The 72089-nt window shown below is 42.1% G+C and overlaps 3 protein-coding genes across 3 annotated transcripts; 2 read left to right on the forward strand and 1 right to left on the reverse strand.

The window, feature by feature from the left end:
* Positions 1-5048: 5048 nt before the first annotated feature.
* On the forward strand, positions 5049-19739 carry LOC137633122 (nuclease SbcCD subunit C-like; the record flags this gene model as incomplete). The annotated part of the gene is made up of 8 exons (XM_068365283.1): positions 5049-5161; positions 13850-14253; positions 16713-16904; positions 17156-17380; positions 18364-18497; positions 19023-19077; positions 19211-19357; positions 19441-19739. Coding segments are annotated over exons 1-8 (1569 nt in total), but the record flags the coding sequence as incomplete, so codon positions are not given.
* A 446-nt stretch (positions 19740-20185) lies between these two features.
* On the forward strand, positions 20186-24285 carry LOC137633123 (nuclease SbcCD subunit C-like). Its single transcript, XM_068365284.1, has 5 exons — positions 20186-20361; positions 21510-21819; positions 22197-22367; positions 23445-23860; positions 24186-24285. The coding sequence occupies exons 1-5, from the start codon at positions 20186-20188 to the stop codon at positions 24283-24285; spliced, it is 1173 nt and encodes a 390-aa protein (XP_068221385.1).
* Positions 24286-24369: 84 nt separating this feature from the next.
* LOC137633124 (sericin-2-like) lies at positions 24370-33186 on the reverse strand. Its single transcript, XM_068365285.1, has 5 exons — positions 33166-33186; positions 26820-27137; positions 26515-26728; positions 24579-24869; positions 24370-24437 (listed from the first exon to the last, which is right to left on the reverse strand). Exons 1-5 carry the CDS (start codon positions 33184-33186, stop codon positions 24370-24372), a joined length of 912 nt encoding a protein of 303 aa, XP_068221386.1.
* Positions 33187-72089: the final 38903 nt, after the last annotated feature.

Genomic DNA, 72089 nt, shown 5'->3' on the forward strand with positions numbered 1-72089 from the left:
ATCGTATATGCAAGCATGACTTTTTTTACGTTTTCTGTACTTAACTGTATCATACATTTTTACCTAGTTGCAGAGTTTTTTACCTTTGCTATACTTAACTGTACCATAATTTTACCTAGTTGCAGAGTTTTCTACCTTTTATGTACTTAACTGTGCCATATTTTACCTAGTTGCAGAGTTTTTTACATTTGCTGTACTTAACTGTACCATACTTTTTACCTAATTGCAGAGTTTTTTACCTTTTCTGTACTTAACTGTACCATAATTTTACCTAGTTGCAGAGTTTTTTTTACCTTTTATGTACTTAACTGTGCCATATTTTACCTAGTTGCAGAGTTTTTTACCTTTTTCTGTACTTTTACCCAGTTGCAGAGATAAAAGTAGTTATAACAGATAAGTATCAGGAGGTTAGTTTGGGTTGAAAATATCCGTTATCAGCAATGGATTGATCAGAAATTATCCAAATGATGAAACGATAAAGTGGAAAAGATTCTGAAGCTAAACATTAGAAAATAATGATAAATTAATCCGGGAAAATCTTCCTGGCAAAGGTGATAATGTTAGAGCTCTTTATGCATATTAAGATGGTGGAATTTTAACGAGCGAACGTTAGAGAAATATACTTGTATTATTGTTGTTGTTGTTAGTTACGAAGTTACAACCCTAGTTGGAAAAGCAGAATGCTATAAGCCCGACATCTCCAACAAGGAAAATAACCCCAGTGAGGAAAGGAAATGAGGAAATTACAAGAGAAGCAATTAACAATTAAAGTAAATATTTTAATCACAGCAATACCACCACAACAAATCTTTCACATATAAACTATGTAAACTTAAAACCAAAAAAAGAGGAAGAGAAAAGATAAAATAGTGCCCGAATGTAGAGTACCCTCAAGCAAGAAAACTACCCCGAGACCGTGAAAGACCATGGTTCAGAGGCTATGGCACTATCCAAGACCAGAGAACAATGGTTTGATTTTGATTTGTCTTTCTCTTAGAAGAGAATTACAATAATTAAGTAACGTATATAATTCAGGGAAACAATTTTTACACTACGGGCAACACATTCAGTTGAAATTACGGAGGTACAAAGTGCTGTGAACAATTCTTTTTCATATATACTTGGCTTTGTGAAAGTCTTTCTAATAGTTGAATTTACGTTCATTCAAACTTCCGTCAAAATCTGTTACTTGACTAACGTTAGTTGTCTTATTTAAAGCTATTCAAAGGTTACAGATGATTTGCAGATGTAACTTCATCATAAAAGGTTTTGTGTTATTTTACTTCGTGTAAATTCGAAATTATTTATGTAGGTGTTTTTAATTTTTAAACCAGTTGTAACTAGATGGGGTTTTTTTTGGTTTATGCAAATTATTACTGGGTTTTGTATTTAGCTTTTTTGGTTTGTGTAAATTATTACTGGGTTTGTATTTAGCTTTTATTCATTTATGTAAATTAAAGATAGAATGGGCTGTCAAGCAAGACGAACAGCTCCATTTGACCACTTTTTGTCAATAAACTGTTTGAATTTGAATTTGTATTTGTAACTTCGTTTGAAGAGTTATGGACGTAGTGATAGTAATTTTTATCGTATTAAGAGCAATTTGAAAAAAGATTGCATTAAAACGCACAATCGGGTTTCAAAGGAAACTTTTTGGGTTTATTAAACTTACGCATAGGGTTTTCAGTTTGACATCTAGACAAAGAGTGGTCAGGACAAAGGCTACTATTTTTGCTAGACATTATTCTGTTCGTAAATTTCTTAGCCTATCTTATTCTAGTTGCCTTAGGATGAAAATTAAAACAGATCTTTTTATTTAATAAAAACTTAAAAATTTACAGATTTGTAGATTTTGCGCCCCAGTGAAAGCATAGAAATGCCGCAATGAATATTGGTAGTTTTATATTTAGTTTTTTAATGTGTAATTTTGTATTGGATGTTACTTCAATACATTACATGACCTTATATAGACACTGTTGACTCTAGATTTATCAAGATGATTTTGCAGGTTTCTTAGTATTTCGTATTAGAAGGGTAGCATGTTAAGGTTTAATTAAAATGTATTTCAGAAAGTTTTATATTTGAAAGTTGGAACATCATTTCATGTTGGCTGCACTGAGCATGACTGATGGAAATTCTAATTGGTTCACGTTTCATGCGTTCTAAAGAAAAAACTATTGAAATATACTAAGGGCTTTAAGAAGTGCAAAATAGTACAGAATAAAACTGTTAAACTCTTGCCCACAGTAATAGAAACCAATAAGGTTTTTATTTCTATGCATAACCTATAGAATAGAAAGCCCAATTTCTATGTATGGACATGATCTCTAAGTTTTCTGAAAACAAAAAACAAAACTATAACTTTTACATCCTTATTTGTACCATGCAATTATTCTTTCAATGAAAATCATAAAAAGGAAAAAAAAAATATTTGAAAGTGTAAAAGTTTGATTTTTGTTCGCTAATTTTGAAATGACCCATCATTCAAGAACTTATAACAATGAATTTAAATTGCCCAAACCAATAACGCCGTAGAAATTTATAGGTCGTACTTATAATAATAAAAGTTAAATATTGGAAAAGGTTAAAAACTTCAACATCTGGTCATTAAAGTTTACTATATTTTAACAGTAGTGTACCAACCGTGTGTCACACAATTGTACATAATTCCTTTTGTATATATTATGCTTGTATCTGCGCTCTTCCCTCGCACTAAAAAGAACCTGAATGATCATGTCTCCGGTTTTGCTCTGTAACATTGTCTGTCTCTCGAACATGTTATGTCCTGTTGCCTTGATGTTTTGTATATAAAGGAGAGTGTTCCTTAATAAACAACTCAGTTGATTGCATCCTGCCTTTGAGTTCACAACCCTCTCTCTCCTTCGTCACATTGGTGACCCCGGAGTGACCGCTCCTCCCGCCTCCCCTCCCCCCCTCCACCTCTCACCGTTACTATGACGCATACCTTCAGCAGCAGTACTTGCCGTTGCGAGCCGCCCGTATAGCAACGCCTTTTCAGCTCTCTCAACAACCGTTGGAGGACCAAAGGACTTCGCTCACCCTCGGGAAAATGACCAGTATCACTCGCCTGCAACCTGCCGCAGACGGCTCTCCTCGTGATGTGAACCCACTTCATGACCTTCAAACCTCCATCAACGCCTACCCCGTGACGAGCCGGAGCGACACAAATGCCTATGAAATCCGTAGGACACACACGCCTATGAATGCCGTAGGACACACTAATGTGACGAAGGAGAGAGAGGGTTGTAAACTCAAAGGCAGGATGCAATCAACTGAGTTGTTTATTAAGGAACACTCTCCTTTATATACAAAACCTCAAGGCAACAGGACATAACATGTTCGAGAGACAGACAATGTTACAGAGCAAAACCGGAGACATGATCATTCAGGTTCTTTTTAGTGCGAGGGAAGAGCGCAGATACAAGCATAGTATATACAAAAGGGATTATGTACAATTGTGTGACACACGGTTGGTACAGTAGCTAGCAGTGAGAGAGTAAAAGTGCAATTTTGATGCGCTAAAACGTGAGAGAGTAAAAGTGCAATTTTGATGCGCTAAAACGAAGACCGCCTCGTGCATTAAAAAGGTTATATCAAAGTTGAGGGAAAAGGCCATATTAGCGATGGAAAATACCTTGTTTCTGTAGATCAAGGACCAGCAGCGCAAAGGAATCTTCATAAACTGGAATGCCTTCCAGGTAAAAGCAAAGTCTCTGCTCCGCCATTTCACGAAAGATAATCCTCTGCATTCCACCAGCCAAGACCCACATTCCCACATTTGCCTTTCCAAGTCAGCAAAGGCTGGTTTGGTAAGTTTAACGGCGTTTTGGGCTGAAAAACGCGAAAATTACTGGGGAGTCGACCTCTGCGGACCATGGGACAGTGGCAAGTTTCCCTGGACAAGATCCAAAAGCTCTTGGAGAAGGGGTTCAAGCCGGAACAATTCTAGAATATGGATGCAACTAAGAAGTTCATAGACACTTATATATAAAATTCTTATCCTAGTTGATATATAATTTGTGATTAATTTTTTTTTTTTTTTTATTGTAGCATGAAATGTAGCATACCAAAGGGAGCCTTTAATTTTAGTTTTTTTTTTTCAGTACCTACAGTACCTGTAATATTTTATAACTTTTTTATTTTTTATTTTTTTTTTTATTTTTGATGTTCTTACACTGTGTAAATGTTAATTAGCGTACGTACTCTTGTTTTTGAAATCTAAAATCTTAGTGTACCGTAGAGACAGGTGTCTACAATAGCCTATTGTATGCAAGTATAGTTTTGTAATTTGAATTTAGTTTTTGAAACTTACAATATCTGTAATATTTTATTTACTATTATTTTTTTTTTCATGTATGTGCGCTTAACGTAATTGTTAGTTACTGTATGTGTTTGCTTAAATTTACATGTGCAGTAAATTACTGTATTTTATAGTAGTATATCATACTGTATACTGTATTGTACAAACTGTACTTGAAATATTTTTTTTTCATTGCTTGACAGGCTTGTTTATGTATGCAAGATGATGCCCCCAAAATGTTCATTACCAAGGAGGAAGGTCATGCTTCTGGATTTAAGACAGCAAAGGACATGTAGGCTAATGGTATAAATTTTTGTTCCTCTTTTTCTAATTTAAGTGTAAAATTTGGCCTCTCAATTTTTTTAGATTGATTTTTTGTACAGTAATTTTGGCTGTCTTGTTATAAAAATAGTATGGTATTTACAGCTTATACAGTAATATGGGCGTCTTGTTAAAAAAAATAGTATGGCATTTACGGTGTCATTTTTATATGAAATATTACTAACAAAACCCCATGCTAATAAATGACTTCTGCCTTCCCCCATGTGTAGGTTGATTTTGTGGGAAAACCCCAACAGCCACCTTATTGAACCTGGCTTCATTTATGAAGTTGGCAAGGCCTGTGCATTTCGGGGTCTCGACATGAATTTGCTGTCTGTATACTGAATGCACAAGGAAGGCATGAACGAAAAAGCTCTTCTCGAGTTGGCTTCTTCAGTATGGCTTCATGCCAGATGTGAAGGACTACCTCGAGAGTAAGGGCATGGAGTTTAAGGTGCTCCTCATCCTTGACAATGCTCCTGGACATCTATCCTCCATTAGGATAATGATATCTAATGTGTAAGTGGTGGTGGTTCCTCCAAACACCACTGCACTCATTCAGCCTATGGACCATGGTGTAATAAAAGATTTAAAGGCCCATTACAGCTAAGAAGTGATGGTGCGACTCCAAGATGCCATCGACAACGACACTGACCTTAACGTTATCCAATTTTGGAAGGGATTTGTAATGGCAGAATTGTCTGGCTGTTGTCCATGGATTCCTTCCCCAATGTCAAGCCAGAGACCATCATTGCATGTTAGAAACTTGTGTGGCCATGGTGCATGAAGGACTTTGGCGGCTTCAGTCCTGATGAAGCATTCCAAGAGACGGACAAGAAGATCGTGACTATGCTGGGGACCATTTAAATGGAAGGCTTCATCTGAAGTGATCGGGAAAGACATCTTGGTTTCGCTAGATGGTCATGATGAGTAGCCAACTTATGAAAACCTGGCTGAATTTGTCCATTCTGCAAGTGAGGAAGAGGATGTAACTAGACAACTCGTTGTCAGTGATGTCAAGGTTGGTGGAAGAGTTTGGGCAAAGGGCGTACAGCATGGACCATTCATTAGTACGGACTGAAGATCATGCGATCCATGGATAAGGCTTTAGTTGGTTAAAAGGGCATCTTGGAAAAGATGGAGTATGCAAAACAGCTGCCCGTAACTATTCTCTCTCCTCTTTGTGAGAAACTGCCATGCCCACCTCTTCCAGCCTCAGAGTCTCGGCCATCACCACCACCACCACTACCATTTCTAACCACTGATTCTTCCGAGCCTGACACCATTTCTCCAACATCCCTTCTTGCGCAACCCCTCCTCTGGAAACTACAATGGAGCTCGGTCATGATGGTGGCATAGATGATCCTTCTCCCCATGCAGATTGAAATATATTTTTCAGCAACTTTTCGATTTGTAGAGTTCAGTTACCAGAGTTGTAAAGTATATTGCTGTGATGAGTAACTTTTAAGACAAAATTTAATACAATACAGGTAAGCCTACACATAGCCTGTACAGTAAAAAGAAATAATTAGATTAATTTAATGTAATGTACGTATGTTTATATTTTAACATAAGCATAATTTACATTCAGCGGTACAGTTTTCGAGTTTTACAATACAAGTCTTATGAGGTATTCCCCATTATGTTAATTCTTAAATTTTACCAATCTAATTTCTTAAGATTTTTGTAGGCATGCTGTAAATGATTTGAGGGGAGAGATGGGCTCTCCTTGTCTAACTCTTTTCTCAGTCGAAATTTTCTCGTCTAAATTTTCTCACCATCTTTGCTATACTGCCCGTTACCTGTATAGATCTCTAGGTTTTCTAACATAAAATTCATCTATTCCATGCTTTTGAAATGCTTTAATTGTTGCTGAAGTTTTAACAATAAAAACTTTCCGGGTCCATAACTGTCATACATAGTGGGTTGTCATACTTGATGATTTTTCCATCTGCTTGTTAATTTCATGGATATGTTCAGTGGTTGAATACCTACTTCTGAAACCTGATTACTCTCTACCTACTCTCTAAGTTGATAAAGTCTAGCTGTCTTTTTATTGGACTCGATATGATCTTTGTGAATATTATATATATTAAGAGTATTTATTTTGCCGTAATTTTTCGGGTCTTTTGTCTCTCCTTTTTGTAAATTATGATTTTTTCCAAGCTGTATTTATAGAGCATTTATACAAAAAATTTTTGATTGTGTAAAGTTAGGGAGTTTTACTACTTTTATTTATTATCTTTTATCTATTATTAAATAGATTATCATGCCTTCTTATGTTGCTGCTTTGCTTCATTAAATGCCTTTTTAGTGTTTTCGTCACTTCTACTGTTACTCTTGGTACTGACTCAGGTGTTTTTTATTAGCGACGTTATTTCATATGCTATTGTTATCATCATATGGATTTCTTCTACAATTTTTATCACTCCCTCTCTTTTGTTAATGTTTACATTTTTTTTAAAGTAAATATGTATGTATATTTTTATATAATATATCTTATTATATGTAATGTTTTTTCTTTAATAGATACTGATGCCCCATGTCGGCGGATAATGGATAATAAGACATTGGAACATGGTTTTTTTTCACTTTTTTATATAAAAAGGTTCGTGAATACACTTCACACAGCCAGATACTCTTCAGACGAGTACCATGTTCCTGCGATCGCCCGAGCGGTAGCCTACTGCTTACCCCTCGGAGCAAGTAAATGCAATGTTGCTCTGTCAATATGTTGAATTGCTAGATTTTGTGGAAATCTCCACTATGATGGAAATTACTCTTCCCATTAGGCTTACAACACGTCACCTATCAGACTTAACACACGTTGCCTAAAGAGTTCAGTGTTCGCGCACAACAATTTGACAGTCATAGTACTCTTAAAAAAAGTCTTCTATCTCACAGTATAAAACACATATTAATAAATATTTTTCATTAAAGGCTTAGGACACTGAGAGCCATTTGATTTGACAGAAAGGGCTTGTAAATTGATGTTACCAAGTACAAATGCTCTTGCTGAAACACAAGCATGGAGTGACTCCCATCAGCAGGACGTTGCTTCTGAAATGGAGTTGGTTTGAACTACGGTGAAAACACTTTTTTATTAAATTGCATTGAAACTAAAGGCACTGAGTATAGTTTTCTTGTGATTTATAAAAGGTAAGTTGCTTGTTTTTTACTACTTTCCTAAATAGTGTGAAGATTTCTTAAGGTTTATGAAGAATTTTTGATTTTGCAGTTTGTTTGAACTTTGAACTTGATTTGTATTAATAAAACTGATTTGAAAAATGTTCATGGGCCGGAAATTCTCTCTATTGGTGCATAATATTTGAATTTATTGCGACCTAGTATGTATCTCTGTGGCCCCTTATTATTACTAGTACTAAATAAATCCTTATTATCCAAGAAATCTATCAGAAGGCCCAACTATAAATTACTCTTATTAGTAGCTAATAAATCCCTTTAACTAATAAATCACCAGTATAGAATAAATCACTTTATTACTAACTAAAAATCTTTACTAGTACCTAATACATCACTTTGAGACTCCATATATAATTTTACTATTGACTAAGAAACCATACTATTCGTACATAATAGCTTTGGCCTAATAAATACTCTTGAGTTATTTTTTTTTCTGTTTTATCTTGCCAACCCCTTTCAGATAGGTGACCTGATGTTTGCTCTCGAAGTGGAGATGTCCCAAACTTCATTCAGACTTCTGGACTTTAAAAGCGTGAGTGTATCATCATGAAAGAGTAGCCATTCCAATCTTAAATAGCCTTACTCTAAATTTCTTAGCAATTTTCATATTGAAGCATTTAAGGCTATTTAGCCTTTTTACCATTTCATCCTTAGATTTTCTTTATTAATCAACACAACCTCGATTTACTGTTTCCAATTTAGGGATCTCTTGATCAGGAGCAGTTAGTTTCACAAACCTCCCTAAAGTGCCCTCTATCTCATTTTCCTTCATACTTGCAAATCGCTTTCTCTCCAATTACATTTTCCTTCATACTTACAAATCATGTTCTGTCTCTAATCTCATTTTCCTTCATACTTACAATTCATGTTCTGTCTCTAATCTCATTTTCCTTCATACTTGCAAATCATGTTCTGTCTCTCTCAATTCCTTCATACTTGCTAATTACGTTCAGTCTCAAATCTCACTTTCATTCCTATTTGCAAATCACGTTCACTCTCTTTTGCATTCGTATTTGCAAATAAGGTTGTCTCTTGTCTCATTTTTCATTCATACTTGGCAAATAATGTTCATTCTGTCTTATTTTCCCTTTGTGTTTGCAAATTAGGTTCAGTCTCTCTTATTTTCATTCATATCGGCAAATTAGGTGCGGTCTCTTGTCAAATTTTCATTCATACTTGGCAAATAACATTCAGTCTGTCTTATTTTCCCTTCGTATTTGCAAATTAGGTTGTCTCTCGTTTTCATTCATATTGGCAAATTAGGTTCGGTCTCTTGTTTCATTTTCATTCATACTTGCAAATCACGTTCTCTCATTATCATTCGTATTTGCAAATTAGGTTTAGTTTCGTCTCATTTTCATTCATACTTGCAATTTTAGTCTCTCGCTACTTAATCTGATTTCATAATCACTGACAGCTTGACACAGGATTTCTGACATTTGAAATAATGGAGCGGGGAAGCCAGATGCATTGCTCAATATTCGTAGAATTGGGGTAGCTCCAGGACTTCATTATTCTGATTGACATTTTTTTTTTTTTTTTTTTTTTTGTACAGTGGGTTCAATGACATATTGGAATTATGAATTACTAAAGCCACTGGAATCGTACGTTTTTAGAATTAAGGAAGGCCATTAGATTAGTACTGCAGAAGTTCCAGAATTTGGTTTATGCGTACATTTTTTATTGCATGTATTCAACCAAATTATCTATGCAATTAGTGGTACTTCATTAAACTTTATTATACTACTTAAACTTAATTTTTGTATTGTCCCCAGTTCAAAGTCTACAATTATTCTGTTTTTACTTAAGGAAATCATTAGCTATTTATTTCTTTACTATTTCTAGACTGGTCATGTCATATTATACAGGTACTGGTAAAGTTCTTACTAATTTGGTAAAAATTTCCGCATATTATCATCTTGTATTTGAGTTTTAATCAAACTGTTCATAGAAGTGTAGCAACATTTGCAGTTGGTTTGGTCTGAACAAAAAGTTTATATCAACACCATAAGTAGTAAATGGAACAAATATAAATCTATAATCCAGATATAAAGTATTAAAAGGTAATTGATTAAGACCATCAAAAAATACCATTTAATGACCGATCAATTTTCTAGCAACCAATTTTAAATTAAAGAATTACCCTAATCTTAGGTTCAGGGTGGAATATACATTGACTAAATTACTATAAAAGAAAAAAAAAGAAAAAGCTTTAGACCTGAAAATAAATATTTAGGTTCTATAAACTTTTTGTTTGATTTCTATAGCTAATATTGACAAAATATTTGATTTTTATAAATAATATTGACAAAATTACTTGAGTTTAATTAATCTATCTTTATTAGAGTATGTTATATTCTACTTTCATCAAGTTTTGAGATGATTCGTAGGAAGGAGAAACCAGAATTTATCTATTTTAGTTAGATTTTATGAAAGTATTGTAAGCCCTGCCCAAGTTATCGGTCATGCTCGACGTGCAAACTGCAATACCAGATCCAGTTCCAATATACGAGCTGGTAATCTAAGTCTTTTGGATGCTATTAAAAAAAATACGTAGTGAGATTGTCCAAACTTAATTGTCCTTTAATTTTTTACTATTAGACCTAAGATTCTCATATGGCATGTAAATCACTTGATTTTTTTTTATGGAAAGGAAAAGAGTAGAAAAAAATCTTTCTCTTTCAGAATAAAAGGCGAGGTAGTTCTGGGACCTTTTTCACGCAAGAGAAAAACAGCCATTTTGGTAGTAGAACCGCATGAATCTGAAAGTAAATATGCAAAGACAGATCAAAACAACTCTTGCATTATTTGTGAAAAACAACTACGTTTAAAAGGAATCCACTTCAACAACCTTCTCCAGAGACCTGGAATTTCTTGGCCCAAACATGCGAGGAAAGGAGGCAACTGAACACTGAGGTATGCAACCTTTCATGAATGCTTACAGATAGGAAAAACATCCAAGGATGTTCACAAAATCTGCAATGTAAATGTTACTAGAATAAAGTTAAATGATATCGGATCTTAAATGGAACTGATGAGCCGTAGTTTACCGAGAACGTTGAATTTTTTAAAGTGTTAGCATTTTATTCTTTATTCAAAAACACTTAAGTTAGATTTAAATTTATTTCGTTAACCTCTAGGTCTTGCAATATTGTTACTTGATTCTTTTTACTTCAAAACTTTGTATTAAACAGTAATTTGGATCTTAGGATAAGAAGCATCTGAAAACTAAGGATTTAACTTCTATCTTAATTTTGTTAATGGACAGGATTCATAACTTTTTAAATGAATGAACTAGACTTTTTCAATTCTTGAATAGTTTTCCACTTGAACCATGTATCTTTAGAAGTCTCAAACATATACTGTAGATAAATGTTCACATCGAGGAAATCAATTATTACTACCCTCTTATTGCAGTATTTATGCATATTTCAAGTCTGAGAATGACGTTTAAAGTCTTGGAAATTAAAGTATAAGAACTAATAATTAAATTCCAGTAAGATTTAAATAGTCTTCCTTCAGTGGGTTTTCTAGTCGAGAATAGAAGTCTTAGTGTGAATTAATAACAAATTCAAATTACAAACTCTGAGGTAATGGCATTGTATATAACGAGGTATATATGACTTTTATAAGAATTTAATATTGCCATGTATGGTAGGTGAATTAATTAAAATATTAAAATGATTTTTATAGGAATTCTGTATAATGATAGATAGTTCTGTGTATAGGGAACACGGCAATGTATTTGACAAGAGGTTTAAATAGGAATAATAAAGCAAACGAAAATTTTTAAGATTTTTTTTTATTTTTAACAGTGTAGCTTGGGTATAAAGAAATTCTACACTCTTAAAAGGTTAATATTATTTTGAAAAACTAGGTTTTTCTTTCCATTTGAGCTCTTCATTTTTTATTTTTAAGTGTAGCTTGGGTATAAAGAAATTCTACACTCTTAAAAGGTTAATATTATTTTGAAAAACTAGGTTTTTCTTTCCATTTGAGCTCTTCATTTTAAAAGTCCTTTCTTTTTCTATTTCTTGTCCATTTTATTTGTCAACACCTTTTCTCTTTAGTTATTTTTATCTTGCCAGATGGTATTCATATTCCATGAATTTTCTGCGGATGTAATCTATACGTACTAATTTCTTCTCGTCTCTTTTAAAAGGTGTCTAGTTCCAGTTTCATCGGAATAGATGCTCGCCAAAACGTCACCCGGGATGTGCCCAACCACAGCAGTGGCCGCCCAGTAAACAGCTTAAACTCACCGTCCTGGGCTGCGAACGATCTGGTGCCATACGAATGCTAGGTGAACACACTGCCATGTTTTTTTTCCATAGTATTGCCTCTGTAGTCTCCATGGCAGCTAGTTCTTGATTTCTATTCAGGCCAGTTTCTCGATGAAAACCTTTAGGTACCTAACATTGCTCTACTTTGATTGTTAAACCTGGTTGCCACGTGAAGCTATTTAGTCTGAAAGCGACATTTATATTGTGGTTCATTCCTGCATTTGTCACCATCATCATTGTGTTTTCATTGCCTCTGCTAATCAATCCATAGCTGGAATTTACATGTATGGGATAACTACAGTTTGTGACGAGTGAAGTAATCAAGGTAACTGTTTATGGTGAGGGGTTGAACTAAAAGCGTTCTATAAGCATTGATATTGTTATTGTTATCGTTATCATCATTATCACATGACCAAATGGTGTTTCAACATGACGAATCTTACAAGTTGAACTTTTTTCCTTTTTTAAGGGTCAAATGAAAATTGGTGCCTTTTCAAGGGAGAAATTAAAAGTGAAATGATAGTCGAGAAGCAGATGAAATAAAGTTTTGCAAGTATAGCAGTTGGTAGAATAGTCTGTTATCATCAGTATTGAGCTTCTTATTTCGAACTGTTAGGTGGCACTAAACCTTTTCAGGGTCATAAGTTTTTATCTTTATATTAGTTTGTATACCTGTGGCAATTAAATACTTTCTTTATCATCACTAACACATTTATATTTTCCATAAGTAGTAATGAGATTTTTTTTTATTACTTAAACTGTTGAGGGAAATTAACTAATTTACGTGTGTCTCTCTCTATATCGAAAAAAAAGCTTGATGAAAAGTTTTCCTTTGGTTCAGGGGCAAAATTATTTGGGTCGGCTTTTGTAGCCATGTTATAAAATGAACAGTTATTTCGTTGAGCTTGTGGTTTAATAACTATAGTAGTAGATACTGCTGAATCATGTTGTTTCTGGCTTTATAAACATTCATGGTTAGAGATTCTGATTCATTAGTCTTATGTTCTGATATGTGATTATTTTTCGGTATGCGAGTTAGCGTATTCATTTTTAATTGTTAGTGCATTTCAGAACTGTTATCAGATTTTTTCTCTCTTGTTAAAGTTGACTTTAAAATCTAATTAAATAGGAAAGTAAATGTAATTAAAGATTTTTATATATTTAGTAGTACAAGGACTAATGTATTTTTTATCATAGTTTTTTTTTTTAAAGTAAATAAGCTGGGAGACGTTCATGGTAGAAAAACAAATTAAGCAAAATATTACAAAGAAAGTCCATAAGACTTTTTCCATCTTTAATATATTGTATGGAAACAATAACTTAGGTTGTTTGAATAATTTTTCGTTTTAGAGCATTATTTTTAGATCATTCCCATCGTCCAAAGTTTGCAGAAATCTGGAATATAGTTTTTTGCATTAGCAGAATTAGATGTTTTTGGCCACAATTTGATTAATGAATAAGTTTCTCAGTGCTGTCATTCAATTCTCAATTTGTTTCTCAATCATTGAGGCTTGATATTTCACCATACTTATTGCAAGATGTATCATTGGAATACACCTCCACAATTATTTACTTGGAAGCTGCAAAATTAATCACTTTAAATGATTATAGAAAAGGTCCTGTTAACGTTCATTGAGGAGAACTCGGTTGATTAAGGTTTGTATGAACATCACAAATAAGAATATATTTTTTTATTGTTTTGAAAATTTATTTGTTCCAGAAAAATTAGTAGCAGCAGCAGAAACAGAGTAGCATTGGAAGAAAAAAGGGTAGCGGCAGCAGCAGATGAGCTAGTAGCGGCAGCAGCAGATGAGCTAGTAGCGGCAGCAGCAGGTGATGAGCTAGCAGCAGCAGGTGATGAGCTAGCAGCAGCAGGTGATGAGCTAGCAGCAGCAGGTGATGAGCTAGCAGCGGCAGCAGCAGGTGATGAGCTAGCAGCAGCAGGTGATGAGCTAGCAGCGGCAGCAGCAGGTGATGAGCTAGCAGCAGCAGGTGATGAGCTAGCAGCGGCAGCAGCAGGTGATGAGCTAGCAGCGGCAGCAGCAGGTGATGAGCTAGCAGCGGCAGCAGCAGCAGCAGCAGCAGGTGATGAGCTAGCAGCAGCAGCAGCAGCAGCAGCAGCAGGTGATGAGCTAGCAGCAGCAGCAGCAGCAGCAGCAGGTGATGAGCTAGCAGCAGCAGCAGCTGCAGCAGCAGCAGGTGATGAGCTAGCAGGTGATGAGCTAGCAGCAGCAGCAGCAGCAGCAGGTGATGAGCTAGCAGCAGCAGCAGCAGGTGATGAGCTAGCAGCAGCAGCAGCAGGTGATGAGCTAGCAGCAGCAGCAGCAGGTGATGAGCTAGCAGCAGCAGCAGCAGCAGCAGGCGATGAGCTAGCAGCAGCAGCAGCAGCAGCAGGTGATGAGCTAGCAGCAGCAGCAGCAGCAGCAGGTGATGAGCTAGCAGCAGCAGCAGCAGCAGCAGGTGATGAGCTAGCAGCAGCAGCAGCAGCAGCAGGTGATGAGCTAGCAGCAGCAGCAGCAGCAGCAGGTGATGAGCTAGCAGCAGCAGCAGCAGCAGCAGGTGATGAGCTAGCAGCAGCAGCAGCAGCAGCAGGTGATGAGCTAGCAGCAGCAGCAGCAGCAGCAGGTGATGAGCTAGCAGCAGCAGCAGCAGCAGCAGGTGATGAGCTAGCAGCAGCAGCAGCAGCAGCAGGTGATGAGCTAGCAGCAGCAGCAGCAGCAGCAGGTGATGAGCTAGCAGCAGCAGCAGCAGCAGCAGGTGATGAGCTAGCAGCAGCAGCAGCAGCAGGTGATGAGCTAGCAGCAGCAGCAGCAGGTGATGAGCTAGCAGCAGCAGCAGCAGGTGATGAGCTAGCAGGTGATGAGCTAGCAGCAGCAGGTGATGAGCTAGCAGCAGCAGGTGATGAGCTAGCAGCAGCAGCAGGTGATGAGCTAGCAGCAGCAGCAGCAGCAGCAGGTGATGAGCTAGCAGCAGCAGCAGCAGCAGCAGGTGATGAGCTAGCAGCAGCAGCAGCAGGTGATGAGCTAGCAGCAGCAGCAGCAGGTGATGAGCTAGCAGCAGCAGCAGCAGGTGATGAGCTAGCAGCAGCAGCAGCAGCAGCAGCAGGTGATGAGCTAGCAGCAGCAGCAGCAGCAGCAGCAGCAGCAGCAGGTGATGAGCTAGCAGCAGCAGCAGCAGCAGCAGCAGCAGGTGATGAGCTAGCAGCAGCAGGTGATGAGCTAGCAGCAGCAGCAGCAGCAGGTGATCTAGTAGCAGCAGCAGCAGCAGATGAGCTAGTAGCAGCAACAACGGCAGCAGCAGATGAACTAACAGCAGCAAAAGGTGAATAGTAGCAGATGAGCTAGTAGCAGAAGCAGCAGCAGGTGATGAGCTAGCAGCAGCAGCAGCAGCAGCAGCAGCAGGTGATGAGCTAGCAGCAGCAGCAGGTGATGAGCTAGCAGCAGCAGCAGCAGCAGCAGCAGATGAGCTAGCAGCAGCAGCAGATGAACTAGCAGCAGCAGAAGGTGAACTAGTAGCAGCAGCAGATGATGATGAACTAGTAGCAGCAGCAGATGAGCTAGTAGTAGTAGCAGCAGCAGCAGATGAGCTAGTAGTAGCAGCAGCAGCAGATGATGAACTAGTAGCAGCAGCAGCAGCAGCAGATGATGAACTAGTAGCAGCAGCAGCAGCAGCAGATGATGAACTAGTAGCAGCAGCAGCAGCAGCAGATGATGAACTAGTAGCAGCAGCAGCAGCAGCAGATGATGAACTAGTAGCAGCAGCAGCAGCAGCAGATGATGAACTAGTAGCAGCAGCAGCAGCAGCAGATGATGAACTAGTAGCAGCAGCAGCAGCAGCAGCAGATGATGAACTAGTAGCAGCAGCAGCAGCAGCAGCAGATGATGAACTAGTAGCAGCAGCAGCAGCAGCAGCAGATGATGAACTAGTAGCAGCAGCAGCAGCAGCAGCAGATGATGAACTAGTAGCAGCAGCAGCAGCAGCAGATGATGAACTAGTAGCAGCAGCAGCAGCAGCAGATGATGAACTAGTAGCAGCAGCAGCAGCAGCAGATGATGAACTAGTAGCAGCAGCAGCAGCAGCAGATGATGAACTAGTAGCAGCAGCAGCAGCAGCAGATGATGAACTAGTAGCAGCAGCAGCAGCAGCAGATGATGAACTAGTAGCAGCAGCAGCAGCAGCAGATGATGAACTAGTAGCAGCAGCAGCAGCAGCAGATGATGAACTAGTAGCAGCAGCAGCAGCAGCAGATGATGAACTAGTAGCAGCAGCAGCAGCAGCAGATGATGAACTAGTAGCAGCAGCAGCAGCAGCAGATGATGAACTAGTAGCAGCAGCAGCAGATGATGAACTAGCAGCAGCAGCAGCAGATGATGAACTAGTAGCAGCAGCAGCAGATGATGAACTAGTAGCAGCAGCAGCAGATGATGAACTAGTAGCAGCAGCAGCAGATGATGAACTAGTAGCAGCAGCAGCAGCAGCAGATGATGAACTAGTAGCAGCAGCAGATGATGAACTAGTAGCAGCAGCAGCAGATGATGAACTAGTAGCAGCAGCAGCAGCAGCAGCAGATGATGAACTAGTAGCAGCAGCAGCAGCAGCAGATGATGAACTAGTAGCAGCAGCAGCAGATGAGCTAGTTCTAGCAACAGCAGCAGCAGATGAGCTAGTTCTAGCAACAGCAGCAGCAGATGAGCTAGCAGCAGCTCTAGCAACAGCAGCAGCAGATGAGCTAGCAGCAGCAGCAGCAGCAGCACATAAACTAGCAGCAGCAGAGGGTAAATAGTAGCAGATGAGCTAGTAGTAGAAGCAGCAGATGAAATAGTACTAAACAACCTAGCAGCAGCAATGAACTATTAGAAGCAGATGATGATGAACTAGTAGCAGCAGCTGCAGATTACCTAGCAGCAGTAGATGATGATGAACTAGCAGCAGCAGAGGGTGAATAGTAGCAGATGAGCTAGTAGTAGAAGCAGCAGATGAAATAGTACTAAACAACCTAGCAGCAGCAATGAACTATTGAGAGCAGATGATGATGAACTAGTAACAGCAGCAGCAGATGATGATGATGAACTAGCAGCAGTAAATGATGATGAGCTAGTAGCAGCAGCAGCAGATGAACTAGTAGCAGCAGCAGCAGCAGCAGATGAGCTAGTAACAGCAGTAGCACCAGATGAGCTAGTAGCAGCAGCAGGGGAACTAATAGCAGCAGCAGCAGCAAATGAGCTAATAGCAGCAAGAGCAGCAGCAGAGGGTGAGTAGTAGCAGATAAGCTAGTAGTAGAAATAGTACTAAACAAGCTAGCAGCAGCAATGAACTATTAGAAGCAGATGATGAACTAGTAGCAGCAGCATCAGCAGCAGATGAGCTAGTAGTAGCAGCAGCAGATGAGCTAGTAGTAGCAGCAGCAGATTAGCTAGTAGCAGCAGCAGCAGCAGATGAGCTAGCAGCAGCAGAGGGTGAATAGTAGCAGATGAGCTAGTAGTAGAAGCAGCAGATGAAATAGTACTAAACAACCTAGCAGCAGCAATGAACTATTGAGAGCAGATGATGATGAACTAGTAACAGCAGCAGCAGCAGATGATGATGATCTAGTAGCAGCAGCAGCAGATGAACTAGTAGCAGCAGCAGCACCAGATGAGCTAGTAGCAGCAGCAGGGGAACTAATAGCAGCAGCAGCAGCAAATGAGCTAATAGCAGCAAGAGCAGCAGCAGATGAGCTTGTAGTAGTAGTAGTAGCAGCAGATGAACTAGCAGCAGCAGAGGGTGAGTAGTAGCAGATAAGCTAGTAGTAGAAATAGTACTAAACAAGCTAGCAGCAGCAAATTAACTATTAGATGATGATGAACTAGTAGCAGCAGATGATGATGAACTAGTAGCAGCAGATGATGATGAACTAGTAGCAGCAGATGATGATGAACTAGTAGCAGAAGCAGCAGATGATGATGAACTAGAAACAGCAGCAGCAGATGATGATGAACTAGAAGCAGCAGCAGCAGATGATGATGAACTAGTAGCAGCAGATGATGATGAACTAGTAGCAGCAGCAGCAGCAGATGATGATGAACTAGTAGCAGCAGATGATGAGCTAGTAGTAGCAGCAGCAGCAGATGAGCTAGTTCTAGCAGCAGCAGCAGCACATGAACTAGCAGCAGGTCTAGCAACAGCAGCAGCAGAGGGTGAATAGTAGCAGATGAGCTAGTAGTAGAAGCAGCAGATGAAATAGTACTTAACAAGCTAGCAGCAGCAATGAACTATTAGAAGCAGATGATGAACTAGTAGCAGCAGCAGCAGCAGATGATGAACTAGTAGCAGCAGCAGCAGATGATGATGAACTAGTAGCAGCAGCAGCAGCAGATGATGATGAACTAGTAGCAGCAGCAGCAGATGATGATTAACTAGTAGCAGCAGCAGCAGATGATGATGAACTAATAGCAGCAGATGAGCTAGTTCTAGCAGCAGCAGCAGCACATGAACTAGCAGCAGCACATGATGAACTAGTAGCAGCAGATGATGAACTAGTAGCAGCAGCAGCAGCAGATGAGCTAGTTCTAGCAGCAGCAATGAACTATTAGAAGCAGATGATGATGAACTAGTAGCAGCAGCAGCAGATGATGAACTAGCAGCAGTAGATGATGATGAACTAGCAGCAGCAGAGGGTGAATAGTAGCAGATGAGCTAGTAGTAAAAGCAGCAGATGAAATAGTACTAAACAACCTAGCAGCAGCAATGAACTATTGAGAGCAGATGATGATGACCTAGTAACAGCAGCAACAGATGATGATGATGAACTAGCAGCAGTAGATGATGATGAACTAGTAGCAGCAGCAGCAGATGAGCTAGTAGCAGCAGCAGCAGATGATGGTGAGCTAGTAGCAGCAGCAGATGATGGTGAGCTAGTAGCAGCAGCAGATGATGGTGAGCTAGTAGCAGCAGCAGCAGCAGATGATGGTGAGCTAGCAGCAGATGAGCTAGTAGTAGTAGTAGCAGCAGATGAGCTAGCAGCAGCAGAGAGTGAATAGTAGCAGATGAGCTAGTAGTAGAAATAGTACTAAACAAGCTAGCAGCAGCAATGAACTATTAGAAGCAGATGATGATGTTGAACTAGCAGCAGCAACAAAAGCAGATGATGATGAGCTAGTAGCAGATGAGCTAGTAGCAGCAGCAGCAGATGAGCTAGTAGTAGCAGCAGCAGCAGCAGCAGCAGCAGATGAGCTAGCAGCAGCAGAGGGTGAATAGTAGCAGATGAGCTAGTAGTAGAAACAGCAGATGAAATAGTACTAAACAACCTAGCAGCAGCAAATTAACTATTAGATGATGATGAACTAGTAGCAGCAGCAGCAGATGATGATGAACTAGTAGCAGCAGCAGCAGATGATGATGAACTAGTAGTAGCAGCAGCAGATGATGATGAACTAGTAGTAGCAGCAGCAGATGATGATGAACTAGTAGCAGCAGCAGCAGCAGATGATGATGAACTAGTAGCAGCAGCAGCAGCAGATGATGATGAACTAGTAGCAGCAGCAGCAACAGATGATGATGAACTAGTAGCAGCAGCAGCAGCAGATGATGATGAACTAGTAGCAGCAGCAGCAGCAGATGATGATGATGAACTAGTAGCAGCAGCAGCAGCAGATGATGATGATGAACTAGTAGCAGCAGCAGCAGCAGATGATGATGAACTAGTAGCAGCAGCAGCAGATGATGATGATGAACTAGTAGCAGCAGCAGCAGCAGATGATGAACTAGTAGCAGCAGCAGCAGCAGATGATGATGAACTAGTAGCAGCAGCAGCAGATGATGATGATGAACTAGTAGCAGCAGCAGCAGATGATGAACTAGTAGCAGCAGCAGATGATGAACTAGTAGCAGCAGCAGATGAGCTAGTTCTAGCAGCAGCAGCAGCAGATGAGCTAGTTCTAGCAGCAGCAGCAGCAGATGAGCTAGTTCTAGCAGCAGCAGAGGGTGAATGGTAGCAGATGAGCTAGTAGTAGAAGCAGCAGATGAAATAGTACTTAACAAGCTAGCAGCAGCAATGAACTATTGAAAGCAGATGATGATGAACTTAGGAGCAGTAGCAGCAACAGATGATGAACTAGTAGCAGCAGATGATGATGAAGCAGCAGCAGATGATGATGAAGCAGCAGATGAGCTAGTAGCAGAAGCAGCAGATGAGCTAATAGCAGCAGCAGCAACAACAGATGAGCTAGTAGCAGCAGCAGCAACAACAGATGAGCTAGTAGCAGCAGCAGCAACAACAGATGAGCTAGTATCAGCAGCAGCAACAACAGATGAGCTAGTATCAGCAGCAGCAACAACAGATGAGCTAGTAGCAGCAGCAGCAACAACAGATGAGCTAGTAGCAGCAGCAGCAACAACAGATGAGCTAGTAGCAGCAGCAGCAACAACAGATGAGCTAGTAGCAGCAGCAGCAGCAACAGATGAGCTAGTAGCAGCAGCAGCAGCAACAGATGAGCTAGTAGCAGCAGCAGCAGCAACAGATGAGCTAGTAGCAGCAGCAGCAGCAACAGATGAGCTAGTAGCAGCAGCAGCAGCAACAGATGAGCTAGTAGCAGCAGCAGCAGCAACAGATGTGCTAGTAGCAGCAGCAACAACAGATGAGCTAGTAGCAGCAGCAACAACAGATGAGCTAGTAGCAGCAGCAACAACAGATTAGCTAGTAGCATCAGCAGCAACAGATGAGCTAGTAGCAGCAGCAACAACAGATGAGCTAGCAGCAGCAGCAACAACAGATGAACTAGCAGCAGCAGCAGCAGCAACAGATGAGCTAGTAGCAGCAGCAGCAGCAGCAGCAGCAACAGATGAGCTAGTAGCAGCAGCAGCAGCAGCAACAGATGAGCTAGTAGCAGCAGCAGCAGCAACAGATGAGCTAGTAGCAGCAGCAGCAGCAGCAGCAGCAACAGATGAGCTAGTAGCAGCAGCAGCAGCAGCAGATGAGCTAGTAGCAGCAGCAGCAGCAACAGATGAGCTAGTAGCAGCAGCAGCAGCAACAGATGAGCTAGTAGCAGCAGCAGCAGCAACAGATGAGCTAGTAGCAGCAGCAGCAGCAACAGATGAGCTAGTAGCAGCAGCAGCAGCAACAGATGAGCTAGTAGCAGCAGCAGCAGCAACAGATGAGCTAGTAGCAGCAGCAGCAGCAACAGATGAGCTAGTAGCAGCAGCAGCAGCAACAGATGAGCTAGTAGCAGCAGCAGCAGCAACAGATGAGCTAGTAGCAGCAGCAGCAGCAACAGATGAGCTAGTAGCAGCAGCAACAACAACAGATGAGCTAGTAGCAGCAGCAACAACAACAGATGAGCTAGTAGCAGCAACAACAACAACAGATGAGCTAGTAGCAGCAGCAACAACAGATGAGTTAGTAGCACAGCAGCAGCAGCAGCAACAACAACAGATGAGTTAGTAGCAGCAGCAGCAGTAACAACAGATGAGTTAGTAGCAGCAGCAACAACAGATGAGTTAGTAGCAGCGGCAGCAGCAACAACAGATGAGTTAGTAGCAGCGGCAGCAGCAACAACAGATGAGTTAGTAGCAGCGGCAGCAACAGATGAGTTAGTAGCAGCAGCAGCAACAACAGATGAGCTAGCAGCAGCAGCAGAAAATGAGCTAGCACCAGCAGCAGCAGATGATGATGAACTAGTAGCAGCAGCAGCAGCAGCAGATGATGATGAACTAGTAGCAGCAGCAGCAGCAGATGATGATGATGAACTAGTAGCAGCAGCAGCAGCAGATGATGATGATGAACTAGTAGCAGCAGCAGCAGCAGATGATGATGATGAACTAGTAGCAGCAGCAGCAGATGATGAACTAGTAGCAGCAGCAGCAGATGATGAACTAGTAGCAGCAGCAGCAGCAGATGATGAACTAGTAGCAGCAGCAGCAGATGAGCTAGTTCTAGCAGCAGCAGATGAGCTAGTTCTAGCAGCAGCAGCAGCAGATGAGCTAGTTCTAGCAGCAGCAGAGGGTGAATGGTAGCAGATGAGCTAGTAGTAGAAGCAGCAGATGAAATAGTACTTAACAAGCTAGCAGCAGCAATGAACTATTGAAAGCAGATGATGATGAACTTAGGAGCAGTAGCAGCAACAGATGATGAACTAGTAGCAGCAGATGATGATGAAGCAGCAGCAGATGAGCTAATAGCAGCAGCACCCGCAGCAGCAGATGAGCTAGTAGCAGCAGCAGCAGATGAGCTAATAGCAGCAGCAGCAACAACAGATGAGCTAGTAGCAGCAGCAACAACAACAGATGAGCTAGTAGCAGCAGCAGCAACAACAGATGAGCTAGTAGCAGCAGCAGCAACAACAGATGAGCTAGTAGCAGCAGCAGCAACAACAGATGAGCTAGTAGCAGCAGCAGCAACAACAGATGAGCTAGTAGCAGCAGCAGCAACAACAGATGAGCTAGTAGCAGCAGCAGCAACAACAGATGAGCTAGTAGCAGCAGCAGCAACAACAGATGAGCTAGTAGCAGCAGCAGCAACAACAGATGAGCTAGTAGCAGCAGCAGCAACAACAGATGAGCTAGTAGCAGCAGCAGCAACAACAGATGAGCTAGTAGCAGCAGCAGCAGCAACAGATGAACTAGCAGCAGCAGCAGCAGCAACAGATGAGCTAGTAGCAGCAGCAGCAGCAACAGATGAGCTAGCAGCAGCAGCAGCAGCAACAGATGAGCTAGTAGCAGCAGCAGCAGCAACAGATGAGCTAGCAGCAGCAGCAGCAGCAACAGATGAGCTAGTAGCAGCAGCAGCAGCAACAGATGAGCTAGTAGCAGCAGCAGCAGCAACAGATGAGCTAGTAGCAGCAGCAGCAGCAACAGATGAGCTAGTAGCAGCAGCAGCAGCAACAGATGAGCTAGTAGCAGCAGCAGCAGCAACAGATGAGCTAGTAGCAGCAGCAGCAACAACAGATGAGCTAGTAGCAGCAGCAACAACAACAGATGAGCTAGTAGCAGCAGCAACAACAACAGATGAGCTAGTAGCAGCAGCAACAACAACAGATGAGCTAGTAGCAGCAGCAACAACAACAGATGAGCTAGTAGCAGCAGCAACAACAACAGATGAGCTAGTAGCAGCAGCAACAACAACAGATGAGCTAGTAGCAGCAGCAACAACAACAGATGAGCTAGTAGCAGCAGCAACAACAACAGATGAGCTAGTAGCAGCAGCAACAACAACAGATGAGCTAGTAGCAGCAGCAACAACAACAGATGAGCTAGTAGCAGCAGCAACAACAACAGATGAGTTAGTAGCAGCAGCAACAACAACAGATGAGCTAGTAGCAGCAGCAACAACAACAGATGAGTTAGTAGCAGCAGCAGCAGCAGCAGCAACAACAACAGATGAGTTAGTAGCAGCAGCAGCAGCAACAACAGATGAGTTAGTAGCAGCGGCAGCAGCAACAACAGATGAGTTAGTAGCAGCGGCAGCAGCAACAACAGATGAGTTAGTAGCAGCGGCAGCAGCAACAACAGATGAGTTAGTAGCAGCGGCAGCAGCAACAACAGATGAGTTAGTAGCAGCGGCAGCAACAACAGATGAGCTAGCAGCAGCAGCAGCAGAAAATGAGCTAGCACCAGCAGCAGCAGAAAATGAGCTAGTAGCAGCAGCAGCAGAAAATGAGCTAGTAGTAGCAGACGCAGCAGCAACAGATGATCTAGTAGTAGCAGCAGCAGCAGCAACAGATGATCTAGTAGTAGCAGCAGCAGCAGCAACAGATGAGCTAGTAGTAGCAGCAGCAACAGATGAGCTAGTAGTAGCAGCAGCAACAGATGAGCTAGTAGTAGCAGCAGCAACAGATGAGCTAGTAGCAGCAGCAGCAGATCTAGTAGCAGCAGCAGCAGCAACAGATGAGCTAGTAGCAGCAGCAACAGATGAGCTAGTAGTAGTAGCAACAGATGAGCTAGTAGTAGTAGTAGTAGCAGCAGCAGCAGATGATTATGAACTAGTAACAGCAGCAGATGAGCTAGTAGCAGCAGCAGAGGGTGAATAGTAGCAGATGAGCTAGTAGTAGAAGCAGCAGATGAAATAGTACTAAACAAGCTAGCAGCAGCAATGAAATATTAGAAGCAGATGATGATGATGAACTAGTAGCAGCAGCCGCAGATGATGATGAACTAGTAGCATATGATAGTAGCAGTAGATGAATTTGGCTATTAGCAGCAGCAATTGATGACCTAGTAGAAGCAGTAGGAGAGCTAGTAGCAGCAGTAGGAGAGCTAGTAGCAACATCAGTGGCTGATGTTGCTAGTGGCAGCTGCATCAGATGAATTAGTAGCAGCAACAGAACTAGTGGCAGCTGCATCAGATGAATTAGTAGCAGCAACAGAACTAGTAGCATATGAGCTAGTAACAGCAGGTTAATAAGTAGCCGAAGAGGTAGTAATAACCTGACAGGAACTAGTACCTGACGAGCTAGTAGTAGCAGTAGCAGACTAACTAGCAGCGGAGGAGCTAGTAGCAGCAGCAGCAGAGGAGCTAGTAGCAGCAGCAGAAGATGAACTAGCAGTAGCAGCAGCAGATGCGCTAGCAGTAGCAACAGCAGATCTAGCAGTATCTGCAGCAGATGACCTAGCAGCAGCAGATGAACTAGCAGTAGCAGCAGATGACCTAGCAGCAGCAGATGAACTAGCAGTAGCAGCAGCAGATGAGCTAATAGCAGCAGATAAACTAATAGCAACAGCAGCAGATGACTTAGCAGACGAGCTAGTAACAGCAGCAGTAGCAGATACTAGTAGCAGCAGTAGCAGATGCTAGTAGCAGCAGAACTAGAGGTAGATTAGCTAGTAGCTAGTAGTAGTAGCAGCAGCAGATGCTAGTAGCAGCAGCAACTGAACTAGAGGTAGATTAGCTAGTAGATAGCTAGTAGCAGCAGCAGCAACAGATGAGCTAGTAGCAGCAGCAGCAACAACAGATGAGCTAGTAGCAGCAGCAGCAACAACAGATGAGCTAGTAGCAGCAGCAGCAACAACAGATGAGCTAGTAGCAGCAGCAGCAACAACAGATGAGCTAGTAGCAGCAGCAGCAACAACAACAACAGATGAGCTAGTAGCAGCGGCAGCAACAACAGATGAAGTAGTAGCAGCAACAGCAACAACAGATGAGCTAGCAGCAGCAGCAACAACAAATGAGCTAGTAGCAGCAGCAGCAACAACAAATGAGCTAGTAGCAGCAGCAGCAACAACAAATGAGCTAGTAGCAGCAGCAGCAGCAACAGATGAGCTAGTAGCGGCAGCAGCAGCAACAGATGAGCTAGCAGCAGCAGCAGCAACAGCAACAGATGAGCTAGTAGCAGCAGCAGCAGCAGCAACAGATGAGCTAGTAGCAGCAGCAGCAGCAGCAACAGATGAGCTAGTAGCAGCAGCAGCAGCAGCAACAGATGAGCTAGCAGCAGCAGCAGCAACAGATGAGCTAGTAGCAGCAGCAGCAGCAGCAACAGATGAGCTAGTAGCAGCAGATGAGCTAGTAGCAGCAGAAGCAGCAACAACAGATGAGCTAGCAGCAGCAGCAACAACAGATGAGCTAGCAGCAGCAGCAACAACAGATGAGCTAGTGGCAGCAGCAGCAGCAACAATAGATGAGCTAGTGGCAGCAGCAGCAACAGATGAGCTAGTAGCAGCAGCAACAGATGAGCTAGTAGCAGCAGCAACAGATGAGCTAGTAGCAGCAGCAACAGATGAGCTAGTAGCAGCAACAGATGAGCTAGTAGCAGCAGCAGCAGCAACAACAACAGATGAGCTAGTAGCAGCAGCAGCAACAACAGATGAGCTAGTGGCAGCAGCAGCAGCAACAACAGATGAGCTAGTGGCAGCAGCAACAACAGATGAGCTAGTGGCAGCAGCAGCAGCAACAACAGATGAGCTAGTAGCAGCAGCAGCAGCAACAACAGATGAGCTAGTAGCAGCAGCAGATGAGCTAGTAGCAGCAGCAGCAGCAGCAACAGCAACAACAGATGAGCTAGTAGTAGCAGCAGCAGCAACAGATGAGCTAGTAGCAGCAGCAGATGAGCTAGTAGCAGCAGCAGCAGCAACAACAGATGAGCTAGTAGCAGCAGCAGCAACAGATGAGCTAGTAGTAGCAGCAGCAGATGAGCTAGTAGTAGCAGCAGCAAATGAGCTAGTAGTAGTAGCAGCAGCAGCAGCAGATGAGCTAGTAGTATTAGCAGCAGCAGCAGCAGATGAGCTAGCAGCAGCAGCAGCAGCAGATGAGCTAGTAGTAGTAGTAGCAGCAGCAGCAGATGAGCTAGTAGTAGTAGCAGCAGCAGATGAGCTAGTAGTAGTAGCAGCAGCAGAGGGTGAATAGTAGCAGATGAGCTAGTAGTAGAAGCAGCAGATGAAATAGTACTAAACAAGCTAGCAGCAGCAATGAATTATTACAAGCAAATGATGATGAACTAGTAGCAGCAGCAGCAGATGATGAACTAGTAGCAGCAGCAGCAGATGATGAACTAGTAGCATATGATAGTAGCAGCAGCAGTAGATGAACTTGGCTATTAGCAGCAGCAATTGATGATCTAGTAGCAGCAGTAGAAGAGCTACTAGCAACAGCAGGTGCTAGTAGCAGCATCAGTGGCTGATGAGCTAGTAGCAGCTGCATCAGATGAATTAGTAGCAGCAACAGAACTAGTAGCACATGAGCTAGTAACAGCAGGTTAACGAGTAGCCGAAGAGGTAGTAATAACCTGACAGGAACTAGTACCTGACGAGCTAGTAGTAGCAGTAGCAGACGAACTAGCAGCAGAGGAGCTAGTAGCAGCAGCAGCAGATGAACTAGCAGTAGCAGCAGCAGATGAGCTAGCAGTAGCAACAGCAGATGATCTAGCAGTATCTGCAGCAGATGACCTAGCAGCAGCAGCAGCAGCAGATGAGCTAGCAGTAGCAACAGCAGATGATCTAGCAGTACCTGCAGCTGATGAGCTAATAACAGCAGATAAACTAATAGCAACAGCAGCAGATGAGCTAGTAGCAGCAGCAGTAGCAGATGCTAGAAGCAGCAGCAGCTGAACTAGAGGTAGATTAGCTAGTAGATAGCTAGTAGCTAGTAGTAGTAGCAGCAGCAGATGCTAGTAGCAGCAGCAGCTGAACTAGAGGTAGATTAGCTAGTAGATAGCTAGTAGCAGCAACAGCACATGAGCTAGTAGAAGTTTGCCCTAGTAGTAGCAGCAGCAACTGGTGAACTAGTAGCAGCAGCAGCAGAGGAACTAGTACCAGACCAGCTAGTAGTAGCAACAGCAGCAGAGGAACTAGTACCAGACCAGCTAGTAGTAGCAGCAGCAGCAGAGGATGAATAGTAGCAGATGAGGTAGTAGTAGAAGCAGCAGATGACTACAAGCTAACAGCAGCAATGAACTAGTAGCAGCAGCAACGGAAGCAGCAGAAGAGCTTGCAGCAGCTGAGTATTTAGTACCAGACGAGCCAGTAGCAGCAGCAGCAGATGAACTAGCAGCAGCACCAAATTAACTAATTGCAGATTACCTAGTAGCAGTAACAGTAGAACTAGTAGCAGTTAGCTAGTATAGCACCAAAAACAGCAGAACTAGTAGCAGATAAATTAGTAGCAGAAGAGATAGTAGCAGCTGATGAGCTAGTAACAGCAATAGCAGATAACTAGTAGCAGCAGCATATTAACTAGTAGTAGATAAGCTAGCTAAGAGTGGAAGCAGCAGATGATCTAGTAGCAGAGGAGTTGATAGCAGCAGCAGCGGAGGATCTAGTGCCAGATGAGCTAGTAGTAGCAACAGATGAGTAGCAGATAAATTAGTAGCAGAAGAGATAGTAGCAGCTGATGAGTTAGTAACAGCAATAGCAGATAACTAGTAGCAGCAGCATATTAACTAGTAGCATATTAACTAGTAGCAGATGAGCTAGTAGCAGCAACATATTAACTTGCAGTAGATAAGCTAGCTAGGAGTGGAAGCAGCAGATGAGTTGATAGCAGCAGCAGCGGAGGATCTAGTGCCAGATGAGCTAGTAGTAGCAACAGATGAACTAGTTGCAGATGAACTAGGAGTAGCAGCAGCAAATGAACTATTAGCATATATGTACTAGTAGCAGCAGCAGATGAATTAGTAACATATGAACTAGTAACAGAAGCAGCAGCAGATTAACTAGTAGCAATGAGCTAGTAGCATATGAACTAGTAGCAACAGTAGCAGATGAATTAGAAGCTTATGTACTAGTATCAGCCGCAGATAATGATGAACTAGTAACAGATGAGCTAGTAGCAGCAATAGATGAACTATAGTCCATTTCTTTTATCGAGGCAGATTTGCACCGACTCGCAGCGGTGCCGTTTTAGCTCGGAAAAGTTTCCTGATCGCTGATTGGTTAGAATTATCTCGTCCAACCAATCAGCGATCAGGAAACTTTTCCGAGCTAAAACGGCACCGCTGCGAGTCGGTGCAAATCTGCATTGCTAAAAGAAATTTACAATAGTAGCAGCAGATGGACTAGTAGTAGCAGCATCAGCAGTTGATGAACTAGTAGCAGATGAAGTAGTAACACAGCAACATTAGATAGATCTATTACCAGAAGATCAAGTGTAGCAGCAAATGAACTAGGAGCAGAAAGTTATCTAGTAGCAACAGCAGAAAAATTAGCAGCAGGAGCCAGTCTCTTGATGACTCTTGTTAGTGATAAGTCAGAATAAGTCTGGTAATATGATAACCACCTGTCATGGACTTACTAGTTGTTTTTTTCGTCCAAATCTGTGATGGTCAACGAAACACAGTTGATTATAAATAAAAAATAGAAACTGACATCACATGACACAAACACCACTTTCAGTCTGGTTCCAGGCTATGAACTAGTTTGCCAGAAGCCCCCTGCGAGTCTAGTGAATTAGTCATCTTCGGTCAACCTGAAAAATTACGAAGGCAAAGAATACAAAAATAATGGGAGAATATAAAATACACCGAAAATTAATATACAAAATACGGTGCATCATTGAAAATTCATACCAGGAAAATTAGAGCAGAAAATCAATGATCAATTGACATAAAATCAAATTTGATACCAGTTCTGCTTGAGCTAAAGGTATGATATTCTATTGAAATCTGATATATAACTTATAATTTCGCCTAAATCAAAACTTGTGCATAATGTGGTAGAATAAATAAACTAAATATTATTTAATTTTGTTTCAATTATGTCCATATATATTACTTAAACCATTTCCGACACCCTGGAACTCCAAGAAAATTGTTACTAGCTTACGATGTAAAGCCATGAAATCAAAGACACTGAAGTTTACCTGGCAGGAGAAAATTGTCTTATATGACCAACCTGCTGGTGACAAACTATTGTTACGAAAGTGCAGTTTCTGTTTTGGTCCACTGACTTACATTTGATAGCTTGAAAGTAATTTTGTCTACTTGCAAATTTAGAAGAAATTTCACTTGTTTGATTTAATAAAGTCTGCAGGTTTTGTTCGAAGCCTGCCTTCATCTATATCCTTTTCCCCAACTATACATTGTACTTTAACCCTGGATAGGTACGGTGGGTCGTTTGCGACCCCGAGCGTCAAAAAAAAACAGGTTTTTCTCACGTGACTCACCCCTGTGACTGAATTTGTGGGTGATCGACCTGCAGGAGGTGTCTCCCCTACACGCTCTAGTAGTGTCCAGATGTGCATTGCTGTAGCTGTACTCCTTCCCCGATTTCTGAGACGCGTCGGGGTCGTTCGCGTCCGAGTTTACCCTTCTGAGGTAGTTTGCATAATTATCAAAGTTATTACGTATTATGAAATTGTCGTAGAATGGTGCAACTTGTATAGGTTATCAGTTGTGGAAAGTCTTGGTGGATTGTTTGGCTACCATGTGCATGTTTTTTTTTTTAGTTAAAATGTCGTTCATCACCACGAGGACCATTTTACCGCGAGTGCCCCTTTTTCATTTTTTTTCATTTTTTTGCCAAGTCATTTTTCCGTAAGATATTGCCAAATAGTGTCGTAAAACTTTTGCTTGTTTAGTGTTGGAAAGTGTGTCTAGATGATCTGGCTACCCATGCATGACTTTGTTTTTGTCAGATACGACGTAGTTATTGGTATATTGGGTATTTAACTGCGGTTACCAATTTCTGTTTTTTTTTCAATATTTGTAAAAATTACTACGTAGTAAGGAATTGCCGTATATTATTCATTATTTTTTCATGTTTATGTGTTAGAAAGTGTGCCTTGATGGTTGGGCTAACACGTGCATGTCTTTTTTTTTATCTGAGATGTCGTATATTAGAATGTCGGGCATTTTACCGCGAGTGTCCCTTTTTAATTTTTTTAAATTTTTTTGCCAAGTCATTTTTCCGTAAGATATTGCGAAATAGTGTCGTAAAACTTTTGCTTTTTTAATGTTGGAAAGTGTGTCTAGATGATCTGGCTACCCATGCGTGATTTTGTTTTTGTCAGATACGACGTAGTTATTGGTATATTGGGTATTTAACTGCGGTTGCCAATTTCTGTTTTTTTTCAATATTTTTAAAAATTTACTACGTAGTAAGGAATTGCCGTATATTATTGATTTTTTTTTCATGTTTATGTGTTAGAAAGTGTGCCTTGATGGTTGGGCTAACACGTGCATGTCTTTTTTTTTATCTGAGATGCCGTATATTAGAATGTTGGGCATTTTTCCGCGAGTGCCCCTTTTTATTTGTTTTGCATTTTTTTGCTTAGTCATGTTACCGTAAGGAATTGGCAAGTAGTGTCGCAAAACTTATATTTTTATAGTGTTGGAAAGTGTTTCTAGATGATCTGGCTACCCATGCCTATTTTTTTTTTAGCCAGATATGGCGTATATATAAGTATGTGTTCGATTTTCCTGTGATTGCCATTTTTTCGTTTTTTCCCATTTCTTTCAAAATTACTACGTACTAAGGAACTATCACAGAGTAATATTTCATTTATATGTTTATTTGTCGGAAAATATGCCTTGATGGTTTGCCTAGCACGTGGCTGAAATTTTTTTTTTCTGAAATGCCGTATATTAGAATGGCCATTTTTCCACGAGTGCCCCTTTTTATTTGTTTTGCATTTTTTTGCTTAGTCATGTTACCGTAAGGAATTGGCAAGTAGTGTCGCAAAACTTATATTTTTATAGTGTTGGAAAGTGTTTCTAGATGATCTGGCTACCCATGCCTATCTTTTTTTTAGCCAGATATGGCGTATATATAGGTATGTGTTCGATTTTCCGGTGATTGCCATTTTTTCGTTTTTTCCCAATTCTTTCAAAATTACTACGTACTAAGGAACTATCACAGAGTAATGATTCCTCTAGATGTTTATTTGTCGGAAAATTTTGTTTACTTTTTTTTGGATTGAATATCATCAAATTTTTTTAGCTAAAATATTGTTTTACATTTTTTTTTTTCGATTTTATTTCCCTTCAAAAAAAATTTTTTGGGTCAGAATTTTAATTTTATAGTCGTAAAATAATCGACAATTATCCAGCAACCCACCATACAATTTTTATGCATATCCAATAATAATTAGATTAGTAAATAACACCTTGAAATTGACATACCCTTCCTACATTTCAAGTGGCAGATTAGGGAGTCTGAGTCAGTGTGGTTGGCGGCCATTTTGTGGACATATCCGAAGCGTAAGCTGCCCTATCTATATATATTCTTGTTCCCTATAGAATTTGTGATATTTTGGTATATTTTTACCTGCATAAATATATTATATATTAAATATATGTATTTTTTAACGAAATTTCCAAGTACTCAAAAAATTACCTTTAGATATGGCCCCTGATATATATGTAATTTACAAAATAATGAAGATTTTTTTACATATTTCTATTTTAGGATAACATATGTTTATTCCCTAAAAAAATTAGCCACTTCCTATTTCATTTGGGTACCCAAATAAATTCATGAAATTTGGACAATTTTTTTTGGCCAAAAAAAGTTACCCTTTTTTTCTCATTTCAGATCTTCACCTCCATGGGTCTGACTTCATCCAAAATACATCAAGATGTGTCCTAAACATTCAAGAATCAATTCCTAAAAGGATTTGTGTATATATGTATAAACTTTTTTTTTATGAATTTTTATGTCAGGTCTTTTTTTTTTTCTACTTAATTTTTTAAAATATTTATAATAAATAGTTTTTCTGCAGATGAGTAGTATTTATCTTTACAGTTGTTTTAAGCATTCATTGAAGTTTTTTTTGGCAAAAGAAAAAAGGAGGTTACTGCAAAAACTGATTTTTCAAGAATTTTTTTTGGCGTCGGGGTCGTTCGCGTCCGAGTATACCCTTAAAGGGGTGTCCGAGGACCGTACCTATCCAGGGTTAATGCACTGTAGACTATACTTTGTTATTGGACTATTCTCTAAAGAAGTCGATTCATTGTCCCAAAGCTTATCTTGCTACTTAGTTTAACTGTATTCAAAGGAATGTAAACACGTCTTCGTTACATCACTCTAGGAAGCCTGTAAATTTAGTGTCCAGTCATATTTCTCTCTGATGTATCCTTTCAAACAATAGAATTTATTCGAACCAAGCTGTTATTCTTATAATGCATCCTAAACACACGCAGAGAAGTCACGTACACTTAACTGACTTTGTGAAGGCACATTACACAAAGAGGGGGACTTTGCTTTGACCTTTTATCACTGGTTGCTATTACCTTTCAGTTTACATTCCCATGTATGACGTTACCACTTAACGTTCCGACTCTTAGACTCGTCAATCACAAGCTGCTTCAATCAATCATAACATTCTTATTTGTAACATTCTCAAATTTGACACGGAATTAGAGAGAGAGAATGTTGGGTTATTGCCAAAAATGTTAATTATTTGGTTCAGGCTGTCAAATTGCTGTAAGACTTCGGGCATAAAGTTTGTTATTATAGTTACCAAAATCTTGATTAAATTATAGCTTAGAGAAGCTAATGCTTTGTACCATGATTTAAAATTTGATTTTTTTTTTCAGAATGAGGCTTTTGATTTTACAGTTAAGGACAAAGTAAACTTCAAAGCAACAGCATTATCTTATGAAGTATTGACTGCTGAAATGAACTCTACTTACTTACCTTGGGATTGTTCATATGCATTGTTATTGTCATTAATGGTTGTTTGCAAGAAGTCCTTAAGGTAACAATTTCACTCTGACCAGCTTACGTGTCTGCAGCCATCCTGTTGATTTTTGCCGTCTGAAATTTATACGGAATTATGTATAAAGGAGGATAAGGGACTTTATTGCTCTTGAATAAAATACAAGAAATACAAGAAATAAAGTGCTTTTATGTTTAATTTTGAAATATTACCCTTGAATCCCCCTCCCACCATTGGTTGTAAAAATGCAAATATTCTTTGTTTGTATGGTGGACTTTGTAGTTGACAAAATTTCTTTTATGTATTCTATAGTTTACTTCTAAATGTGATAGTCTAGCCAGTTATTTGCATTTATGGATATCTTACGCGTTATTTAACAAATAAAAATATGTCCAGATAGATTAGTTTAAATTATCCTTAAGCACATCCCACAAACTTTGTATATTTAGTGATTTAGATAAGGAACACTAATTTATAGTGTGTCATATGATATAAGACTTCAACCACAAGCCGAAATATTTTTCAATAATTCTTTGTTTTACTATAATTTACATATTAAAATGTCATCCAATATTGAATATAGTTTATATTCTAACCGATGTTTCGAAGGGTATCAATAAAATATACTAAAAAATAATCCTAGTCCTTTGGTCACCAAACATATGACAATAAAATCTGAATATATATCAGACACTCTGTTTTTTCCAAAAGGTGGCACTAGCTCGGGGCTTAAATATTTAGTTGTCATTGACGGACATCATCATCATCACCACTAGTGACGCAAAGGGCCTCGTTTAGATTTCGCCAGCCGTCTCTTATCTTGCTAGTCACTGAAGGAAGAGTGACTGACATATGAGGAGATATAATTATAACGATGGTCTGGTGTTAAAAATGTGCACGCAACTCCTAACTTTTATAACTCAATTACAAAGGAATCATTGGTCATAAATAAAAATAAATTAACAATTGAATATCTTGACTAATGCAAAGTTGAAACTTTCATGTTTGTGAGGGGAAATTATCCAGACTTGAATAAATGCAAGGCCTGATTGCAATACAATAACTTAGAAATTGTTGAAGAGCGTAAGGGAAACGGACTTTGTACCTCCTTTTAATCTCCAATATGAAATTTTTCAATTAAAAATTAATTCCCCCTCCATTTGATATTTTTTCTATTTAGTTACGTTTAGAAGGCTAAATTAATCTTGGAAATTAGCCTTCCACCGAAATTATGTAGACAAAGAAAATTTCAAAATGGTCATTTAAACTAAATTTAAGCTGGTAAATAACTTTTAAATTGTCATATGATTTTTGAAGCTATGCTAGCAAAGAAAATATTAAAATGCTCAAATGAACTTTGAAATTATGCTGGTAAAGAAAAAGTCGAATAAAATTTTAAATCATACTGATAAAGAACACCTATTTTTAAATGGTCAAATGAACTTTTGAAGATGTGTTGACAAAGAAAATGTTAGAATTGTCAAGTGAACTTTGAAATTGTTTCTTGGCCAACAGTGTTTTAAAATGGGCAAATGACCTTCAAAATTATGTTGGCAAAAAAATTAAAATGGTCAAGTGAACTTTGAAATTGAGCTAGTAAAGAAAACTTTAAAATGGTCAAATGAACTTTAAACTTTACTTTGCCAGTATAACTGTAAAATGGTCAGGTGAACTTTGAAATTATGTTGGCAACGTAAACTTTAAAATAAGTCAGATGAACTTTGACATTATGTTGGCAAAGTACACTTTAAAATGGACAAATGAATTTTGAAATTATGTTGGCAAATTAAACTTTAAAATGGACAAATGAACTTTAAAATTATGTTGGCAAAGTAAACTTTAAAATGGACAAATGAACTTTGAAATTATGTTGGCAAAGTAAACTTTAAAAAATGGTCAAATGAACTTTGAAATTATGTTGGCAAAGTAAACTTTAAAATTGACAAATGAACTTTGAAATTATGTTGGCAAAGTAAACTTTAAAATTGACAAATGAACTTTGAAATTATATTGGCAAAGTAAACTTTAAAATGGAAAAATTAACTTTGAAATTATGTTGGCAAAGTAAACTTTAAAATGGTCGAATGAACTTTGAAATTATGTTGGCAAAGTAAACTTTAAAATGGACAAATGAACTTTGAAATTATGTTGGCAAAGTAAACTTTAAAAAATGGTCGAATGAACTTTGAAATTATGTTGGCAAAGTAAACTTTAAAATTGACAAATGAACTTTGAAATTATGTTGGCAAAGTAAACTTTAAAATTGACAAATGAACTTTGAAATTGTGTTGGCAAAGTAAACTTTAAAATGGACAAATGAACTTTGAAATTATGTTGGCAAAGTAAACTTTGAAATGGACAAATGAACTTTGAAATTATGTTGGCAAAGTAAACTTTAAAATGGTCAAATGAACTTTGAAATTATGTTGGCAAAGTAAACTTTGAAATGGTCAAATGAACTTTGAAATTATGTTGGCAAAGTAAACTTTAAAATGGTCAAATGAACTTTGAAAGATAATTTCAAATAGTCAAATGAACTTTGAAATTATGTTGGCAAAGTAAACTTTAAAATAGTCAAATGAACTTTGAAATTATGTTGGCAAAATAAACTATAAAATGGTCAAATGAACTTTGAAAATTATGTTGGCATAGTAAACTTTAAAATGGTCAAATGAATTTTGAAATTATGTTGGCAAAGTAAACTTTAAAATGATCAAATGGACTTTGAAAGATAATTTCAAATAGTCAAATGAACTTTGAAATTATGTTGGCAAAGTAAACTTTAAAATGGTCAAATGAACTTTGAAATTATGTTGGCTAAGTAGACTTTAAAATGGTTAAATGAACTTTTAAACTTTACTTTGCCAGTATAACTTCAAAATGGTCAGGTGAACTTTGAAATTATGTTGGCAAAGTAAACTTTAAAATAAGTCAGATGAACTTTGACATTATGTTGGCAAAGTAAACTTTAAAATGGTCAAATGAATTTTGAAATTATGTTGGCAAAGTAAACTTTAAAATGGACAAATGAACTTTGAAATTATGTTGGCAAAGTAAACTTTAAAAGGGTCAAATGAACTTTGAAATTATGTTGGCAAAGTAAACTTTAAAATTGACAAATGAACTTTGAAATTATGTTGGCAAAGTAAACTTTATAATGGACAAATGAACTTTGAAATTATGTTGGCAAAGTAAACTTTAAAATGGGTAAATGAACTTTGAAATTGTGTTGGCAAAGTAAACTTTAAAATGGACAAATGAACTTTGAAATTACGTTGGCAAAGTAAACTTTGAAATGGACAAATGAACTTTGAAATTATGTTGGCAAAGTCAACTTTAAAATGGTCAAATGAACTTTGAAATTATGTTGGCAAAGTAAACTTTAAAATGGTCAAATGAACTTTGAAATTATGTTGGCAAAGTAAACTTTAAAATGGTCAAATGAACTTTGAAAGATAATTTCAAATAGTCAAATGAACTTTGAAATTATGTTGGCAAAGTAAACTTTAAAATAGTCAAATGAACTTTGAAATTATGTTGGCAAAGTAAACTATAAAATGGTCAAATGAACTTTGAAATTATGTTAGCAAAGTAAACTTTGAAATGGTCAAATGAATTTTGAAATTATGTTGGCAAAGTAAACTTTAAAATGATCAAATGGACTTTGAAAGATAATTTCAAATAGTCAAATGAACTTTGAAATTATGTTGGCAAAGTAAACTTTAAAATGGTCAAATGAACTTTGAAATTATGTTGGCTAAGTAAACTTTAAAATGTTTAAATGAACTTTGAAATTATGTTGCCAAAGAAAATAAAATGGTCAAATGAACTTCGAAATTATCTTGTCAAAGAAAATGTCAAAATGGTTTATTTAACTTTGAAATTATGTTGGCCAAAAGTAAATGTTTTAAAATGGTCAAGTGACCTTTGAAATTATGTTTGCCAAGAAAGTTTTAAAATGGGCAAATGAACTTTGAAATTATGTTGGCTAAGAGTTTTAAGACGGTTCAATGAACTTTGAAATTATGTTGGCAAAGAAAATTTTAAAATGGTCACATTAACTTTGAAATTATGTTGCAAAAATGTTTTAATATGGTCAAATGAACTTTGACATTATGTTTGGGAAAGAAAATGTTAAAATGGTCAAATAAAACATTAGGAGTTGTCACTTAAAAAAAGTACAGCATGTTCATGTTATGCATTGACCGTTTCCACTATCTTTTGTAAATTTTTGAGCTTGAAATAAGCGATGCGAGATTTCCTACTTTAACTTGTACTTGGTATATACTTACATAATTGTTATAGCTTTTTTTCTATTACAAAGTTCTCTGGGTGTACTGCATATAACATGGGGAAAGAAAATTGATAAAATACTACACCTAATTTTAAGATTAAAATATAGGATCATAATGCAGTCACTGATTTCAGTAACACGAACTCTTCTGTCGATCTCTTTCAGTTCTAAAGAGTGATATTGATAATCCCTATTGATACGTTCAAGGTCTCAGGCTTATATTAGACGTCTTTCTAGTCATATTTCTTTTCTAATTTTAGTAGGATATCTGGCTCAATCTTTGGAGCCAATGTACTCCCTGTAAATATGATACAAAATAAAACATTAGATGTAATCAATGCAATTGACAAAATATAAATGTTAGTCTGCTAGTCAATGTTAACTCCTTTGCCAAATGGAATGTAGGATATTTTCACTCCACCACTTGAGAAATGAGTTTATCAGACACAAACAGTACTATGAAGGAAGAGGATATGTAACAGCTCCTCACATATCCTCCTCCTCAGATTACTAGACTGGGTTAAGTCTGTTTGGGGTGCAGATATCTCTGGTTATCTACGGATGCATGCCTGATTATACACGATATCTCAGGATAGTCGTTCCAGGGGTTAGAAACCTGTGATACCCGACGGTAATTCTCTTGTAATATCACTTGCAGAAATATTATACAGTAGGAAGCTGCCGGAAGGAACTTCCATCAGGATGACATGGCTATCTCATCCAAAAATAGATTTTTCCTAGGTCAAAATACGTTTTATTAAAACAATATCCATGCTCCCCATTCTTATCATATTTATGAGTTATGGGAAGTTTTTTTTTTTAATGAGCAAAATTAATCTGAATTGGTATTCAGATGTAGGTTAGTGACAGTGGAGTTTGATATTGAAGTGTTAGTGTTGGTGACAGTACAGTTTGGTATTTAGATGTACAATAATCAACATGCGAGTTTGGTATTCAGATATTAAATGGTGAATTTCGAGTTTGGTTCTCGGATGTTAATTGGTGACAGGGGCAAAGTTGGGGTCACAATAAGTAATAACTGGAAGGAAATAATGGTAGAAGTAGAGTAAAGGATAGGCTTTTCAAGACTATGATAATAGGGGAACAGATAAATATAATTTCAGCATACGCTCCTCAGATGGGTTGCCAAGAACAAGATTAAGAATTATTTAGACAAGAGTTTGAGGCAGCTTTTAGAACTGTGAAAGAGAAGTCCTAAATCACTGGAACTGTCATGAATGGCAGATACAAGAGAGGGGATAGATAGGGATGGATATGATGAAGTGTATGGAGCCCATGGGTTTGGAATTAGAAGTGAAGCTGGGGAGTACAATTTACATATGGCTCTTGAGTTTTCAACTGGCATGTATGAACACCTGGGTTCAAAAGTAGGATAAGTTCCTGATAACTTAAGAAAGTGGAGGGAACGGAAAGCCAAACAGATTACATCTTGGTTAGAGGGAGACGACAAAAAAACTGTAATGAACTGTAAAGGGATTTCGGGGGAACCATGTGTTAACCAACAATTAGTAATGGGTTTTGAAATGAGAAGTAGAAAACCCAAATAGGAAGAGATGGACAAGGTAACAGAATGAAAAACATCTAAGTGGATATGAAAGAAATACGTAAAGGGGGAACAGCAGAAGAACTAGTTGAAAGAACCAGTGGATGCCGTGCATCAAAAGGAGAAAAGGTGTTGGTGGGATAGAGAGGTGCAAGAGTCAGTTAAAAGAATATCAAAGGCATTTATGAACTGAAAAGTAAAGCATGCACAGGGAGCAGAGAAATTGTACAAAGAGAAAAACAAGATTCGAGGAGGAAAGTAGGAATGGCTATTGAAAGAGCAGTCGAGTAATTGAATGAAAGGCTAATAACACGGGAAGGAAAAAATATATAGTTTCAAACTTGAGGAAAGTCAAAGACATGACTTGGGACATTTGGAAGTCATGAAGAATAGAAATGGAAATTTATTGCATAGGGATAAAGACATTAAGAGATTGAGAATATTTTGAATAACTGCTTGATAATGAAAATGAGAGAGGAGCCAGTGATAGAAATACAGGAGCCAGTGATAGAAATACAGAAGTGAAAGTGTCATTGGGTAAAAGAAAAACTGATAAAGCACCAGGTTCACCAGTTTCAAACTGAAATTGAAGATTCTATCTAGAGGGGAAAAATGAATGGTGGATCCATCACAACCAATGTGGGAAGAGGAAATAATCCCTAAAGACACTGCGAAGTGTCTAATGATATCTACAGTATATTTCAGAAGATAGGTAATGTCATGAAAAGTGGTAATTACAGGGGGAATTAACTAACCGAGCATGGTTTGAAAGTTTTTGAGAGGGTACTAGATATGAAATTGAGAAAGATTGTAAAGACTGAGAAAAAGCAATAAGGATTCATGAGGGGGAGATTGAGAAAGATTGTAAAGATTGGGAAACAGCAGTATGGATATGAGGGGGAGAGGGACTGGGATGCCACTTTCATACTAAGGCAGTTACAGGAAAAGAAGCTATAGGGAAACTAGCTCTTCTGTGTTCTTTTACATCTAGAGAAGGCTTACAATACAATCCCAAGAGAAATTATGTTTTGGATGAGGAAAGACCCAGAGAAGTTGGTTACAATGGTTGAGACAATGTACATAAAAACAAGGATTAAAGTAATAACAGTTAGGGAAACAGAAACCTTAGACCTTTATGTTGGAATACACCAGGGGGTCAGCATTAAACCCGCTTTTATTTGTGCCGGTCAAAGATGAGTAAAGATATCAGAAATATAGAATTGGGAAATGCAGATGATTTGGAAATTACCACTGAAAATTAGGAAAACTTACAGAAGAGTTGTGGATGGCAGGAGACTTTGGAGAGAGGTGGCTTGAGAGCAAATGTTAAGGCTGAGGTTATGAAGGAGTAAGGAAGGTATGGACAGGATAGCCATACATGAAAGTAGAGGCTCTGTTATAAAAACAGGTGAAACAAATACAGTACCTGCGTTCTACTGTAAGGAGGGAGGATGTAAGGTGAAATTGAGGTAGGATAAAAGGTTGCCTGGGTTAAGTGGAGGGAGGTAGCATTAATGGTTTATGATAGGAAAATGCCAATCAAGCTAAAAATCAAGATCTATAGCACAGTAATGAGACCACAGTTGATGTATGGATTGGGAAAAAATGCTCGAAGATGAAAAGAGGAAGAATAGCTTGAGGCGAGAGATGAGAATATTGAGGGGGATTATGGAATACATATCTCTGATTCAAAGACTGGGAAATGAAATTGAATGGCAGGCATAGCAAAGATTACAGAGGTGATAATAGTGTTATGACAGATTATGTGAGCACTTGTTGAGGATGAATGGTGGAGAGGGAGTGAAAAGGACTTGGGAGGAACCTGTTTGGAGAGTTATTGAGAGGATGGCAGAGAATTAGATGGCGAGATAAGGTGAACAATGATATGGAGAGGTTTGGTGGAAGGGGAAGATAAAAGGCATTGGAGAGGAGGCATCAGGTAAAAGACCCCTTAATTGTAGGGATAACAGAGAAAAAGAAGAATAGTAGAGTTGGTATTCAAATGTTAACTGTAAACAGTAAAGTTTGGTATTAACCTATTGGCGATAGCAAGTTGATATTCAGATTTTCAGTTGGTGTCAGTGGAGTATGGCACAGTATTCAGAAATAATTTCTTGCTTTTCCATCTGTAATATGATATTTTCATAATAAAATAAATTTTTTAATATACTTACCCGCTGGTTATATAATGGCTAAAGTCCCTGACGCCTCGGCAGGAAATTCAAAATCTCGCGCGGCTTAGCGCAGATATGCCAGGTGTACCCTAGCGTCCTCGTGGTACTACAGGTAGAACTATACTCAACCAATTCAGATTTTCCATGCCCCATGGTCTCTAGAGGGGAGGAGGGTGGGTCTAAAACTTATATAACCAGCGGATAAGTATATTCAAAAATTTATTTCATTATGAGAATATTGTTTTTAAATATAAATTTACCCGCTGGTTATATAATGGCTGATTGACACCCACTGGTGGCGGGTCAGAGACAGCTGCAAAATTGGAAATTCACTTAAGAGTTACATAAACAACTTAAGCTGTTCTCACCTGATAAGGAAGCTGACAGCAATGCTCTGCCTCATTTTGTCTGCTATCCTTAGGAGATCCAGTGATCCACTCGGGGCTGATGATTTCTAGGAGCTGTCAAATGGTACAACCACCTATAACATGACAGGACCTCAACTAATACCCTTGTTCCGGGCACTCTCTAGGAACAAAATGACCACCTGACTAGGTCAAAGATTGCGGAAGATTGCCGACCAATCTTCACGTACAATCGTAAACAAAAAAATATATATATAACAATTCCAAGAGAAGAACAGGGGTACTAGGAATTTAGGGAAATGTAGTGGAGGATGTTTCACCTACTACTGCACTCGTTACGAGTGATCCCAAAACGTAGACGTCTTCATAAAGAGACTGGATACGGTAAAAGTAATGCAAGGTAAATACAGGATTACCCCTTCACAAGGTTGTATACGCGATGCTTTGCAGAGAACAGTTTAGTTTAAAAGTTACAGAAGTTTCTACAGCTCTAACTTCGTAGGTCTTTACTCTTTCGACATCTTATGATCTGTCACCCAACCGTGTGAAAGAACCTTTGTAATTAAAGTCTATACGAGATGATAGTGTGTTTTAGACATAGACAGCGCAGGCTTCTTGACCGTGCACCCGAGTCATGAATAGACTCCTAACTTCTTTGTTCCTGTCCCGATAAAACTTCATAGTTTTAATCGGGAAAAAACTCTTCTCAGCCCATCACAAACCAAATTTGAGAGGATAGTGATCCCGAAAGATTTAGGCTATGGATGAGAAGGATGTTTGTTAATGACCCAGAATCCAGGTTGCAAAGTACCTATGGATTAACCATTGTGAAGTCCATGTTCTTGCTAAAAGAGTGAACTTCACTGACTCTCAACTATGGTAGGCCCTTATAAAGAAACCAAGTGTAAAGGCTCGGATCTGTCACTACTGCGAACTCCAGAAATGAACCCTAAATTTCAGGCTGGCGCATCTTGCTGGCGCCTCCAAGTCATCTCAAATGATCCAAGAAGATCTATAAAGTCTCTATTTGATAGATCCAATCTTCTGCGTCTGAAGACAGCAGCCCGCATACTCCTGTACCCTTTGATAGTCGAGGAGGAAAAAATGTGTTTTCTTCTAAGGTCTAAGAAGAAATAGGCCACTTGTGTTAGAGTTACCAAATGAAGAGCCGGCTTTAGCTCTACACCACTCCATAAAACACCCTAATTGGGTTGGAAAACCTTGAGGCAAATAACCTTTGTACAAGCGATAGCCTCAGCTGTCTCCTTTGAACAACCCTCTAGATCTTAGGGGTTTTCCGAAAAACTGGAGGCAGCTAGACCTAAAGCTTGATGGTTTAAAATAAATCGTTCGTGATCCTGACACGGGGAAAAGGACTAATGACATGCTTCCAGCATGCACCCAGCATGAGTCCAGTATGGTTCCAGCATGCTGCCTACACTCAACATGTCGTGAGAGAGAATCAGGATCTAGAACCGGCTCCCAAAATGCGTCCATATCGGTCGCAAGAAACCGATATTAAAGCTAGGCTTGTTGAAAAGAAGCATCAACGTGAACCTCATGCTGTGAGGTTAAGACCTGATCGTGTGTAATTAGCGAGTCTTCAATAAACTTAAAGCCAAAGCTTGACACGAGGGAGCTTTAGCTGCGAGGCCAGAGAGACGCAAAGAAGAGACAATAGTCTGTTTATACTGCTGTGAGAAAAAAAAGACTTGACTGCATGCGTCTAGCATGCGACCATAATGTCGCATGTGCTTGCATTGCCGTAAGGTGTCAGCGTGCTGTATACATTCACCTTGTCGTGTGGATACAGCGCTCTGTGTGTGTCCCGCCTGTTGTAAATCTACAGCGTGCTGCGGAGGCGACAGCATAGCGTCCGGTCATTGACGGAAAGACGCAACTGTTTGCCGGGAGTTGTCCGCATGTAGCATGCGTCCACACGAGTGATAGTCACGCATCCCGCAGACCGCGAAAATGGGACAACTCGTTGAAAGGATCAACTTTGACTGTCAGCGTCCAACATACTACCAGACTGGTGTCTGCGTCTGTGACTGCGTGAGGGAGAGACCAGAACTTGCGTCTGTGTCTGCGTGAGGGAGAGACCAGAACTTGCGTCTGTGTCTGCGTGACGTCTGCCGTAAGAGAGAGACCAGACTGCTACAAGCACCCGCTCTAACGCTTCTTGTAACACAAGCATATCTCTGAGAGGAAGCATTACTAAGCATAAGAGAACTATGCCTTCTGACACTAATCGGAAAACCATTTCTTTGATCTATGGTAGTCCTTAGACTCTTTTAGGAGAAAATTTTCTCCACCCCGAGAATCGTAAACGCTAAATACAGATGAAATAGATCTCTTTTAGCTCAGACCAAATCTACACTCGCGGGGTAGCGAGTGCGCCAACTAAAGCGTGGGCGAAGGATGGGAGAGAACATCAACCGCAGTCCTGTGAGCGACCTGGGAGAGTCCTATGACATTTCAAGCGTGCAACTGATCGTATCCAATGCTGTGAGATACCGTCAACAGTAGTCGCTAGACCTCAGAAGAAAGAAATAGACATTTCCCCAAACTGGGGAAGGAGAAGAAGTGTGAACAGAAGCAAACCGAGCACCTTTTCCCCCGAAGAACTATGTGTCTTACACGATTCTGGTGCTGACACGTCGCCTTCTTCCGAAAAGAAAAAACTTCCGGCGAACATTAGTTACTGCAGGATAAGTTATTAGAAAACATACGACTCCTGAAAGGTCTTGGACATATTGATTGGGGACTACCAAGTCTAGGTTTTGCGTCCTTCGATGTGGACAAAGTCTTTCCTCCCTGAAAGTGCGTCTGATTCCAGAGAAGAGCTAGGATTGTATGTGACTTGTCTGACTTCCGCTTCTCTCGCGGAAGAAAAAACACTCGATTGCTTCCTGTTTAAGCATCAAAACACGCCTTCTGCGAGGGTAAGTTCTGTTCCCGTGCATACATGACGAGTAACTTCCTAGTCTAGTAGACAGGGAAAACGTAGAACGTCATTCTCGTCAGGGAACTGTATTCTAATATGCAGAAAACAGTTACAAGATCCATGATACCATAGCGATGACGAACTGATCGCTTCAAGACATTCCAACTTCGCTCTTTTCAAGATACTATGTCACATGGTTGTGATGTCATAGCTCGACAATCGTAGGCGAAGAAAAGAGCTTTACTTCATCATTTCAAAGTGGAGAAGGAACGTCTTGGACTGCATCAACAATATCGCTCGGCGGAACAAACATTTAATGCACAAGGTCCGCGAAGCACCTCAGCCTACCGACCTTCTTCTCCCAAGGGTTGGAACGTAAGGAAAGGTATAGGACTAGGGGCAAGGTGTACAAGAACAAACCTCCTCCAGAGCACTGCGCTATGTTTACGAGTCACTAACAAGAGCGGTTTAAAAACATAATACATTAAATCATAAAAGACCTGTCCGTGGTGAGAGATATAATTTTACATTCTATTCTCATAAAGGCCTAAATGCCCTTACTGTTGTTGCAGCTGCAAGCGCTGCATCAATCTCTACAGTAAGATTCGTTATTTTTCTGAGAATGATTTAATGTTAATTTATTTATTTTTTTACCATTAATTTACTGGGCCATCGCTCCCTAAAGGAGCTGTTTGGGTTGAAGCATCTTGCTTTCCCTACTAGGGTTGTAGCTGGCTAGTAATAAAAATAAAATAAAAATAAATAACGACACCATCAGCTCAACTAGCGTAAACTCTGAAGTCGGAATGAGGAGTAGCAGGTAAAAAATATGAGGGAAACTCTTTAGAAAAATTCTCATGAGTTTCTGAAAGTTATTCCCTTCCTTTTAAAATCTCTATCCTAGGAAGAGAAGTCTAGATTCTTAGGAATCCACTCCTTATGATTCTGAATTCAGGCCTCAATACTTAAGAGGTTTTAATTCTAGTTCTCACAACCAAGAGTTAGCCCAGCAGGCCTTGGTCCGAGAATATAAAATCTTTCTAGTTAAGATTTATTTCTTAATATAGAGCCTGGAGCAACAATAACTTAACACTAGACGTTCATAGTCAGGTAGACATCAGAGTCTATTGTCATAGGTAGCGAAGCGTCCAACCCGACGCTGAAGCGCCCACACTACCGCTGAAGCGTCCACACCGACGCTGAATGAATGAATGAATGATTTAAAGTTTTCAGGCATCCTGACACACCGACGCTGAAGCGTCCACACCGACGCTGAAGCGTCCACACTGACGCTGAAGCGTCCACACTGACACTGAAGCGTCCACACTGACGCTGAAGTGTCCATACTGACACTGAAGTTTCCATACTGACACTGAAAGCGTCCACACTGACACTGAAAGCGTCCACACTGACGCTGAAGTGTCCACACTGATGCTGAAGTGTCCACACTGACGCTGAAGCGTCCACACTGACGCTGAAGCGTCCACACTGACGCTGAAGCGTCCACACTGACGTGGCGCTTTGCTCCATTCCGTCGACGTTCTGTTTCCGTTGCCGCACCTTTTCGATGACGCTTCGCCAGCTCTGCTGCCTGGCGAACGTCGGCGCGTCTGTATAGACTGATACTAGGTGCTATGAGACGTCGGTTTGCGTTGAGCAGGTAATCAAAGTAGAGCATCCACTTTCCCCCCACCATTGAACATTACGGTTGGTAGGCCGCCTGTGCGACAACGAGTCCTTACCGTTAAAGACACGACACCTGTGCGTCCGTGTCAAAGACCGGAATCGAGACACTCAACCGCACTGTTAACGGCAAGCTGAAAAGGCTGCATAAACGAAGATAGATGCTGTTTCATGCCTAACTTCAAAGATCAAGGATCAACCTAAAGCGAAACGTATTCAGCATTATCTTCGTCGATCCATAGCGCTAACCACTGTCGACAGACGACACCCATCAGGTGGAGGTGGCGGCACTGCGTATGCGCCGCATGAAACGTAACACGCAGAACGAATGAATGAATGAATGACTTAAAGTTTTCAGGCATCCTGACAACACGCAGAACGAATCTACAGTAATCTTGTTTTCAGCTTAGCGTTTTGAAAACACTAATACCTCGCTTTATCTATCGCGAGAGTGAGTGTTCTGGTGATCGACAGAAAACACTCGAGAGGACTTCAGTTCGGGTCTTAAAAGACTAACGCCTGGTTACCCTCTTGATTCCTTTCGCCGTTTGACTTAACTTCTCCCCTGGGTCCGGGAGCTCGACAGAGGTCTAAGGCTAGGATAACGACAGGTCCGAATAGAAGCACTCTCCACTGAACAAAATTCACTGCACATTTATCACTAAAAAGTTTGCACTTTACTCTTTGGCACAAAGATAGTTTCATAATTACCTGAAAACCAAAGTATACGCTCTCTCAAACAAAATGAACTCCGTAGGGAGAGACTTATAATTTTGTCACTGGACAATAATCTTTTTATACTGTTTGAATGGGAATGCAAATGTACCAAATCCCATATAAATGTACAAAATATTAAATATCAAATATTACCTTCATAGCTATATTTATAAATTAAAATAAACCCTTAAATTAAGGGGTTCCAATAAAAGACGAATCATCACTCGCACCCTTGGAACATCTACAAATAATATACGAACAATTTTAGTATTCCAAAAACCACCAAGGCAACAACGATACATAGAATCGTGCGCTACATCGATTGTAAAGAATACTGCATCGTATAAAAAACTGGACTGGAACTTCCTTTAATCTCTGACTAAGGAAAAAATGCTGAAAGGACCAATTAATTGCAAAATAAAATGTTCCTTTTATATAGTACAACTTAAAATTGAGAAGTAAGAAGAATCTACTATTCATAAAATCGCTACAATATATTGTAATATCGTAACTATATTGACTACTGCGTAACAAAAATAAACTGAACGCTAGTTAATCTTTGCAAACAGATCGAAGATTATCGAAAGAAAACTATTAAAAGGATAAAATAATTCTTTTAATTTTATTTATAACTTAATACTTTAAAAGCATATTCACCTATATTCATTGTAAAAAGCAAGACAGACTTTTAGCCTATGGAAGAAGCTGTGAGGTCATCAATGGACGAAATGTTTACATTTCGCCCCTATACTTTCGTGAGGTTTAAAATAGGTTGAAAAACCTTCTAACCCTACCTTTTAAGTTAAAAATACGTGATCACAGATCAAATAAAACAAATATGCAAAAGCCAAAACTCAAAAACGACAGAGAATTTCCAATAGAACAGCCAGCTATGGCCGGCAGGAAAAATCTGAATTGGTTGAGTCTAGTTCTACCTGTAGTACCGCGAGGACGCTGGGGTACACCTGGCATATCTGCGCTAAACCGCGCGAGATTTTGAATTTCCTGCCGAGGCGTCAGGGACTTTAGCCATTATATAACCAGCGGGCAAGTTTTATATTTAAAATTGTAAATTTCAAGCAGGTAAGCTTTAGGAAATGTTATCTTGTAATATTTGATTAAAACCTTCCATCAGTAATTTGCAAGTTTTAAACAGGTACATTTTAGGAAATGTTATCTTGTAACATTTTAAGCTTTAAGGAAGTTTTGAGAAATTATTTGCTATCTAGTTTTTATGCATTCAGTTTTGCTTGCAGGTGGTATTTAGTTTGGATACATTTGCATCCAAAAGTATCATTTCATAATATGAGTATTCATGGTGACATCTATTATCATCATCATTACAAGCTAAGCTATAACCCTAGTTGGAAAAGCAAGATACTAGAAGCCCAAGGGCTCCAACTGAAAAACATAGCCCAGTGAGGAAAGGAAAAAAGGAACTAAGCTACAAGATAAGTAGTAAATAATGAAAATAAAATATTTTAAGAACAGTAACATTAGATCTTTTATATATAAACTATAAAAATTTCAAAACAAACAAGAGGAAGAGGAATAAGATAGAATAGCATGCCCAAGTGTACCCTGAACCAAGAGAATTCTAATCCAAGACAGTGGAGGGCCTTGGTACAGACTATGGCACTACCAAAGACTAGAGAACAATGGTTTGATTTTGGAGTGTCCTCCTCGAAGATGTCTGCTGGTGAAATTTTAAATCCTAGAAATATTAGTTGGGGATATTTTTGTATCCATCCAATAAGTCTCTTCAGCTATGGTACGCAGCGCTTCTAGGAGGACACTTAGCTTGAGTACAGTCAAGCACGCTACTCCATTTGTTTCCTTTCCTAACTGGCTATTTTCCCCGTTGGAGCACTTGGACTTACAGCATCGCGCTTTTCCAACTAGGGTTGTAGCTTAGCAAGTAATAAAAGTTAAAACCCAAGAATCAGATGGCTGCAGTTATAGCAAACCTAATGCAAATACTTTTTTCTCCTTACATATCCCTTGCTCATGATGATCTGCCACTATATTTAACTAAAAGAAAAACCATAAGATTTTAGCCAGAGTGTCCAGCAACTGGAAATAAGCAGCTCAGTGGCTGGCTAACTACCTCAAACTTGTTAAATTTTAACAGTTGTATACAGCACCACTCAATGCAAAATCCTATTAAAGGTCAGAGTTTTGTATTTGTGTAGAAACAAAATACCTTTGCATTTTGGAAACTAAATAGATCACAACAACAAAAGGAAACTTAGTTACAGATGTAAATTTGTCTTAAGAGGAGGAAGACGAAAAACGAAAGAAGTCAGACTCATTACAAATCAAATTTAAAAACAAAATGTTGGATATGTGAAATGCTTAGTGATACTGTATTGTGCAATAATTGGATTAAGTTAATACCACATGAGCATGTGGCCAAATTAATATGCCCAGATTAGGTAAAGGCTTTAATAGAAAATTACCATGGCCTGATTTAACGTATAACTGAACCGTATTTTCAAGCCTATCCATGCACAAAGAACATTTCTTAGTTTAAATAATCTAAGACATCCTATTTAAATATAACCAGCCAAGCACCACCTTAACATATCAATGAGCCTCTTTTAACAAATCACATTTCAAGCAATTCACAACAGGAGAATATGAAGAAATAACTGCTGAATATAAAGACAACCTTCTGACACCCACCACTGAATTGGCAAATTCTACCATGGATACCGACCCAAAAACAAATTATCTTACGGAGAAAGTTTATAATCTAAAAAAAAAAAAAAAAAAAAAAAACATGGAATCAATTAAGTTAACACTTCAAACACTGAATGAGAAAATGACATGCTATTTTTAAAAATCAAAGAAAAAATCTACTAGTAATCAAATCAACACTAGCATCAGCTAAAATCACCAAAAGGGGAAAATGAGATTGAAAGAGCAATAATTAATACAAAGAAAAGCTGTTGTAAATTTTCCTGAAGGATTAGATAATGCATTGAATAAGACTAACCACAACTGCTGGCACAAAATTGAAAAATTTTGAAAACTAAAACCTAAAGTAATGATATGCAATGTAAACAATGATGAAGATGATGATGTTAATGCTTTGATTCAAAGGAATCGTTGTTTGGATCAGATTCAAAAGGTAGAAGAGAAGATGTCTGTTATTCAAGAAAAGTGCTTCAGCTGGAACTACCCACTTCATGCTGAAATGTGATCCTGAAGTCCGGAGAGCTACCCATGATAATGATAATGGTGACAAAGTTATATTGCAATGGGATACATTTAACATAAGTGATAGGTACCACATGACCACCTGCTTCCACTGACAGAGGTATGGACATTTTGAAATAGGCTGCATGTTCAGGAATGATGATAGTTTGTGTGAAAATGTTCAGGAAATCACATCACCAAAGAATGTAACTTTCAAGTGATGAAATGTATAAGCTTCAAGTTGGAAAAACTAAGTGAGCATGTAGCAAATTCAAGAAAAAGAAAAGCTTTAGATTTCGAATTGACGAAATTAGCAAAAAATATGGATCATGGATACTAAGGACGACATTATTGCTGCTATGTAAATATCCAATCTGTTGGTAATAAGAGTCAAATTAGAGAATTAATAAATGAGAAATGTAAACATATTACCATTTTCTAAAATGTGGATAAATGACCAAGACAAGGCTAAGATAGCTGAAATGATCCCCAATACAATTGCTTTCTTTCATACTCTTGAGAGGGCAAATTAGGGGGGTTTGGGCTTTTCATTCTTAAAGGCTATTCTAATCTCAAAAGTATGAAAAGCACTAATGTAACAAGTTTTGAATATATGGAAATAAACTTTAAATGCACAAAATACCTATCATAATTGTTTACCAATCTCTGAGAACAACTTCAAATCATATTTTTTTTAGATCAGTAAGCTCATCAAGATGATTGACATGGAAAAAATAAATGAGTCATTTGTAGAGAATTCAATCTTTAGATGCATGACACATCAAATCATGATGCTTCATCCTTTAGTAGTTATTGAAATTGTATCACTTGGTTAATAACATTGACTGTGCAATGGCTTAGTTATTGAAATCGTATCACTTGGTTAATAACATTGACTGTGCAATGGCTTTGACTGGGCATACGTTGGACCTAGTTTGAAGAGATGGAATGAATAATATTTTATCATATTTTAATGTGGAAGAGCAGTGCACTATTTCTAGAGTGTAGAAGCTTGTAACCTTTACAGAAACAAGCAGTTCTAAAGAAAATAAGCTTAAGAAATAAATCAAATTTATCTCTCTAGTGTATTTATTGAAGAAGTTATATTCTCTGTGGTCATGACTAGTGCTTATTAGGCTCTGTGTTGATTGCTTTAAAATTATTAAACATGGGGAGTAAAAATTAATGTGATACCATCTGCCCAATGATGAAAAAGACTAATTGTAAAGGATACATCTTGTTTTGATGGAGACACTTCGGAGAAGGAGGGAAAAAAGATGTAAAGAAACCAAAGTGCAGTCTGTTAAAAATTGAACGTGATTGGGTGGAATACAAAACCGTGAAGTGCAAATATAATTGCCTATTAAAGACGAAAAAAACTGAATACAGTACAAGAAAAATTCCAGGCAGCAACACCAGACATGATTAAGTAATGTGTCTTCTAAATGGTGTACAGTAATGGGAAACTTATACAAAAAAAAAAGGCTACCAGACGTGTATAGCAAAAGAACTGTCAAATAAATTTCTAGAATTCTTTAATACCAAATAGAAAATACAATAAAGTCATTTAGAGAGATTCACTATCAGATTGGTTCTATATCAGATACACAGATTAGAGTAATAAGATTAAATAATATTACAAAAAAACTGAATAACCAAGATTATTAAGGAGCAAAGAAAAATTGTGCGATTAATATGATACCAATATCTTGAGTAACTGGAGTGAAAAAAATTCTTAGTCTTGCAGACATAATTAAAAGAATAGTCAGTACTAGTATTGATAAGTTTAAGTTTCCTAAATCTGAGAAAACGGATTTTGAGCGAAGTGAAAAATCTATTTTTGGGTGAGATAGCCATGTCGTCCTGATGGAAGGTTCCTTTAAGTAGCTTACCCTAGGAAGCTACTTAAAGGAACCTTCCATCAGGACGACATGGCCTGAGCCCAAAAACTGACTATAGTTACACTGGTTCTAAAATGTATTCTAGATTATCATGAATCAAGTTTATAAAGACCTATTTTGAAGCTGTTCTCTATTTCAAAAGTGCTAGAATATGCAACTCTTCAACAACTAGTTAATCATTTAGAAAGAATCTATGCATCGCTAGAAACCAGTCGGCATACAGACAATTATATTTCACGGAGACAGCTATTTTCTCTGTTGTAAATATGCTAGAAATGATGGATGAGAACAAATGTGGTATCTTGATATTACTCAATTTTAGGGTTGCGTTTGATACAGTTGTGCATGAATTGGAACCTAATGATTTACAGTCCATCAGTATTAAAGATTAATTGTTTGAGTACCTAAAAGATTACTTGAGCAACAAGAATTACAGTGTACAAATTGTAAACTCATTCATCATATGAACTATCAATCCGAGATACCCCAGGGAAGTATATTAGGCCAAATCTTATTTTGTACCTATACTACCCTGTAAGTTTGTCAAAAGTAGGATAATACACAATTTTACTCCATGGACACTGATGACAGTACCGCTAAAACTTTAAACCAGGTTTTTACTAGTGTTAGGGAATAGATAAAGGGAAACTAAAAATCACAAATTTTAGAAATATGTGGACTTCTTAGCTATACAAACCAAAGTCATTTAATATGTGTATACTCTAGTGTGAAAGCTGGTACAGCCGTTGAAGATTCCTTGAGTATCAGGCAACCAAAATAGCATGCCCTACTAGCATGTGTCGGGTCGACAGGCTGTGGCATGAAGCAGGGAACCTCTCTAGTTCCGGCTGGAACTTGCAGGGTGTATGTGCTGTGAACTACTGTAAAACTTAAATGACCCATGTTTGTATAGCTAGGAAAAATACATATCTTTTAAATTTGTGATTTGTTCCTATGCGAAGACATACCTTTGTCTTTTAATATGAATGTTTTCTTTGAGAAAAAGGAAATCTTGTTGGCCATCTGGCTGGCAAACAATCTGGGAAGTACAGTCCAGTAGGGTGAAAACAGGGCATGCCACTCTTGCATCCCATTACCCACTAAATGGGTTATAATAGGCCACAGCTCACCATGTTACATGATATGCTCTCATCTGTGAATGGCACAGAAACTGCATAAACTGTAATATGAATATGGATTTGCAAATTAATCATGATCCCCCCAAAAGAAACTTTGGGACAACACTTCCACTTGTAATAAAAAAAACTACCCATCACTAGTGAGCTTACCTGCAGAAGTACCCGACCATCAGTAACACCGCACATGCTGATCCCAAAAGAGAGGGTGGGTGATGACAAGAAAAAAAATTACACAAGGAGGCCAGACATTCTACTCTCACACAAACACAATTTAGTCGTGCAATTTTTAATTCAACCAATGAGATACCTGTCCTGTATGAAATGGGTTCACTATAAAAATTGCACGGCAGCTACTACAGGTCAATTGGAAAAAGTGTCCAGAGCCCTATGGGTGCAGTCCTTTAACACGTAGTGAGCAGTAAAGGTGGTTTGCCTCTTCCAGACACCAGTTTTAAGGACCTGTTCCACAGAATGGTTTTTACATTGAGCCATAGTGACAGAAATTCCTCTGACATCATGGGCTTTGTAGGCAGAAGGTAAGGATGGATCTCCTAGTCTTATACGCTCACATGATGGTTTCCACAAGTCAGAAAGACTTTTTCTTCATTTTTCTAGTACTGACGAAAAGATTCTGCATCTTTAAGTAAAGTCACATTGCCCGCACAAGACAAAATAACAAATCATCCTTATTATCAGTTACCTCCCTTAGAGAAGATATCGAGACTCAAATCATCTGTCATTAATGGATGGATTCGGTGTTTTTCCAACAAAATCAAATACATGGAACGACAGTTGCCTCCACCCCCTGGAGTGTGAAACTAAGGACAAGAGTCCATGAAGTTTGCTTAATCTCTTGAAGACACCAAAGCTAGTAAGAAAACCATCTTCAGGATAATATTTTTGTCCAAGGCCATACCAGCAAGCTCGCTAAAGTACAGGCCTAACCATATCAAATAATGAAGGTTTGTCTTTGTGTAGGAAAATTTAAATGAATATGGAAAGAAAAATAGCAAGAAACTTGGGTGACATCCAACTAAATATGACAAATGCGGAGATAATTTGTATTTTTCCTAACCATACAAACCTTAGCTATTTACACTGGGTTTACCTTTTAGCGTAGCTGAAATGACGAGCCAATAGTTTTCAACGAGGGTTAATTACCCCCGCGCTAGTTAGCAGGGGTAGGGGAAGGGATAGCTTGCTACCCCTCCCCCCCCCACACACACCGGTGATTAGCTTCACTTCACTTAGAGGTAGGACTTGACTTGGGGGCCAGGGCTGGCGGGCAAATATGTGTAAATAGCTAAGGTTTGTATACATACATACATACATATACCAAGGCACTTCCCCCAATTTTGGGGGGTAGCCGACATCAACAAAGAAACAAAAACAAAAAGGGGACCTCTACTCTCTACGTTCCTCCCAGCCTAACAAGGGACTCAACCGAGTTCAGCTGGTACTGCTAGGGTGTCACAGCCCACCCTCCCACATTATCCACCACAGATGAAGCTTCATAATGCTGAATCCCCTACTGCTGCTACCTCCGCGGTCATCTAAGGCATCGGAGGCAGCAGCAGGGCCTACCTGAACTGCGTCACAATCGCTCGCCATTCATTCCTATTTCTAGCACGCTCTCTTGCCTCGCTCACATCTATCCTCCTATCACCCTGAGCTTCCTTCACTCCATCCATCCACCCAAACCTTGGCCTTCCTCTCGTACTTCTCCCATCAACTCTTGCATTCATCACTTTCTTTAGCAGACAGCCATTTTCCATTCTCTCAACATGGCCAAACCACCTCAACACATTCATATCCACTCTAGCTGCTAACTCATTTCTTACACCCGTTCTCACCTTCACCACTTCGTTCCTAACCCTATCTACTCGAGATACACCAGCCATACTCCTTAGACACTTCATCTCAAACACATTCAGTTTCTGTCTCTCCATCACTTTCATTCCCCACAACTCCGATTCATACATCACAGTTGGTACAATCACTTTCTCATATAGAACTCTCTTTACATTCATGCCCAACCCTCTATTTTTTACTACTCCCTTAACTGCCCCCAACACTTTGCAACCTTCATTCACTCTCTGACGTACATCTGCTTCCACTCCACCATTTGCTGCAACAACAGACCCCAAGTACTTAAACTGATCCACCTCCTCAAGTAACTCTCCATTCAACATGACATTCAACCTTGCACCACCTTCCCTTCTCGTACATCTCATAACCTTACTCTTACCCACATTAACTCTCAACTTCCTTCTCTCACACACACTTCCAAATTCTGTCAATAATCGTCCAAGCTTCTCTTCTGTGTCTGCAACCAGTACAGTATCATCCGCAAACAACAACTGATTTACCTCCCATTCATGGTCATTCTCGTCTACCAGTTTTAATCCTCGTCCAAGCACTCGAGCATTCACCTCTCTCACCACTCCATCAACATACAAGTTAAACAACCACGGCGACATCACACATCCCTGTCTCAGCCCCACTCTCACCGGAAACCAATCACTCACTTCATTTCCTATCCTAACACATGCTTTACTACCTTTGTAGAAACTTTTCACTGCTTGCAACAACCTTCCCCCAACTCCATATAACCTCATCACATTCCACATTGCTTCCCTATCAACTCTATCATACGCTTTCTCCAGATCCATAAACGCAACATATATTAGTGTGCTACTGTTATTAACACACATTGAGTATGTGTTGTTTGAGATGTTGAGTCTTGAAATAAAGTTCATCATTGTAACTTTAGAATGGTTTATTCTCTAAAAACAACAGTGTTAAACATCTCCATCACAGGAGTGTAGCTGGTTTGGTCAGATGACCAATTCAGGTGAAGTATAGATATGAACTGCCTAAATTATTGATATCACAGATATCGTATGTTTAGTTGTCTCAGCATTTAAACACAATATGTAAACTTTACATTCGTCTCGGAAGACACCTGCATCCGGTGACGACACAATCTTTCACACGGTATGCATTTGTGTTGATGCTTCAGAAAAATGTTACATTGCCGAGGGATGCAAAATACATCCTGTTATGATTTTATCTGACAACAGCAAATCTCACGCTAGCATCTTCATCCACAATGACATATTACGTCGTGTGTTTTAAACATGTAATAACTAACTATTTCATTTATTACACATACACCTCCTTACCTTTTGCTAAATATTTCTCGCATATCTGCCTAACTGTAAAAATCTCATTCATACAACCCCTACCTCTTCTAAAACCACCCTGTATTTCTAAGATTGCATTCTCTGTTTTATCCTTGATCCTATTAATCATTACTCTACCATACACTTTTCCAACTACGCTTAACAAACTAATACCTCTTGAATTACAACACTCATGCACATCTCCCTTACCCTTATATAGTGGTACAATACATGCACAAACCCAATCTACTGTTACCATTGACAACACAAAACACATATTAAACAATCTCACCAACCATTCAAGCACAGTCACACCCCCTTCCTTCAACATCTCAGCTTTCACACCATCCATACCAGATGCTTTTCCTACTCTCGTTTCATCTAGTGCTCTCCTCACTTCATCTATTGTAATCTCTCTCTCATTCTCATCTCCCATCACTGGCACCTCAACACCTGCAACAGCAATTATATCTGCCTCCCTATTATCCTCAACATTCAGCAAACTTTCAAAATATTCCGCCCATCTTTTCCTTGCCTCCTCTCCTTTTAACAACCTTCCATTTCCATCTTTCACTGTCTCTTCAATTCTTGAGCCAGCCTTCCTTACTCTCTTCACTTCTTTCCAAAACTACTACTTATTCTCTTCATATGAATGACCCAATCCATGACCCCACCTCAGGTCAGCTGCCCTCTTTGCCTCACGTACCTTGCGCTTTACTTCCACATTTTTCTCTTTATATTTTTCATACTTCTCTATACTATTACTCTCCAGCCATTCTTTAAAAGCCCTCTTTTTCTCTTCCACTTTTACCTTCACTCCTTCATTCCACCATTCACTGCCCTTCCTCATGCTGCCTCCAACAACCTTCTTTCCACACACATCACTTGCAATCCCATCAAAATTTTCTTTTACTAACTTCCACTCCTCCTCTAAATTGCCAGTTTCTCTTACTTTCACTTCGTCATATGTTATTTTCCTTAGTAAAATAAATTTTTGAATATACTTACCCGATGATCATGTAGCTGTCAACTCCGTTGCCCGACAGAAATCTAAGGTCGGGATACGCCAGCGATCGCTATACAGGTGGGGGTGTACACAACAGCGCCATCTGTGAGCAGGTACTCAAGTACTTCTTGTCAACAAGAACTCAATTTTCTCCTCGGTCCACTGGTTCTCTATGGGGAGGAAGGGAGGGTCCTTAAATTCATGATCATCGGGTAAGTATATTCAAAAATTTATTTTACTAAGGAAAATAACATTTTTCAATATTAATCTTACCCGATGATCATGTAGCTGATTCACACCCAGGGTGGTGGGTGGAGACCAGCATACATGTTAACATTAGAAGCTAAGTATCCCGTATTTCATTTTAGCAGTTATTCAAAATAACAAACATAAAATAAATAAGTACCTGGTAAGGAAGTCGACTTGAACCATTACTCTGCCTTTTTTTAAGTACGTCTTCCTTACTGAGCCTAGCGATCCTCTTAGGATGCTGAGCGACTCCTAGGTGCTGAAGTATGAAGGGCTGCAACCCATACTAAAGGACCTCATCACAACCTCTAATCTAGGCGCTTCTCAAGAAAGAATTTGACCACCCGCCAAATCAACCAGGATGCGGAAGGCTTCTTAGCCTTCCGTACAACCCAAAAACAAAAATAAAAAGCATTTCAAGAGAAAGATTAAAAAAGGTTATGGGATTATGGGAATGTAGTGGCTGAGCCCTCACCTACTACTGCACTCGCTGCTACGAATGGTCCCAGGGTGTAGCAGTTCTCGTAAAGAGACTGGACATCTTTGAGGTAAAATGATGCGAACACTGACTTGCTTCTCCAATATGTTGCATCCATAACACTCTGCAGAGAACGGTTCTGTTTGAAGGCCACTGAAGTAGCGACAGCCCTAACTTCATGTGTCCTTACCTTCAGCAAAGCAAGGTCTTCTTCCTTCAGATGAGAATGGGCCTCTCTAATCAAAAGCCTGATGTAGTAAGAAACTGCGTTCTTAGACATCGGTAAAGCAGGTTTCTTGATAGAACACCATAAAGCTTCTGATTGTCCTCGTAATGGCTTTGTACGCCTTAAATAGTACTTAAGAGCTCTTACTGGGCAAAGTACTCTCTCTAGTTCGTTCCCCACCAAGTTGGACAGGCTTGGGATCTCGAACGACTTGGGCCAAGGACGAGAAGGAAGCTCGTTTTTAGCCAAAAAACCGAGCTGCAAGGAACACGTAGCCGTTTCAGATGTAAAACCTATGTTCCTGCTGAAGGCGTGGATCTCACTGACTCTTTTAGCTGTTGCTAAGCAAACGAGGAAAAGTGTCTTTAATGTGAGATCCTTAAAAGAGGCTGATTGAAGCGGTTCGAATCTTGCTGACATCAGGAACCTTAAAACCATGTCTAGGTTCCAGCGTGGTGTGGACAACCGACGTTCCTTTGAGGTCTCAAAAGACCTAAGGAGGTCCTGTAGATCTTTGTTGGTGGAAAGATCCAAGCCTCTGTGGCGGAAGACCGCTGCCAACATGCTTCTGTAACCCTTGATCGTAGGAGCTGATAGGGATCTTACATTCCTTAGATGTAACAGGAAGTCAGCTATCTGCGTTACAGAGGTACTGGTTGAGGAAACTGCATTCGCCTTGCACCAGCTTCGGAAGACTTCCCATTTTGACTGATAGACTCTGAGAGTGGATGTCCTCCTTGCTCTGGCTGCCTCCTTCGAAAAGCCTCTAGCTCTTGAGAGTCTTTCGATAGTCTGAAGGCAGTCAGACGAAGAGCGTGGAGGATTGGGTGTACCTTCTTTACGTGTGGCTGACGCAGAAGGTCCACTCTTAGAGGAAGAGTCCTGGGAATGTCCACTAGCCATTGCAGTACCTCGGTGAACCATTCTCTCGCGGGCCAGAGGGGAGCAACCAACGTCAACCGTGTCCCTTCGTGAGCGGCGAACTTCTGAAGTACCCTGTTGACAATCTTGAACGGAGGGAACGCATACAGGTCTAGATGGGACCAATCCAGCAGAAAGGCATCCACGTGAACTGCTGCTGGGTCTGGAATCGGAGAACAATACATCGGGAGCCTCTTGGTCATCGAGGTAGCGAAAAGATCTATGGTGGGCTGACCCCACAGGGCCCATAGTCTGCTGCAAACATTCTTGTGAAGGGTCCACTCTGTGGGGATGACCTGACCCTTCCGGCTGAGGCGATCTGCCATGACATTCATGTCGCCCTGAATGAACCTCGTTACCAGCGAAATCTTTCGATCTTTTGACCAAATGAGGAGGTCCCTTGCGATCTCGAACAACTTCCTCGAATGAGTCCCTCCTTGCTTGGAGATGTACGCCAAGGCTGTGGTGTTGTCGGAGTTCACCTCCACCACCTTGCTTAGCTGGAGGGACTTGAAGTTTATCAAGGCCAGATGAACTGCCAAAAGCTCCTTGCAGTTGATGTGAAGTGTCCTTTGCTCCTGATTCCACGTGCCCGAGCATTCCTGTCCGTCCAGTGTCGCACCCCAGCCCGTGTCCGATGCGTCCGAGAAGAGACGGTGGTCGGGGGTCTGAACAGCCAATGGTAGACCTTCCTTGAGAAGAATGCTGTTCTTCCACCACGTCAGTGTAGACCTCATCTCTTCGGAAATAGGCACTGAGACCGCCTCTAGCGTCATGTCCTTTCTCCAGTGAGCAGCCAGATGATACTGAAGGGGGCGGAGGTGGAGTCTCCCTAACTCGATGAACTGGGCCAGCGATGAAAGTGTCCCTGTTAGACTCATCCACTGCCTGACTGAACATCGGTTCCTTCTCAGCATGCTCTGGATGCATTCTAGGGCTTGACTGATCCTTGGGGCCGACGGAAAAGCCCGAAAAGCTCGACTCTGAATCTCCATACCTAGATAGACAATGGTTTAGGATGGGACGAGTTGGGACTTCTCTATATTGACCAGGAGGCCCAATTCCTTGGTCAGATCCATAGTCCATCTGAGATTCTCCAGACAGCGACGACTTGACGGAGCTCTTAAAAGCCAGTCGTCCAAATAGAGGGAGGCTCTGATGTCTGCCAAGTGAAGGAATTTGGCAATATTCCTCATCAGTTTGGTAAACACAAGAGGTGCCGTGCTTAGGCCAAAGCACAGGGCTTGGAACTGGTACACGACCTTTCCAAAGACGAACCTTAGGAAAGGTTGGGAGTCTGGATGGATGGGGACATGAAAGTACGCGTCTTTCAGGTCTAACGAGACCATCCAGTCTTCCTTCCTGACCGCTGCTAGGACCGACTTCGTCGTATCCATCGTGAACGTCTGCTTGGTGACAAAAGCATTGAGAGCACTGACGTCCAGCACCGGTCTCCAACCTCCTGTCTTCTTCGCTACCAGGAAGAGACGGTTGTAGAAGCCCGGGGATTGATGGTCCCGGACTATGACAACCGCTCCCTTTTGTAGCAAGAGCGACACCTCTTGTTGCAACGCTAGCCTCTTGTCCTTCTCCTTGTAGTTGGGAGAGAGGTTGATGGGAGACGTTGCTAGAGGGGGACTGCGGCAGAACGGAATTCTGTACCCCTCCCTTAGCAACTTCACAGACTGAGCGTCTGCACCTCTGCTCTCCCAAGCTTGCCAGAAGTTCTTGAGCCTGGCTCCCACTGCTGTCTGGAGAGGAAGGCAGTCAGATTCTGCCTTTTGCGGACTTGGAACCCTTCTTCGATTTGCCACGGTGACTGTCGGCACGGGTACCTCCTCTGCTGGAGGTTCTGCCACGAAAGGGCGGGATGAACCTAGTTGCTGGTGTGTCCACTGCTGCAGAACGGAAAGGTCTAAGCACGGAAGGTAAAGCTTTAGCCTTACGTGCGGAAGAAGCCATCAGGTCATGGGTATCCTTCTGGATCAACGAGGCAGCCATCCCCTTGATCAGCTCCTCCGGAAAGAGACACTTGGAGAGAGGAGCAAACAACAACTCCGACTTCTGGCAAGGAGTGATCCCAGACGACAAGAAGGAGCAAAGATGTTCTCTCTTCTTAAGCACTCCCGACACGTACAAAGCCGCAAGCTCACCAGACCCATCCCGAATGGCTTTGTCCATGCTAGACATGATAAGCATGGCAGAGTCCTTATCCGAAGGGGAAGTCTTTCTGCTTAACGCTCCCAAACACCAATCGAGGAAGTTGAAGATCTCAAAAGCACGAAAGACTCCCTTCAACAGATGATCCATGTCAGAAAAGGACCAGCAAATCTTAGATCGTCTCATAGCCAGCCTGCGGGGAGAGTCAACCAGACTTGAGAAGTCGCCCTGGGCAGAGGCAGGAACTCCCAAGCCGGGTTCCTCTCCCGTGGCATACCAGACGCTAGATTTGGAAGCTAGCTTGGTAGGCGGAAAGATGAAAGCAGTCTTTCCCAGTTGCTTCTTGGACTGCAACCACTCTCCCATAACCCTCAAAGCTCTCTTGGATGAGCGTGCGAGGACAAGTTTGGTGAAGGCAGGAGCTGCTGACTGCATGCCCAGAGCAAACTCGGAGGGAGGAGAGCGAGGGGTTGCAGACACAAACTGTTCCGGATACAAGTCCCTGAACAAGGCAAGGACTTTCCGAAAGTCTAAGGAGGGAGGCGTAGACTTGGGTCCTTCTAAGTCGGAGTGCGGTTCGTCCAAATGTGCAGCTTCGTCATCCGATACTCCATCATCCGAAAGCTGAGTAGGAAGTGGCAAAGGTGGAGCAGAAAGCTGAACGGCTGAATCCGGCAGCACGGGTGCATGCGTAGCTGCTGCGGATCCAACATCATGCCACTGCTGGTCAGTCTGCGAGCTGGCAACAACAAAAGCAGAGTGCTGGTGCGTGGGAGGGACTGCCGTGGGTTGCGGAGCATGCCGCATTGTGTCAAAACACGGCAGCTCTACAGCACCTTCCCACTGCTGATGCGGTAGCTCACGCATGTCAACGGAGGGTGCAGCATGAACATGCGTCTGGCAGGGTGGACTGCGCATCGGTGGTGGAGCTCTCACAGGTGGAGTGTGGGAGCAGGCAGCCGCAGTATCTGCTGAGCGCACAACCGTGGCAGGTTGTAGGTTAACTGGTGCCGTGTCAACCTTCTCAGCACGATACTCCTGCATAAAGGAAGCAAGCTGAGACTGCATAGTCTGCAGCATGGACCACTTAGGATCTACCGTGGTTGGTGCGGCAACAGATGGAGTAGTTGCCTGCTGCGGAACCACTCTACCTCTCTTGGGAGGTGTGCAGTCTTCGGAAGACTGCGGCGAGTCCGAACTGACCCAGTGGCTACACCTGGGCCGTTGGACTCGCTCGGAAGGGACCTTACGCTTGAGAGGTCGTGAGACCTTGGTCCAACGTTTCTTCCTCGAAACTTCTTCCACAGACGAGGAATGATAGGGCTCATTCGTCTGTTTGTGGATGGGACGATCTCTGACAGATACGTCCGCAACCACTGAGGGTACATCCGTACGCTGATCAAGGCCTGCCGAACCCTTTGGTCCTTCGACATTGCTTCTCCCCTGGGCTTGGGAGCTTGCAAGAGGTCCCGGACTGGGAGGACGACTGGCACGAACAGATGTACCCTCATGCGCAACACTGACACTGACACTTTTCACTTCACTTGCACTCACAACACTTCCCACTGCACTTTGCGCTTTCAGCTCTTTGACATCTGCCAAAAGCTGATTACGGTCATTAGCCAATGACTCCACTCTGTCACCAAGAGCCTGAATGGCACGCATCATATCCGCCATGGAGGGCTGAGCACTAGTAGCAGGGTCGGGAGTCACCACTACAGGGGAAGGAATAGGTTGAGGGGCATGGGGAGAGGAAAAATCAAAAGAGCGAGAAGAACTCCTCCTGATCCTATCCTTCTCTAGCCTACGTGCATTTTTAAGGAATTCGTTAAAATCGAATTCCGAAAGCCCAGCGCATTCCTCACATCGATCTTCCAATTGACAGGATTTACCCCTACAATTGGAACAAACGGTGTGAGGATCTATGGAGGCCTTCGGAAGACGCCTAGTACAAGCCCTAACACTACACTGCCTGTACTTAGGGACTTGAGACTGGTCAGACATCTTGAATTGTAGAAATAGTCAAGGGGGAATTCCAAAATCTAGCAAAGTTCGTTAACAATTAATCCAAATTAAATCAAAAAGCTTGCTAAGCTAATGATAAAGATTCCTGAATAGCGAAGGCTAAAATCTAGAGCGAATACATCACCAAAATCGTGAAAAACAACTCCAGAATCAACAGCGTATCCAAGTAGGTCTTGCCGGTGGCACGACAGAGGAAAAATTGAGTTCTTGTTGACAAGAAGTACTTGAGTACCTGCTCACAGATGGCGCTGTTGTGTACACCCCCACCTGTATAGCGATCGCTGGCGTATCCCGACCTTAGATTTCTGTCGGGCAACGGAGTTGACAGCTACATGATCATCGGGTAAGATTAATATTGAAAAATATCATTTTCAACCTTTCCTTATATTTACTTTTTACCCCCGGTTTTATTAGCTCTTCAACCCTCACTACCTCCCTTTTACATCCACCTACTCTATTCCCCCATTCTTTTGCTACAACTAATTTTCCTTCCACCAAAAAATGATCAGACATACCGTTAGCCATACCCCTAAACATGTGCACGTCTTTCAATCTTCCAAACATTCTTTTAGTTATCAACACATAATCCATTAATGCCCTTTCTATTACTCTTCCATTTGCCACTCTTACCCATGTATACTTATTTTTATCTTTCTTTTTGAAAAAGCTATTACTTATCACCATCTCTTGCACAACACACATATCTACCAGTCTCTCACCACTCTCATTTTCACCTGGTACGCCACAGTTCCCAATGACACCTTCTACCTCTCCAGCGCCCACTCTAGCATTTAAGTCACCCATGACAACTACACAATTCCTTCTACCCAGTCCTTCTACACACCTAGTTAATTCATTCCAGAACTCATTCCGCTCTTCTTCACTTTTCTCACTACCTGGCCCATACGCACTGACAAACGCGCAACATTCCCTACCCAACCTAACCCTTACCCACATTAACCTAGATGATATCTCATTCCATTCCACTACTTTACCTGTTATCCATTCACTCAGCAATAAAGCCACACCCTCTCTCGCTCTTCCCCTTTCAATCCCAGACTCACTACCAGACATATCACCAAACATCACTTCACCCTTTCCTTTTATCTTCGTCTCACACAAGGCCAATACATCCATCCTTCTATTCCTAAACATACTTCCAATTTCACATCTTTTACTCTCTATCGTACTACATCCACGCACATTCAAACACCTCAAAACTAGAGTGCGGGGAGCAGTCACTCTCCCCCCCAGCTCCATCTCTTTGTCGATGTCTCACAGGATGTAGATACAGGAGAGGAGGTTAGGAAAAAAAAATACAAATTATCTCCGAATTTGTCATTTGTTCCGTAACCGAAATACAAACCACGCTATTTACATTGGGTGACTTACCCCTTAGGAAGGGTGGAAAGTCCCCAGCCTTACTGACTTCGGCTTTGCCCGGGGACTCCATTCCTCAGTGAGTAGCACTTGAGAGAAGGAGCCCCTGCACCTCACCAGTTCCTTGCTGCGCTAGGAACGAGTGGCCTACATAAGTTGCGTGTGGAGGAAAGTGTGACTCGTCCTATGAAGTTGACCTTGAGACCTTTAGATAGGAATCTAGGATAGGACGTTCCCAATACCACCTCGTCAGGGTATGGGGGACGCAACAGTATTAAGCTTAATACTAGGAGCACAAGGAAGCATGGGTTAACTGCAGAGGTCGAGGTCAGCTATGCAAGGACCAGGATGCAGCTACCCCAAGAGAGGGGAGAATGAAGAAAGAAGTAAGGGTTAGACATACTCTTTCATTCACGCAGACTAAAACCGGGTAACAACGCCCTCATCCTACTGCTACTTGTCCATAAAGGAGCCTGAGGTTAGACCAGCTGTTGTGCAGCCACCACAGGGCCGATAGAAAACGTATCTAGGCTCCTATGGGTCACGTCCTGCAGGTAGTGGGCTGTGAAGGTCGTCTGACGCTTCCAGACCCCAGCTTGAAGCACCTGCGTCACAGAGAAGTTTCTCTTGAAGGCCAGGGATGTAGCAACACCCTTGACATCGTGTGCCCTAGGGCGACGTGAGGGAGGAGGGTCTGGATTCAAGGCGTGGTGGATAACCCTTCGAATCCAAGCTGAGATGGTGTTCCTGGTGACCCTCCTCTTCGTTCTGCCTGTGCTCACAAACAATGCTCGCACTTGAGGACAGACTGCAGCCGTTCTCTTCAAGTAGTACCTCAGACACCTCACTGGACATAGTAGCAGCTGGTCTGGGTCACTTGTTACAGAGCAGAGACTCGCGATCCTAAAAGAGTCGAAGCGAGGATCCGGCACTCCAGGATTCTGAGTCTTGGTCACAAACTCAGGGACGAACCTGAACGTTACCTCCCCCCATCCCCTTGAATGGGCGATGTCGTACGAGAGACCATGAAGTTCGCTAACCCGCTTGGCCGAAGCCAAAGCGAGCAGGAAAGCCGTCTTCCAAGACAGATGGCGATCGGAGGCCTGGCGTAATGGTTCGAAGGGAGGTCTCTTAAGAGCCCTGAGGACCCGAACCACGTTCCAAGGAGGAGGCCTCACTTCCGACTGGGGGCAGGTAAGCTCATAGCTACGTATGAGTAGAGAGAGTTCTAGCAAGGAAGAAATGTCCACGCCTTTCAGCCTGAAAGCCAAGCTTAAGGCTGAGCGATAGCCTTTCAATGCCGAGACAGAAAGGCGCATTTCCTCCCGCAGATATACGAGGAAGTCCGCTATTGCTGGAATAGTGGCATCGAGTGGAGATACCCCTCCCACGACACCAACCACAAAAGACTCTCCACTTCGCCTGGTAGACTCCCTCAGAGGACTTTCACAGGTGTCGAGACATTCTCTCCGCAACCTGTTGCGAAAAGCCTCTCTCCGTGAGGAGACGCTGGACAGTCTCCAGGCGTGAAGCCGAAGCGAGGCCACGGCCTTGTGAGGGACCTTGGAGTGGGGTTGTCTGAGAAGCTCGTGTCGTGGAGGAAGTTCCCTCGGAAGCTCCGTCAGGAGTTGCAGAAGGTCCGGGAACCATTCCGCGTGATGCCATAGCGGAGCTACCAGAGTCATCGAACAGTTGACCGATAGTCTGGTCCTGTTGAGCACCCTTCTCCTCAGACAGAACGGTGGGAAGGCGTACACGTCGATGTTGTCCCACCGTTGCTGGAAAGCATCTTGCCAGAGAGCCTTGGGGTCCGGGACTGGGGATCAGTATAGAGGCCGCTTGAAATTCAACGCTGTCGTGAACAGGTCCACGGTCGGGGAACCCCACAAAGTCAGGACTTTGTTGGCTATCTGAGGATCCAAAGACCACTCGGTACTCACTATCTGCGAGGCCCTGCTCAGACTGTCGGCGAGCACATTCCTCTTGCCAGGAATGAAGCGAGCTGATAGTGTTATCGAGTGGACTTCGGTCCACCTCAGAATCTCTACTGCAAGATGGGATAGCTGCTGCGAAAAAGTGCCTCCCTGCTTGTTGATATAAGCCACTACTGTGGTGTTGTCGCTCATCACTACCACGGAATGACCCGCCAGGGTCCGTTGGAACTGTTGATGAGCCAGAAAGACGGCCTTCAACTCTAGCAGGTTGATGTGCAGGCACTTTTCTGATTCTGACCAAAGGCCTGAGGTCCTCTGGTTCAGAACGTGCGCCCCCCACCCTTCTTTTGACGCGTCCGAAAACAGTGTCAATTCCGGGGGGAGGACGAGAAGACTCACACCCTTTCGCAGGTTCTCGTCGACCAGCCACCACCGCAGGTCCGTCCGTTCCATAGATCCTATCGGGACCAGAACGTCCGGGGAATCGGATCCTTGATTCCACCGGGACTTGAGCCGCCACTGTAGGGATCTCATCCTGAGGCGGCCGTTGGGAACCAGACGAGCCAGGGAGGACAGGTGACCTAAGAGACGCAACCACGATTGGGCGGGAAGCTCTTCTCGCCTGAGGAAGAGTTCCGCCACCCTCCTCAGCCTTGCTATCCTGTCGTCTGATGGAAAGGCTTTGTGGAGATTGGTGTCTATCAGCATGCCTAGATAAACCAGTCGTTGGGACGGCTGCAGAGAGGACTTCTCGAGATTTACCACGATCCCCAGATCCTGGCAAAGACCTAGAAGCCTGTCTCGGTGCCGAAGAAAGGTCGACTCCGAGTCTGCTAGGATCAGCCAGTCGTCCAGATAGCGAAGGAGACGAATGCCGTTCCTGTGCGCCCAAGATGAAATCAGGGTGAACACTCTGGCGAACACCTGAGGAGCTGTGGAGAGACCAAAACACAGCACCTTGAACTGGTAGATCTTGTCGTCTAGGCAGAATCTCAAGTACTTCCTGGAAGACGGATGGATTGGGATCTGGAAGTACGCGTCCTTTAGATCCAGTGTGCACATGAAGTCTAGAGGTCTCACCGCAAGTCTGACCGTGTCCGCTGTCTCCATGCTGAACCGAGTTTGCTTGACAAACCCTTTCAGAGCCGAGAGGTCGATGACAGATCTCCAGCCTCCAGACGCCTTCTTTACAAGAAAGAGTCGACTGAAGAAGCCTGGGGAGCCATCGACGACCTCCTGGAGAGCACCCTTCTTGAGCATGGTCTCGACTTCCACCCGAAGGGCCAGCCCCTTTGCCGATCCCGTGGCATAGGAGCTCAACGACACCGGATTCGTTGTCAGGGGAGGTTGAGAGGTTATGAACGGGACGTGATAGCCTTGGCCGATCACCGAAACCGTCCAAGCATCGGCCCCGTGTTGCTGCCACCTGTGCACGCAACGTTGAAGGCATCCCCCCACAGGTGGACACGCAGGGGGACTGCCACTCCTAGGGTTTGCGGCCGCAGCCGCTCCCTCTAGGAGTCTTGCCTCCCCTGGAAGACTTACCGCCCCTCTTGACCTTGGCTGGAAAGGGCGGGGGCTTAAACACCACTTTCTTAGCTGCCGGTGCCTGCTTCGGTGCCTTACGAGGCTGCTGTTGCTGCGGAGCTGGAGGCTTATAGGGCCGAGCTGGAAGGGCCCTATGGAGGAGGGAGTCCGTGCTAGATTTCCTCCACTTCTCAGCCGTTCGCTCCATATCCTGTGGCTCCAACAGATTCTTCCCAAGGAGGGAAGCATGTCTGAGCCTACAGACATCCACGGCGGGGACCTTCGGGTGGAACCTCTCGGTCACCGCATCGCGCCGCTTCAACACCGAGTTGGCCCACAGGGTGGTGACCTGGTGCGCCAGGAACTCGATGGAGCGGGTGCCCGAGAGTAAGGAGGTCTCCAGGGCCTTCCTATTGGTCTCCTTAGACAAGTCCTCGGAGCGCAATAGGACGCCCAGAGTTCCTAGCCATATATCCAGCCACGAAGTGGCCTGCATGGCACACTTCGCGACATTCTCATGGCTAAGGATCTCCGACGCCGAGAACGACACCTGCCGGGCAGAGAGCTTCTCGAGGGGAACTCCCTTAGCCAGCTCTTCCACGGAGTGATGGAGAGGAAGAGCGAGACTAGACTCACCCAAGATCTCAAAATACCTCCTTTGCTAGAGACGAGGAGGTGGGATGAGTTTGTTCCCGGCAGAGGAACGACTGGAGGAGGCAAGAATCGCGAGCTGAGCATTGGCCCTGGCTCTGGCACTCTTCAATCCCCGAGACCAGGGCAGAGCCGCACTGGTCTTAGGGGCCTTCTGAACATCGAACACTTGGTCCAGGACCATGTCCTTGCCTTCTCGGGGGGCGATCACGGGGTCCATGAACCCGTTGAGTTGCCTCATCAGGCTCAGGACCTGCCAGAAGGCATGTTCGGATTCCTGCTGGTCTCCTCCTTGCGGGCTGGCAGCTTAGTCTCCCGTCTCCGGAATCTCTTCCTGGGGCGAAGCGTGGACGTTCCCCCGGGGAGCAGCGGGTTCCTGGCGAATCCTTGAAGACGATTTCGGGATGGTCTTGGAGTCCTTGGGTTCCTTCCTGGGAGGGATACAGGATCCCAACAAAGAGGTTCGGAGAGCCCCTTCCGCGCGAGACGATTCTCCTCCATGAAGAGAAGGCTCCCCTTTTGGTGCCAAGGGGAAGACTATCGCCTCACTGGACTCGCCCGAGGACGGAAAAGCCTCGTCCACGGGAGAAGGAGAAAACGCCTGCGAAGGGGATGGGGCCTTCCCGACAGACCTCTTAGGAACCAACTTCTCCCTGGGGGAAGTCACCACGAAATCCACTCCTCTCTTTCTCTTCAGCGGAGGTGAGGCAGCCGTTGGTTTGTTCCCCTGATCGGCGAGTGCTGGCTTCATAACCCTCACTAACGCCCGCATCAGAGGACCAAACCAAGTCTGTTGCTCCACGGACACAGAGTCCGAAATCTTCGCTGGAGGGAAAGGGATCGGGCGATCCTTCGGAGTGGACACCACTGGACCTGCCTGAAAAGGAAAGGGGGAAGAAAGACGCACTGACCTCTCTGAAGTGTCTTCCCTGTCCTGCACAACAGTCCTGCGTTTTGGTGGAGGCGATCCCGAGCGCGGTCTGGTAACACGCGTTCCTGCTGCTGTCACTGGCTGTGAAATTCGGCGCGAATGGCGGTCGCGCGGGCGCGCAGGCGAGCGGTCGCGCGGGCGAGCGGTCGCGCGGGCGCGCAGGCGAGCGGTCGCGCGGGCGCGCAGGCGAGTGGGCGCGAGGGCGTACAGGCGAACGAGCGCATGGGCGAGCCGGTGAACGAATACGTTGGCGAGGGAACGCGTTGCCGCGCAGGCGAGCGAGAACGCTCCAAAGATCGCTGGTGACGCTGGTCAGGAGACCTGTAGCGCGTGGGAGAGTGATTGCGAGCAGGCGATCGGTGGTGCGCTGGCGAACGCTGGCGCGCAGGCGAGCGATGGCGCGGTGGCGCATGGTGACCCGTTGGCGAGCGATAGCGCGTAGGTCGCGCAGGCGAACGATCGCGCGAGGGCGAGCTAACAGAGGGCGAACCATGTCCTTCCAGATCCTCTGGGCGACGGCGCGTTGGAGAACGCATGCTCGCAGGCGATAGGTCACGCGGACGGTCCGGATATCGCCGATGTTCAGGTGATCTCTGACGCGTAGGAGAACGCTGACGAACAGGCGATTGTTGAATCGTCTGTGATCGCTGGCGAGCTGGTGATCGCTGGCGAGCAAGAGGGCGACGCGTGGAATCCTGTGAAGGAACAGTCGGCACGGCGCGTTCACGAACAGGAACAGGAAGCGCGTAGGCGCGTGGGCGAACATGTGTTTTAGAAACGCGCTGGAGAACGCGAGCGATGTTGTGCAGGAACAAGCTGAGGATCGCGAGAGCGCTCAGGAGACTGATGGCGCGCAGGGCGCACAACAGGAACTGCAGGATATTCGGAGACCACAGGGGAGCGCTGGCGAGCAGAAGGGCGATGGTACTCAGAAGAGCGCTGACGAACAGGAGAGCGCTGACGAACAGGAGAGCGCTGACGAACAGGAGAGCGCTGACGAACAGGAGAGCGCTGACGAGCAGGAGAGCGCCTGTGCGCTAACACTGCAGAAGGGCGAGCAGGGGAATGCTGGCGCGCTGGGCGCTCTTCAGGAACAACAGGTTGAAGGATGTCCTCAGGAGAGCGCTGGCGAGAAGAAGGGCGATCATCAGGAGAGCGCTGGCGAACAGGAGATCGCTGACGAACAGGAGAGCGCTGGCGAGAAGAAGGGCGATCATCAGGAGAGCGCTGGCGAACAGGAGATCGCTGACGAACAGGAGAGCGCTGGCGAGAAGAAGGGCGATCATCAGGAGAGCGCTGGCGAACAAGAGATCGCTGACGAACAGGAGAGCGCTGACGAGCAGGAGAGCGCCTGTGCGCTAAAACTGCACGGTTAAGGGAAGAATCCCTTTGCCCCAAAGAGACCGTTGCCCGTCGGGTGATGAGGTCAGGTTGCTGAACATCTGCCCCAGAAGTTGAAGGTCTGGAAGGCGTAGGAGACCGATCCTCAGAGAGGTCTAATGAAGCTGGAGCTGCAGGCTGTATACGGCGAGGAGAGTCCCCTTCGGGGGAAGAAGGAGAAGATCCAAAAAGGCGCCTGTTAACACCCTTATAAGGAGACAGGAGGCCCTTGCAACGCAGCGGACGGTGAGCCTTACAGCGAAGGCGGCCACGAGGAAGATCGTCAGGACCATCAGTCCTCCGAAGGGGAGTCTCAGTCAAAGCACTCCCCTTAGAGGGAAGCTGGACAGCAGAAGAGCCCGTAGGACTCCCTTCCCCCTTCGAAAGATGTACGGAAGGGGGAGGAGAGCCGTCAGAACCAACATCCCCAACTGCATCTGCAGAGGATTGCCCCGCCCCGTCGCAGGCCTCTGCCACCACGACGTCAACGATAGACAGAGGATCTACCTCTGCTATCACCGGCGACTGCTTAACGGCAGCCCCAACTGGACAAGGTCAATCAGGGCAACCCTGGAGGGCAAGCCCTTAAGCCCCAGGGAAGCCCAAATCTGAAAAAGATCATCGTTAGACAAAGATTCATCAATAACCTCCCCCGGAGGAGGAGGAGGAACCGCCCCGCTATGGGAGGCGACGCTCTCTCCCCCCACCCAAGGTCGGGAAACAGAACTAGGGCCTGCGCTCCCATTCGGCCGACTCTCCTTAGGAGCCGAACGAGGGGGAGCTTCGGAGGAGGTTTGGGCGGCGAAAGAAGAGTTCCGAGAACCTTCCTCCTTCAAGGCAACCCCGGAAGGAGAACGGTCTCTC

This window comes from Palaemon carinicauda, chromosome 42, assembly GCF_036898095.1.
Source record: "Palaemon carinicauda isolate YSFRI2023 chromosome 42, ASM3689809v2, whole genome shotgun sequence".
NCBI classification, from domain to species: Eukaryota; Metazoa; Arthropoda; class Malacostraca; order Decapoda; family Palaemonidae; genus Palaemon; species Palaemon carinicauda.

Excerpts from the sequence above, each read along its gene's own strand:
- LOC137633123 (XM_068365284.1), top strand. The coding sequence starts at position 20,186 with ATGAACTTAGGAGCAGTAGCAGCAACAGATGATGAACTAGTAGCAGCA. Across the intron at positions 20,362-21,509 it reads GCAGCAGCAACAACAGATGA|CACAGCAGCAGCAGCAGCAA; the intron begins GCTAGTAGCAGC and ends ATGAGTTAGTAG. Across the intron at positions 21,820-22,196 it reads CAGCAGATGATGATGAACTA|ATGATGATGAACTTAGGAGC; the intron begins GTAGCAGCAGCA and ends TATTGAAAGCAG.
- LOC137633124 (XM_068365285.1), bottom strand. The coding sequence starts at position 33,186 with ATGCATATGAACAATCCCAAG. Across the intron at positions 27,138-33,165 it reads TGCATATGAACAATCCCAAG|CTGCTGCTGCTTCTAGCATC; the intron begins GTAAGTAAGTAG and ends CCTCTAGTTCAG. Across the intron at positions 24,438-24,578 it reads TACTAGCTCCTCCGCTGCTA|CTGCCACTAGTTCTGTTGCT; the intron begins GTTAGTCTGCTA and ends CATCTGATGCAG.